This window comes from Corvus hawaiiensis, chromosome 15 (genome assembly GCF_020740725.1).
Source record: "Corvus hawaiiensis isolate bCorHaw1 chromosome 15, bCorHaw1.pri.cur, whole genome shotgun sequence".
In the NCBI taxonomy this organism is placed as follows: domain Eukaryota; kingdom Metazoa; phylum Chordata; class Aves; order Passeriformes; family Corvidae; genus Corvus; species Corvus hawaiiensis.
The window spans coordinates 9,403,857-9,474,928 of record NC_063227.1 but is presented as its reverse complement, the minus strand read 5'-3'; the positions used below and the strand labels follow the sequence as shown (position 1 = coordinate 9,474,928).

The following is a 71,072-nucleotide window of genomic DNA, read 5'->3' as shown; positions in this document are numbered from 1 at the left end:
GGGACAAGGCCCCCAACCTCTTCCCCCCCCACCTCCGCCGCCAGCCCTGGGCTGGGAGCGCCGGGCGGTGCGCGGAGGGCGCGGGGCGGTGCGCGCTAGCGGAGGGGCGCGCCCGGGCCGGCGGGCAGCCCGCGGAAGCCCCTTAGGCTGTCGGCGGGCGCGTAAGCGCAGTCCTCGGAGGTGGCGGGGCTGCTGGGGCCGGAGGCGGAGGCGCAGAGCGAAGGGGCGGACGGGGAGGCGCTGGACAACCAGGACCCCGCGTCGCTGCCGGGACTGGGGGGCGCGGCGACCCCCGCGGAAGGCGGGGGGCGGCGGGAGGCACTGCTCGGCCAGGCGGAGGGTCTCGGAGAGGGCCCAGATGTAGTTGTAGGCGAAGCGCAGGGTCTCGATCTTGGTGAGCTTGGTGTCGTCGGGGAAGGTGGGCAGGACGCTGCGGAGCTCGTCCAGGGCGGCGTTGAGGTGGTGCATGCGGTTCCGCTCCCGGTCGTTGGCCTTGACCCGCCGGCTGCGCTTCAGCGTGTGCAGCAGCGCCTCGGTCCGCGCCCGCGCACGGCCGCGCCGTCTCCGCCGCTCCCGCGGAGCGCCGGGCTCCGCGCCGTCGCCACTGCTGGGCGCCTCGGCGGGCATCCTGCGGGAGAGAAGCCGGACCCCGTCACTGCCACGCGGGGCAGGGGAGGATAGAGGGGGGAGCGAAGGGGAAGGTGCGAAGCGGCCGGGGAAGGGGTGGGGGGGGGGGGTGGGGGGGGAAGGAAAAAAATAAATATAACGAAGGGGGTGGCGGTGCGGGTGCTTGGCAGGTGCCGGCGCTCCCGTACTCACATGGAGAGGCACTCCCGGGGATGCGGTTAAGCAATAACGGTATGAAAATACAGAGAGGAAAAAGCCGAGCCGGCCGCTATAGGGGAAGGCAGGGGACTCAGCGCCGAAAAAAAAAAAAAAAAGCGAAAAAAAAAAGCCAAAGCCCGGAGAAAGGCGGGGCGGGGGGGACACGCGACCGCGCGTGGCTTTGAAGTGCTGCGGGCTGCGATCCGCTCGTGTGAGCGGCGGCTTTGGCACACGACGGCGCGGCCGCCCGTTCTTATAGCGGCGGGCGGACAATGGCCCCGTGGCCGCCCCGCGGGGCCGCGCCGAGGCGGCAGGTCGGCCCCGTGCGCCGCGCCCTCCGGAGCGTGCCCGCAATTACCGCGGGCGGCCGCGCATCTGCCGCGCCCCCGGGGGACGGGGGAGAGAGGGGGGGTCCCCCCGCTTTGTCCCCCCTGTGTGCGGGGAGGGAGGTGGCAGGACAAAGCGGGGCAGGGGGGGTCGCGGCTCAGCGCGGGGGTGGAGGGGTCACCGTCCCGCTCCGGCCGGAGGGGCTCCAGTGTGAGTTTAAACCGCTGCGAGCAGGGGGTTTGGGGAAAGAAAAAGGTTAATCTGGACTTCCAGGGGATGAGCCGTGGGTTATTCCCCAGCCAGATGCGGATGGAAGATTTCGTCAGGTTTTCGTTGCACCTTGCGGTTTTTCTACATCCACCCGTCAAAGTGAAAATACTCTAGAATGGTAAAACTCAAAGCAGGTATTTCCCTCCTGCGTTTCTGAGGTGAATATCAACATGCACTTCGGCTTTCACGTGCTTCGCTTTGAAAAGGGTTTTGCAGGTGTTCAGAAAGTTAAAAGTTCCAAAGGACATTTATTTTATAAACTTCGGTGGTTGTAATCACAATATATATACACTGTATATAGATATACACACACTGCATATACAATGTACAGGTACAATTCTTCTCTGTCTGGATAAAAACAAAGAATTGTGCTCTTTTGATCGTAAAGTTTTTGCTGCCTCTGCTAATCCCCATTCAGTGCCAGGGTATCACTATCTAACATTTTGGGAAGCCGCAGTTTTGTAACTGGCTAAAAAGTTCCTCATTCTAACATCTGGCTCTTTGCATCCTGCTCTCCCTGCTTCGAAGAAGCCCCATTGTCAGCACTCAGGTACTTGTGTCCCTGGAAGGTTTTCAGTTTCACGGCCCATCAATAGCCATTTTCAGGTGCCTATGCCTAAACTCACATGTATTTACCTGTTTTCCCCTTATGCAAAATGTAGATTGATTCCCCCTCCTTTGATTTTCTCCTATGCCTTTGATCTTCGGTAAACAGGGAATATTGACAGGCTAAATTATTGTCTATCTCTGCGTTTTAAATTCACAGCAACCATTCTTTACTTGAACCTGAGCGAGGAGTTTGCTATCAGTTATTTCTGCTTTGCACCCTCCTCGCTTTGCGATGACCCACTACACCAGCAAACTGCCACAAACAACCTTCTTTGTGCCAAGAAGATCACGCACAGAAGTGAGCAATCCAAAAAGCCCTGGGTGATGAATATTAACGAGTCTCAAACTAGAAGTAGTTTGGCAGCGGCCGAGCTTGCAGGATCAGCTCTCTTTCTGCTTTTTTACATCTTTATACGCTTGCAGACCAGGGGTGTGCAATATACCCACGTACGGCAGGCGACGGGGGCCTGGCTGTTCCCGGGAGGGACTGGGCTCTCTCAATCACCGACCTGCAATCACGCTGATGTTTTTAGGGCTTCTGCATACATAAGTGACTTTCTGCACTAAGCAGTTCCACTTCACTGAGTTACTCATGTCCTTAAGTGACGGCACAATTAGAGGCCTCTGTCAGCAGGCAGAGACCGACAGTGGAGTTGCTAGCACTAAGCAGAAAGCCAGAAGGGACCAAAATTTAAAGGTTATGGAAGCATATGGCAAAAAGTGTTCAACTTTTGTTACTGTGCATTTTATATATAGTGATATAAACTCTAGTGTTGTCTGCAACACTTTTATTGTCTTTTGTTTAGGTGTCTTTGGGCAGTCAATAGTTTATTCATTAAAATGTTTATGATTCCCTAGAGTTTCACAGACTTTGGCACAACCGATCACTTGTCTGAAAGTTTGCAGTGAAAGCGCATTATTCATTAGTCCTTATCCATCATTTGCAGTTTGTCATTTGTTATTCTCTTGTTTTAAGAGTTTGTTCTCCAATCAAGGAGGGGAGAGAGCACCATGTGTCTCTGTGATCAGTCACAGCCATGAATAGCCAGGGCTGAAGTGAATGTTTCACAAACAACCCATAGGCTGAAATTTGTTTGCATAATCTATTCACTGTGTACTTATGAATAACGAATGCATTCACAGAACCAGAATTGTTTCAGGAAGCCTTCGCAAACAGAAAGAAGTGCTAAATATCTTGGATAATTTATTCCCGATGAATAATTCAACCAGTTCTATCACAGGCAGTCTACTAATTTTGCAGATAAATTATTCAGCCAACACAGATAATAGCTCTTACACCTTATGGGCCTGCTCCTATGGAAGTCGGCTGCTGAAGTTTTGTGAAGTTTTCTGGGATTGGAAAAAAAAATTCCAAAAGGAAAGAGGGCCATTGATTTCAAGAAACACGCAGCATGTTGCTAGCATCTCACTGATGGCCTTATCCTGAGTTTTAGCCTTTGATTCTAATTTTTCCACCTTAATGTAAGTGCAGCTGGGCTCAGCTGGACTCATGGATACTATTAATTTCATATTTTGAACTCTAAGGGAGCTTTCAGGAATACTTCATAATTTGCTTTGAGAGACAGCACTTAAAAATAGTGAAAGGGAAAAAGATTCAAGTGGCATTTTTTACTATGAGAAAGCACAGCTGGATCGGCCCATCCTTCCTTACAAGTGATGGCAAACTGCTCACCCAAAATCTGCATTGTTGTGGGTGCATTTCCATGCAGCACATTTATCACTTGTAAGGCCTCGAGCACGAAGCTCATTCCTCTGCCCTCATGTTGAGACATCGTGCGTGGGGTCTCACTCATGGCTGGACTCCAGAAAAAGTAGGAATTGATGAATAAAGGTGGAGGAAGGGTTTTTGGAGAAAATGTGCCACAAGGCTCCCTGCAGCTCTCTAGATGCACTGTTTCCTCCAAGGAAAAAGCCAGTCAATTAGAAGATGCCATTCTCTGGTAAGTATTTGTTGTACCTTAAAAAGGTAAATAAAACTCCATGTCAGAAATCGACCTCACATTTCAAACCCAACCAGAATTATGATCATTAGAGCAATGTTAGCATCACTCTTCAAGCATGGAAATGAGCAGTTCACAGTAAAACTGCTCCTACAGTTGGAGTGCTTCGGAGAAGTCGGAGGTAACAATTTTTTTCAGGTCTTAAGATGATATGTCATTACAGTAACTCAGCAAACTCTGTCTTTTGCTACATTATTACAAGAGGGCTTGAACTAATGATGAGTTCTTGGGATGAGTGTCAAAATAACAAATCAACCAGGAGAATACTGCTTTTTTGCTCTCTCATTGTTTGAAAGCATGGCCAGAAAGAGAAGGCAGAGCTGCCTGTGGAGAATGCTTGAACTAAATTCGGAGAGGTGACATGGCTGATGGCAAGGCCATCACCCAGAGCAGAAAGCTAGACCCAGTGCCTTGCAGGAGTAAAGGAAGGATCTTGCTCCCTCACCCCTGGAGATGCCTGGGTGGATGCAGCAGGAATTTTAAAATCAGGTAGAAACCAGGAGATGGTTCAGTGGGGCAGCTTGTCTCCTTGTGCTTGTCTGGACATGGTGCAGAGCACAGTGGCTTCTGTCCAGCCTGGTCCGGGGACAGATGTGCTGTGAGGGCTGCAAGGGTAGGGGTGGACATACAGGGCTGTGCCCCTGGGACCCTTCACCCTCCACCCGGCTGGAGTCACCTTACAGCCCCCGGCCCGAGGCTTACAGGGGTTCAGGGATTGGTGCTGTGGCTGCTGGCTAATGGACAGCCCTGGAAGCCCAGTATTTGAAAGGGATCTCAGCCTGCAGGGAGGTAGCATTAACCCCTCTTGGAGCAGGAGCCAGTTCACCTGCCAGGGAAACACCTTGGGAGCAGCTCAAGGGCTTTGTCTTTAAAGGATTTGGCCTCATCTCCTACCTGCCTGTGGCCAGTGTGAGGCCTCGCGCCATGTGCCAGGGGCTTCCTGGGGTGGGGGGCATCACAAGGAGTGTCCCCATGCAGCAGTGGGTCCTGGCCCAGAGAGCCAAATCCGCTCTGAAATCCTGCACAAGTGCCTGGACTTGCAGTCAGGGCTCAACCCCTCCTGGGGATCTGCAGAAATAGTGGGAATGTTTTATTTTCAGGTTTTAAACATGTGATGTAACATTTTGCTTCTCTTTAGAAGGGGGGGGTGGGGGGGTAGAGTAGGTAAACGATTGTTCCCTGCAAGCACAAATGTATTTTGTTTGTGGTAATTAAAATGTTTTAATGAGACAACCATAAAATCAACCATTAATTATTTTTTTTCAAACACTTCTGCTTCCTTTTGAGCTAGGTCTATTTAGAAATAGTTTAGAGAGTAGCCTGCAGTTTTATTCTTTCTGTGGTATTATACACAGGAGTGGAGAAGTCATTTATAAATAATTACACAATGTTTTGGGTCTTTGGGTTTGTATAATATATCAAAGCGATTAGTACACGCATTGTTCCATTGTAAATGGTTTTTTTCCCTTCCTTTCAGTTTCACTTGCCTTGTCTTCTATCTAAACCTTTTTCGTGAAATCCTTTGTCTTCCTCATTCTTTTAGCTTGTTACAGTGCAGGGACATTCTTCTTATTCAAACACTCACAGCATGAGCAAAGAGAGCTACTTCTGTCGCATCTTAAGTTTTACCATAACTTTCTGGCATTTTCTTTTCTTCCAATTTTCCCAGACTACTGATAGGGTAATGAAGAATTATAACATACATCAATTATTGGTGCTCACAGTGTATTATGCTTCTGAATTCAAGGGGAGATAAAGAGAAAAAAAAAAAAAGCGCCACTTTCTGTGGTTTTGAGACACATGAGAGAGGACTTGGCACAGATTATTTATAACATCTTTCTTAGCATCAATTATGTTTGACTCCTACAACCACTTCCTTGTCCCACTGGTTTTATGGCCAGAAGGAGTCATTTTTGTGTGTGGTAGCTGCGGCATTTCACTTGTTTCTTTTATGAGGAGCCCAAACAATGCATCTTCAGGCCAAACAATCTATCTCCTCGAATAATAGCCCAAATGTCACTCAAGTGCTCAGGCTGGGAAATGTGTGATCATGGTGAAGGGCCACGGGAAGAAAGCGTGGAGATGGAGGGGCCTGTGGGGTCTCTGTGGGGCTCCCCAGCATGGGCACCCCCAGGGAGATGGGCTGGAGCCAGTGTGCAGTGCAGGTGCCTGGGGGTGCGGCTGGCTGCCCAAGGTTTCTACAACCCTAATCTGAGTTGTCCAAGGAAAAGGGCCAAACTCTCCTGGTGTGGTCATGTTGCTGGGCCACGCTCCCTGCCTGGAGCTTCCCCAGCCTCCTGGCTACCACATTAACTGGGAAAAATGAGATTAGGATGTCACGTTCGAGAAATGAGCTCTTTCCCCCCACACCTTTTTTGTGCGAGAGCTTTTTCTTCTCTTCTTTTTCCCCCTCCGCCTTTTCCCTCCCACAATTCTCCCTCTTTTGTTGATTTGTATTTTTCTATTTGAAGCTAGAGTACACATCCTAAAAGAAAGGGACCAAATTCACTGGCTGCCCTGTAGGAGGGGCAAAGATAACCTGAAAGAATTAAGCACTACAATGAGGGGGTGAAAGTGAGCCTGAACTCTTGGAGGGGGGTTGGGGGTGCCCCCCAGCTCTGGAGATCCCCTTTGGCTCTGAGGATGGAGCCTTGCAGCTGGGGGAGGATGCTCCAGGATCACCGTCAGCCTGCGCGTCCCCACTGGCCCGCTGCGGGGGCCCGGGGGATTTGCTGCCATTTGCATAGCAGGTGTTGGGTCCCGGGCCATTCTTCCTTAAGGGAGTTTTAATACGGGATAAATTACTGGGAATTAGGAGGAGGCAGGCGACAAGAAAAGCACTCATGGAGTCTTCTCCCAACCATGGCAGGGGGATTGGAGAGGATGGCTAAAAAAAGGGGAGAAAACCCAAATGCAGAGGTTCTGCCCTATCCCAGGGAGTTTGGGGTGTGCAGGCATTGGGGGTGACCTCTCCTCAGCTTCTCCTGAAACTGAGGTTTGGACTCAGGAATGCAGTAATCCCAGGACAGAAGTACGATTACTGGCCTGAGGATCTTTGATTGAGTAGGTCTGGAAGGGGAGTTTAAAATGTTAATCCCTGGTATAATCCCTTCTCTGGCATTGTAGGGACAAGGGTTGCACCCGAAGGGAATTGCCTGTTTCCTTCCCCAGGATTCGGGGCGGGAGGGCAAGGCTGGGGAGCAACCCCCCATGGATGTGCCACACAGACACGTGTCCCACATATGCACCCAGCCATGGACCCACATCTCCCGCACACTCCGATGTGTGCAGAGACAGGCAGTCACACACATGTGCATGCACAACTCCTGTGGTGATACCGCCTTTCACATCTATAAGTATCTGTACTTCTGCACACAGAATAGGAGAGGAAGGCTGGGTCACTCGCATTCCCAGGGAGCCTTGATCAAAATTCCCTGTCACACCTCTGTTGCTGCTCTGCCCTGGCACAGAGCATATGTACATAAAAGAAAATTGAGATGCTTCATGTATTTTTAAGTGGGGAGCCATTTTGGGGTTCATTCACTTCCAGGCTGTTGGGGCAGGTAGGAAATGTTTTTCTCTAAAGGGACATCAGTATGAAACCATCCAGATGCCTTTCACATCAAAGGAAACTGGATGTATTATATACATAAATAGAGGCAACCTATAGTAAAAGACTGTATCAGTGAGGAAGATGCTGACAATTTCTCAATTAAAAAAAGCCAAAACCCAGGTGAATTCACCCCTAAAGAGATGTGAGGGCTGGGCAGGAACCTAACAGTGCTTGCAGGAGCCCCAGAGCCTGGGCAAAGTGGGGCGGGTGGGAAAGGAGAGGATACAGCTCCAGCCAACAGTCCTGGGATCAGGGTCCTGCACCCTGACCCCAGGGAGGACCCTTTGGGGTGCAGGTCCTGCCACCCTGACCATGAGAGGGACGAGGGTGACACCCCAAGGCTCAGTGCTGCAAAGTCGGCCATACAAGGACAAGGGTTTGCATCTCAGCATATGATACATAATGTGTAGATTTGCTCTGCTTTCTGGAATTTAAAGGAACTCTTTGCACTGACTTAAATGGCCTCTGGTTATCCATTTAACTTACCATTTACCTTAGTATTATATGTGCAATATATCCTTTACAGTTCCCATTTTTCAGGGACAAACCCACAGGTATGAACACCTTAAATTCTAGCCTGAATTCAACCCCTTGTTGGTGAAAGCAGCTGTGAAGGTGACAGAGTCCATCTCGCTCTCCATCATGCTCACAGCCAGGTACCATCTCTCTCAGTAGCTCTTTAGGATAATGCCTCCAGGTATAAAGAGAAGAATAAAAGTACAGTGTTAAACTACAGGTACAACAGCCCTTGAAAACTCTCAGGCAGCATATGGGTCCAAACTGCTGGGTTTGCTGGCACCAGTACAAAATGGTGCAGCTGAAGTGGGCAGAGAGTTAGAAGGAAAAACTCTCCAGGAGGACACTTCAGGTGCTGTGCTTTGTGCCTGGAGCGGGACTGTGGAGAATCAGGGGATGCAGCTAAGTCTGACCCACAGTTAAGTGGCAAGAATAGTTTTCGAGATATATATAAGCCCTTATAATCCCTGAACACTTTTTTGCAAGTGTAGCTCTAAGTTGTAGGCCTGCTAATACATATTTTGGAATGGCTTGAAGGGGTAAAATGCTAAGTAAATACAAAGTATTAGTTGTAGTATTCAGGAATTCACTATTCAGGAAATTAGACAATGGAGCAGCATGATTAAGGGAAAGTAAATGTCCTAGGTGAGTTTTTTGTTCCCTTGGGGCTGGATGCACTTCCAATAAGAAGCTCCTCTGAAACAAGTATTTGGCTAATGAGGGGAGACAAGTTTGGCTGACATGTTTCTGCTGGGCTTCTGGTGAGGGGATGCCGCTTTCTCTTCCAATTTAAGCATGTAGCAAATTGCAGTAAAATAGCTAATTATAAATGAAGACGTGAATGCACTTCTTCAGACTACAAACATCTCTTGTTTTTCATCTTCTTAAAACCAAGGCATAAAACCCAAGGCATCTTTTCCTTCACTTCAGGTTTAATGCATGGCAGGTCTTGAGCCCGTTTCCGTTTACTCCAGTGGGAATTAGAGATAATTCCTCTGGAGCTGATGTAGCTTCGCTCCTCCAAAGCAGCTGTTGGAGTCAGTCAGGGGTCTGCACCTCTTACCCCACTGTGCAAACAGAAGGATATCCAATGAGACCGAGAAATTGCTGAGAAATATCTTTTGCTAGACCACTTTTTATTACTTGTCTTGTGGGCCTTGTGTATATACAGCTGGTGCTATCCCAAGGAATCCTTTTTCCTTTTCTTTATTTTTTTCCCCAGAAATAAATAGGATGTGACTTGGATTTCTTTTTATATCGTTTTCAGTGTTTGGTGTTATTTATCCTCATTAAACTGTTAATGAACCCAGACCTCTACCCCACAGATGACGTGCCAGGTGCCGGGAATTTAGCTCTTCGGCTATGAACTCCACCCACCGTCTTCGCCAGAAAAAAAAAAAAAGAAAAAAGGAAAAACCCAGCCTTCCTGACTTGTAAGTGATGGGAATTGCCGCAAGGTGTCAACCTCCACCAAGCTGCAGCTCGGAGCCGGTTCTGCTCTCCCGGCAGTGGCCAGGATGGATAACCCTGTGCAGAGGCTCTGCTGGAAAACCCGGGCACCTGCTTCAAGTAAGTGGGGAAATATCTCCTATAACACGGCAAAATGATTGTTTTCCTTCCATTCTTTGCTTTAGGGCCATTTTTTTTAAAAATAATTTTCCGCAACAAGCTTTAGCCAAATTCAGTGTTTCCCTTCATCCTTTTCTCCTGACCCTAAAGAAACATTTCCTAAACATCATGACAAACCCAAGAAGTCTTTTCTTTTTCCTTTAAAGCTGGTATTTTCCCTTTGTAGAGCAGCATTTCAAGGCATCATTATCTAGTGCAGTTGAATTGTTGGGATTTTACCTTCTGTTCAACCCAAACCTCTGTTTCCTCACAAGACCACTCACTTCAGTGTTGGACTCGATGATTCTTGTGGGTCCCTTCCAACTCAGACTATTCTCTGTTTCTGTGTTCCCTTTGGGGATGCAGTGTGTGCTGGTCCTGTTCTCAGCATGGGAGTTCCACACTTCTCAAGTGCCACTACTTTCTGCAAAAGCCCTGTCACAAGCGCCTTCAGACTGAAAGCAATCCCAAGGATTTCTTGCCGTTTTTATTCCTTAACTTCCTGCAGCCTTGGCTGAGCATAATGTAACTCGTGGGCTGGTGGCACTGCTCAGAGCCAGACGTGATGATTTGACACTGGTTGCTACAATGAGGAGGAACTGGATTTTCTTGGCAGAACTGTTTTAGCTGTTGCACAGAAATGGAGAGGGAACACCCTGCCTGTCACTTACACTTTGAATTGGAGAGGTAGCACTTGGCAAACTGGTTCTTGCTGGGGAGAAGTGGTGCTTGACTGGGAACTGCTGGCCCAGGGAAGGTGCTGAGGAGCTCTGGGCTGGTTTGATTTTCCTGATGTGGTTGCAGAAGTGATAAGTCTGGAGAGATAAAAAAGGAAGTTGAAGCAAACCACAAGGAAAAATATAAATGGTGGAATTATGAAGGTAATAGAAATGGAGAAATGTTTTTATGCAACAAAATTGAACGGGCAATAATGAGGTGAAAATGCTGAGGGGTAAAGACAAAAGACATTTCTTCCGGGATTAGAAGTGAGCTCGAAATTGCCAAGGTCTACTGGAAGTGGGGGGTGGTGGTGGAAAGAAGCCTGTTGTAGCATTTCTTTTCCTTTAATAAGCTTCTTTTTCTGGGTGTCCTGAGTGTTCAGATGTAGCACACTTAGTGCCTAGTAACCCAACAAAGCTTTGATTGGTGCTCTGCAGAAAGATTTTCTTTTCCTTGCAGGTTTCTAACCATGAAAAAAATCCTGAGATCAGTTGCTTCAGAATCCTTAATTAAACACAACAAAGAAGGGCAATTAGAGCTGTGCTTTCCTTTTGTCATCCAGCAAATCTTGCAAACCTCAAAACCCTTTTCTTCCTCCAAGATTTATGACAGGAATAAATCATAATTATTCCTGTAATTATCAGTCTTAAGTGAACATGAACAGGATTCTTTTTTTTTCCTTGGAGGAGGTTCTGAAACCCATTCAAGAAGAATTCACTAACCTCTTTTATTGTGCAGGAGGAAAACCAAAAACACAGGCATGGTGATTTTCCAGGCCTTGGCTGCCTGCCTCCTTTCCTGTCACTTCATGTCATGTCATTCCTCCCTCCCAGGTCCCGCGTGCCCGCTCGCAGGGAGTGCTCCTGTTGGGCTGGATGCCCTCCATGTGTGTCGTCAGAGCAGTCACTACCCAAAGAGCTGATAACACAAACAGGCAACAGATGAGAGAAAATCAAAGGGGATTTGAGGACTTCAATGGTTGGCAAGAGGACCAGAAATGCAACCTGTCACTGGGTGTTCAGAGAATACACTCTCATGTGTGTTATATCCCTACAGGCATTTCTTCAAGGGGTCTTGGCTTTGTTTTGGTGGTTGGATGTAGCTGTGCTGGTACCCAGGAAAAGGGAGGAGTTCTCCACTTCAGGCACTGGAGGTGATACTCTGTGTGTGTGGGTTTTGCTGCTGGGAGGTCAAAGGGACCTAGCTGAGGACAGGACCCCAGTGCAACACCAGAGAAATGGCAAGCACACGGGGTCCTGGGCTTGCTGGAGAGCAGGTGGCAGGAGGGAGAACCTCTGGGCAAGAAAACCATATTGATCAGAAACGCTTGATGTTTTTAAAGGATTTGGGACAGGTGTTTTGGGAATGAGTCTGCGCTGAGTTGTGCTGCAATCCAGTTCCCCATGCTGGTGTGACGGATATGTCTCCTGTAAACACAGAAAGGCCAGGTGTTCTCTTTTCCCTTAGTGTACATGTTCCAAATTGACAGGATAATACGACTGTGTGCATCTCTAAACAGGCTTCCCCATACACAGCTGCTTTGCTATTTTTTTATTATTTTTTGGGTTGTTTTCTTTTAAAAAATATTTTCTTTGGAGATGTTTCCTAAACCAGATGCAACAGTTGAAGCTTTTCTTGCAGAGCTGCGGAAGAGCATTCCCAGCAACAGAAGCACAATGAGCAGGCTCCAAACTGATTTATAATGCAGACAGCTGTGAGGCGTCCCCCGGCTGACTGAGAAGGTTTTTGGTCGCCACTAGATGTCCTTTCAGCCCTGCTTTCCCCACTGCTCCTTCAGAAGTGATCTGGGCTGCGATCGGATGGCCATGGCCAAGCAGCTGCTGGACACCAAAGTGCTGGTGAGAGAAAGGAAGGGACCTGAATCCCAGGCTGCTGGGGTCTCCCAACCATCCTTTTGATCTCACAAGGCTTCATCTCAAGTAGTGCTGGCTCATAGAAACGCTCAAAACCCAACTTCTGGATCTGGACTGGATATTAAATACTTTAATACCTCTAGCATGACTCAGAGACTGTTACTGTAGTTCTGGTGGTCAGCAGAGGTGATGGCCAAGGAAGGTAAAAAGGATGGTGACCCCATTTTATGCAGGTGTTCAGCTTTCTCTCTATGAAATGGTAGCTCAAATACCTTTGTGGGTATATTCCACAGAGATGCAGGTATGTGTTGTCAGAAAGCACAGCCAACAGTTTGTGACATTTTCCAAGTTGCCTGGATGCCCAGGATTTTGCAAACAATTAATATTTCTGTAAGGTGCATATTGATATCTATGAGCACTGGTGGTCACTCTGAGCACCTGGAGCTGCTTGCAAATGCAGCTGCATCCACCGTCTCTCTCAGGCAATGGCAATGCCTGTTGCCATTCTGGGTAAAGGAATTAGAGGAAATCTTTGCCAGAAAATACGCGCTGTTTACAAGGATATCTGGAGGCTCAAGGGGTGCAGCATTTCTAGGCAAACCAAAGAACTTCCAGGAAACACTTGGCTCTTTGTGGTTTAGGATCAGAGGGAAATCAATGACTAACGGACACAGAGTTTCTGATAGAGCAAACACAGAGTTAGTGAGTGCTGCAAACAGCAGTCCTCAAAAATACCTATATTTCCAGTTGTGGCCATGCACACCCCAACCCACTGAAGGGAACAAACTGAACAACAAATCCCAGCACGAGTGCCAGGCATGGAAGATCTACAGACTGCCCTGGCATGAACTTGGTGCAGACAGGGCTTTCAAGATGGGCTGTCCATCTTCCTGGATCTCAAGCCCAAACTCAGCCCAAACCATCTTATCTTTTCCCAAAGGTGCTGCACAACCAGGAGTGAGGTCTCCAGATGCTGGGCACATCTGGATTTCAGTCCTTCAATCTTGAAAACTAGCTTTGGAGGAAAAATACCCCAAATGTGACTAGAGCTTCATTTGACTTAAGGGGAAGTGTGTTTTGGAGAGTGCAAGCTCTGTCTGGGCTTATATAAAACCTGTTAAATAATGTCAGGTTGCACAGAGGCCCTTTACCCTTGAACAGGCACAACTCCCTGGCTCTGGATCCCAGTGGGATGGTGAATCCTGCGGATGGTGGCTTTTTTATTCACATTTGTTCCTATTCTCTACAAATATGGGCCCAGAAGGGATCCAACTTTGCTGTTTAATTAGCTCGGAGAGCATTTGTGTTGCTGTAACTCTGCCTTCGACTTCCCACTCAGGTCTCAGGGGTGGCCAGTGCAAACCCCCAGCCCCAACAATGACTTTACCATCAATCCCCATGTTTGCTCCCACAGCCCTGCTAAAACTTTGTTGGTGTGGAACCAGCACTTCCACCACATGGACATGGTCAGGAAAGGTCCCCATGTGTGTAACAATCTGGTGTGGCCTTGTGCCTTGATTTAGGGAGCCTGGGGGAGCTGGGGCACAGCAGGACCTGCTGAGAGCCATCTCACACAGACCACCAAGCAACCATTGTTTCTTAATAAACTTTTTTGGCCATTGCTGACCTAGACCATATATGAGCAAGTGAAAAGCAAGTGGTGAAAGGCTCTGTGTAACATTACTAATCCCACATAGTGCTCTCGCTGAAAAGGCCAGGCAGGTCTCCCTGCTATTGTGTCCTCTCACTGCAGCTGCTTGGGTGACCCCTGCGCCTTCATTAAAATAAAATCTAATAGCACTGTTTTGGAATGGGTGCAGCCTGCGTGTACCCAATGCCCAGGGGAAGGATGGGGTGTGTGGGCAGGTCTCCTGCGCAGGGCTTGGTGTTCCTGCAGAGTGCCAGGGAGCAGATTTGCAGGCTGGATGGGGAAAGCAGTTGCCTCCTGCCCTTCTTGGAGGCTCTGGGATGGGTTCACACACTTGTGGTGCAGCACTGGTGCTCAGGTAAAGGAACTGTGGGGTCTGCATGTCCTGGTCCTGTACCCCAGGATGAAGTGAGGCTCCTGCTTACCCTGCAACTGTTCAGGCTCTTGGGAAGGTAAATTGGTAACTGAGGAGCAGTCAGGGCCGGCTGGTGTGTGCTCAGACCATACTTCAGCAGCTTCATTTTTGATCTCAGAGCACAAGTGTATGGTCTGCATATGAGGGAGGCTGGACTGAAGGGTCTCCTGTGGCTTCACAACCTGAAATCTGCTGGGGAAAACAAAACCAAACCTTAAGATTGCTGCCAAATCTTGGTGGAGGAGGTACCTACATATACATATGTATATTATATTTATTTAAATGTTTTAGCAGACATGTTTTGGTCTGAAAGAAAGTGGCTGATGCTTTGTGTGTGGCTGTTACCTTCTGATGCAGTATTTCCCTTTACAACTACATATCAGGGACAGCAAGGGATTCTTCTCTTGTTCCTGGAAAATTAACAACCCTGCCTGGAGATCCAGGCTTACAGACTTGGGAAAACCAGCTCAGAGTCTGTTTTTTCTCTTTAGGTTTTCAATTCTTGTTTCTGAGAGTTGTTTTATTCAAAGGATTTTAGGTTAAAGGAAATACAAGTATTGAACCAAGCAATTTTCGGTTGGTTTTGTTTGTTTGTTTTTAAATTGGTTTGTGATTTTTGTTGTTTTGGGTGGTATTTTTTTTGCCTCCCATTCCGGTAAGTGGAAAAAAATTGCAATTTGTTTCCTCTGTGCTTAGTTAGTTTTTGTTGGTGCTGGTGGTTTTGATCTGGCAGATGAACCCAGAGCTAAGACATTTGTACATGCTCTGCCCTGTGAGGTATGAGTCAGTGAGTCCTGTGCTTGGGCAGTCAGAGCTGTGCACACCATTCCTCTTATGCAATCCTATCAATATTTCCCAGGAAATACATTGCCCAGTAGTCACTAAATAAGCTGAAACCTTCTTTGAAGTCTGCTGCCCTGTTGAAATCAAATCTTCTCAAGGAAAAACTACTGGTTTTGTTAAAATGTGACTCAAGGAAGGATAGGGGCAGCTTGGCTCTATCGCAGGTCTGGGTTTGCCCAGAGGTTGGGTTCAGATGGTCAGCCAGAAACAGGCCCTTTTGTTGATATCCCCAGAGAATTAATTTCTTAAATACCCTGGGATATTTATCAAGATTTTTACTCATAGGTATCTGAAGCTTGAGCTTTGCCCTTGTGCAGAATAGGAAACTTATTTTACATCCTCTTTCTCCTCCAGCTCTGCCAGGTGGTTATCCCAGTAATTGAGGCTATATATATATACACATAATGTTTATATTTTCTTTTCCTATTTTGTCTGTCTGAACGAAAGGAAACCCTTGAGCTGAGGCCAGGTATTGCTCTGGTTCTGAAGGATAAGATTGTTGTCACTGAGCTGGTGCCAATGCCGGGAGCAGCCCCATGTGCAGCTGCCCTTGCACAGCTGAGAGCAGGCAGGAAGGCCAGCGGTGCTGTTCAGGGAACACCAGGAGCTTTTAATGCCTTTAAACTCTTGCTGGCCTTACTGTTCCAAGCTGTTGCTTTCCTTTTATCTGGGGAGTGATGTAGGAGCCTTGCTGGGTGCAAAGTCTCTCCCTGTGGGCGAGGGCAGAAACTGGGCAGGAAGAGGAGGTGGTAGCTCACAGGTTTTTGTTGCCTGACTTTTGTTGTACAACTGTCCCTAATCTAACCCAGATCTTGTCCAAACTGCTTTTTATGTGGTTTTATATGAATTGAAGTTGTTGATTTACGTTTACTTAACGCAACACTAGACCAGTGGTTACAGGTGAATGGATCACCCTTCTTTATGTCACAGCATTCCTCAGTGTTTGGCTAAAGTCCAAATCCTAAAATGAGAAAGGAAGGTAAATTGTACTGGAATAATGTTTTCTAATTCCAGTATCATCAAGATGTCCTATTTCTAATCAGCTTCTCTGACCTACTGTTTTCCTCCCCAAACCAATTCAGCTACCAAGTGATTGAAAGTGGCAGGAGTTCTCTGATGGCTTAAGGAAATTTACAAGCAATTGTCAAATTTTTTAAATATTTTTTTTAATTATTTTTTTTCATTTGTCTTAGAAAGAAATATGAAATCTGCATGCAACCTTCTAAATATTTCAAACATTTAAATAGCATATGATAATTTAGCAGTACAGTACATTATACAACGAGATAATATAGGGAGACTTCCTATAGTATATTTACAAATGAAAAGGTAGTTTTGTTATATTAAAAAGAGGAATGCACTGCTTAACATTGAAGTATTACATTCAAAATAATGAATATGTTGTATTGTGACTAAAACATACATAGGTATTTATATGTTTGCCCTATCGTATTTTTCATAAAAAGGTACCTTTTAAAGGCTTTTTGTTCTTGTTGCTACAAATCTAGGAAAACATACACAATAGTCTTGAAGCTTAAGATGTCTCAGTACTGAAGCCACATACTTTCTGTAAATGCTTCAGGTGGAAAAAAAATAAACATTTTCTTAGTAATAAAAATGACCTAGGAATGCCTTCTAATGCATGAGAGGTTAAATGGGAGATACAGGACGCTTTGCCTTGCAGCAAGACCTCAAGTCCATTAAAGAAGAGGTACACAAGTGATGCTCACGCTCATTTGACGAGCTGCTGAGGGACCTCACTTCTGCAGGTACAGCCACGATATTTTAGTGGCATCTTCCCCAGCAAACTCGTCTTTGGTCCCTGCTCTGCCTGACTGAGGTGGAGGCTGCAAACAAGAGCAGCAACCCCAGCCCCGAAGCATTCCCACTGCCAGAGGTGAGGGCCATGGCTGTGCGACACCGTCACAAACAGTTCTCTTTGCTAGTGAGCTTATAAAGCTCGATTGCAATCATAGTGAAGTATGAATGAATAATAATTAAAACAAAAAAAAAAATCCCAAAAGAACTTCTTTAAAACGAAAAGCATGTGTTTTCCTAATTTCAGTACAGAGCAGACGGGTATGAAATGAGAAGTGCAACAGATGCTTGAGAAATCTGGAAGCCTTTTGCACACGGCTATAAAATGTAAAAACTGACCCTTGGTAAAAAGTGCTTTATAATAATATAGAATTTGTGTCTTATGTCTGCGAGAGAGAAATAATCTTCTGTTGAGCCCAGTCCTATGCCAACCAAGGGAGTCCACTCCATTCCATGTACCACTTTCTCTTATTCTTCATAAACCCTAAACAAAAGAAGAGCCAAGAGCAGGGTGTTTAAACTAGGAATTAAAAAACTCAATTTCAAATAACAATAATAATAATAATAATAAAAATACATAATAAACAACCCAAAAATAATAAAACCCCAAGAATCAGATTTTTAGCCTGTGCCTAAGTAATTTGGAAAGTAAGTTATTGACTTCAGCAGTCACCAGACTGCTCCCTCTATCCATAAAGCATCTGGGAGGAGTGTTGGACTTCAACACTATCACATCTTGGAGGCATGTTGGAAGTAACACACTCTGCCACAATTATCTGGATAAATAACATGAAGAAATCCACATCTGCTATTTAGCTTTAAATGCTGGAAAATCCCTATCTCATATACAAACGTTGAAGCTTATAATGAGCTGTATATAGACAATAAGTTCACAATATCTGTTGTTTGCAATAATGACTCTATTTCATTTTTCTATATTATTTCCTGACAGCACAACTTGATGGGCTTGTCTGTCTGTGTGTTTCATGAGGGCACAAGCCTGGGGCTGAGCAACCTTTGTCATCTTAATGATGGCCTTATGTTAAAAAAAAAACCCAAAAAACCAGGGGAAGAGTGAAAATATGTGGTTATGCAATAGCCAGGGCTTCCCCACGTGCTCTGTTTGTGAAGCAGATGCGGCGAGCTGGCAGGAATTCGGGGAGATGGCCAGGGGCTTGCTGTGCCCTGGCATTGCCTGAGGCACCACCAAGACTCTGCTGGGGATCACTGGCACCCTTGGGCCTGCAGAGAGAGGAGCCTGCTGCTCCCTAGCCTTACTTGAGCTCACTTTTGGGAACCAAATTCCCCACCGGATGAGGAGGATGAGGGTTTGATGAACCTGTACTGTGTGTGGAGGCTCTTTCTTGGCCATGGCTGGAGATATGGCAGGAACTGGGCAGCTCCCCTTAATTACAGATGGGGACATCACCACTGGACATTAGGAATTCACATCTCACTCTCTGTCTTCTGTCTATGACTTAGAAAAAAACCCAACCCTTTTTACAAGGGAGAAGCTGTCAGAGATTTTTTTCAGAAAACTACAATTTTTCTGGGAATGATACACTAGTTAAAATTGGCAAATATCTGCATCATCAAGTATTGATGATGTTGAGGTGGTGTGATTGAAGTGTGGGACATCCCATCTCTCCTGACTGCTTTTCTTGTGACTGTGTGAAAGTAGTTTAGCTTTTCATCTTGTATTTTTACCCGTAGAAGGGAGGTGAGTGTATGTAAATAACTGAGAATGTCAGCTGATGAATATTTTTACCAAAAATAATTACTATTTATAGTCAGAACAGCCTAATGCCAAAATAGAAGCGAGAATTGCATGTGGCAGGAAAGAATTAATATCAAGAACATCCATTTAAAATCGTAATGCTGGTGATGAAATACATCCTCTGTGCTGGATGGAGCATTTGCTAGCGTGTGCATTTTCCTGCCTTTTCTATGTCTGAATGCTGCTGGTTGCCTGACTGCCTCCAAGATCCTTCACTCGTTCAGCAAACTGGCCCTTACCTGCCTTTCTCCTTCCATACTCGGTACCACTTGAGCAGCCTCACGGTGTTCTGGCGCTTGGGGTTGAGGCAGTGCTGCTGCTCCCCCCTCACCCGTGTCCACAGCGTCACACTGCAAGGCAAGGGGACAGGTCATGGAGGCACAGGAATACCCCCCTGTTCCCACTCCAGTCCATGCCAGAGTGGGCCAGGGGCTCTCACCCAGTGGAGCAGGGTAAGGGTTTTCCAGCTCTGTTCTTTATGGCAGATGTGTTGAGTTTACTGGGATAAGGTCAGATCAGCTGTTCTCCCTCAGTGCAGGGCATCGAGGCTGTAGCAGATGAAGATGTACCCACTGGTTTTAATCAGTGGGTTTGCTCTGCCTATCTGTTAGATATCATCTTTGGAGCCTAATATGTAATTTAATTAGGACTCATTCAGGCAACCACAAGGACTTTGCATGAAGAGATAGTTCTGATACACTCAACAATACTTCATCCAAGAGAAATTATCAGTACTGTTTCATTGATTTTTTTTTTTTCTTAATTCTGTAATATTTTAAATACTTGCACGTGGCAGAGTGCTTGTGTGCTCAACAAGCACTCTGCAATCAGTGAGCCTCAGCATCAGCCCTGGGGGCTTCAGCCTCCTCTGATCCCCACTTGATCCTGCTCTCCTTGCTGCTTTGGTGTCCCCTTATTGTCAGGACCAAGCGTGCAGGGAGCCAAAACATGGCAAAAGTCTTTTCATCATTTGAGGTTACCTCCTGGAGGGCTCAGTGAGGCTGCCTCCGTTGGTCACCTCAGCTGAGGTGACATGAGGGATCTGGGTCCCAACAGGATGGCTTTCCAGAAACATCAAGACTGCCCCACTTTTGTGGGCTCAAAATTGAACAGTTTTCTGGTTTTCTTATTAATTTTGTGATTTAAAAAACCCCAGACAACATCCAGAAACCAACCCACAATGAAAATTTGTATTAGAATTATTAATTTTCTGGAAATACCATCCACAACAGGGATGGTTTAACATAACAGTCGTTGCTTTAACTAAAACCCTATAATGGAATTCATTAAATGTTGCTAGAGACATGAGTATAATGATGGCAGAAACCCAGAAATACCTGTGTATACTGAAGGTCTTCTTTTATGTTTTGGTTCAGAAAGCAAGACAAAATGCCTTGCAGACTTTCCCAGCTCACCCTCCTGGTGCCTCACAAATTCAAACATGCTGCCTTCATGAACTGAACTAAGGGTCTCAGCATGATTCCAATTTCCAGGTTTTACAAGGTGGTCAAATAGGTCTTTCTGTTCAATTAACCTTCCTCCCCACTCCCCTTTTCTGCTCCATCTCCATCTCCAGTCACAAAATTTGCGGTGTAATTTCCAGGTTGTTTTCTGGCAGGATGTGGCCTTTTCCCCAATGCATGGGAAAGCAGTGAAAGCCTCAAAGAGCCTTGAATGGCTGCAGGCATCAGAAAGGGAAGGATCAGTGCTAAAAACTATGGACTACCTCTGTTCTAAGGGTGTTCTCAGCCAACTCCTCTGAGAGCAGTATGGGCTTGAGAAGGGGAGTTTTCCTGTAGCTTTGAATGGGGGTGATACGAGTTTTAAGGGATTCGAGAGAGTAGCAAGGTTTCCCCATGCACCTCCCCAGCTGTGCCATCTGCACTGGCTGACCCAGATCTTGGCTTGGGTTTCTCTTCTGACAGACCATAGAGGATATTTCCAGAAAGTGATGGACAAGCTGAGTTGCGGGAGGAGAGGAGCAGGAACACCTCTGAAAAGCAGCAAGCCCTACATTTGCACCAGAAGCAGTGAAGTCTGGATTTACCAGAGCCTGCAGTCTGAGCAGGAAGCGATCCATGATTTGCCTCTCAGGTGAACTGGCTCTGTCCTCAGGCTGAGATGCATTGCTTTGACATCACATATAAGTTTTCTGCTTTGGTTCTGGAGAATGGACAGGAGAAATGTTCCCAAGGCAGCCCCATGGTCTTCTGCAGTTCTCACACAGTCCCTGATGGGTGCAGGGTTGGGTGGCAGTGTGTTTGGGCACCCTGAGATGACCTGGACCTGCTTTTGAGGATGCTGGTCTGACATGTAATGGAATGTGCCTAAGAGGTGCTGTGGGAGCTTCTACCTGAGTGAGGAGTTGCCTGGATGGGCTGCAAGAAGAGGTTGAGAGAGATGGAGAAGGGATGAAGCACCAGAATTTACACCCCCAGTAAGATTTCCCCAGTGGGATTTGTCCCTTAGCTGCCCAGGGCTTGGTGGCTGGAGCCCTCACCCTGGTGTCTGAGTGTCCCTGTGCCAAAATTCTCCCCTGTATGTCCATGCCTCTGGGGCTGTGATGAGCACCCCAAGTCAGTCTGTGACCCCAGCACCCTGTGCCCCCACACATCTCATCTGCAGGGATGGAGGGGCTGCACCTCTGCCTACAAATACCCTGTCTCCATGACCACAAGGATCCTGGCTCTGGTCCTTTCATCCCAGGCTGGTGTGGGAACTGCCATCAGTTTACAGCCCCTTGAGAAAGGCACTGCTGTGAGCCTATTTCCCATCAGCTCTTCTCACTCTGATCTATCCCTACCCTCTGGGATGGGGCAAAGCATGGGTGGGGGTGTTTCAGAACATTTCAGGTAGAAAGAGTTAAACTTCCCTCCTATTTTCTTCTGCTTTCTCTCATTCCAGAATACAGACAGATACACTCACAATTACTGGTAGTTGTACCATGAATCTTGATAGATTTTGACTAGACTGAGGACTCAGTTTAACTGTCTCTTACCCTGTAGCACAGCTCTGCTGGGGGGTTATGGCCAAAACCTCCCTTAACTGCACCCTCCATACCTACTGCTTCTCTGTCCAACATAATTTATATCACGTTTCTGCTGTATGAGAGCTTTTAAGGAGGGAAGAGGGGACACAGCTTCGACAACTCATTTTAGATGATCACTGCAGCAACAAAAACGCAGTTGCAGGAATTTAGCTCCTCTGTGCTTTGTCCAGAGACCCCTGGATCAATTGCTTCCCAGAATATTAATTTCAATGCTTTCAGTGCTGAGTTCAGGCTGCATTAGGGTAGCTGGAAAGGCAGTGATGGCAGCGGGTTTGCCCTGCTGGCCCCACAGACACCCTCAGCAATGAGACAGCGATGGGACAGTTCTGTCCCAGGAGCTGCTGCAAACCCTGGACAACCCTCAGCCTTGAATAGTATTGCTCAACATCTGCCCTAGCAGGCTGGCAAAGCAACTGCTCATACACAGCATTTCAGCTTTCCCAGATTTCTGATTGGAAGTAAAACATTGCATTAATGAGATTTATTTCATACCCCCTGGTCACCATCTGCTTTTGGGCAAATAACTGGAGTGGGATGCGAAGAGTTAATGTTTTTCTATGACATCATTTTACTACTGAAGGGTCAAAGCAAACAGTAAAGCTGTGAGGAGCTGATTCAGGCAGGGTTGTTCTGCAAGAATTTTTCTGTTCAGGTCACCATCAACTTGTTTGGGCTCCAAAGAAGTGGGTCTGATTGTTCACAGTGGTGCTGCTCTAGCTCTGGAGGAAGCCTAAGGAAGCGTGATTCTCCATTCCTCCTCCACAAGCCCTCCACTGAGCCTGGCGGCCAGTTCCATGTGGGAAGTCTGTGGTATCTCCTTGTTTGCGCCAGGTGGATGGGCAAGATTCGGCCCCGTGGGCATTGCAAGGTGCTGGAGGTGGTGTGCAGCCTGCACAGATCCTGCTGTTAAGCAACTGGCAGATGTTCCATGGGGGAGCGCAATGCTGGATCAAGTCAGTCCTTGGTGTCCTGGGGCTGTGGCTGATCCTGGGACCCTTTTTCCCCCTCTTAGGTGGCAGGGGGGCTTGGTGCAGTCTTTTTGGATAATCTGCCCTTCTGGTTCTTATCCAGCTGCACATACTGTTTGGATGGTGCTTTGTTGGGGGAATCTTAAGATATCCAAACAGGACAGGAAAAAAGCCAAACCCACCCATGTTTAAAATCTAAAAAATCCTCCTTTTTTTAGCCAGTCACGTCAAAAATCCCTGTACCTGCCTCAGCTTGGTTAACCACTACATCAGTTTGAGATTTCACAGCAGCATTGGTCCCGACTTGCAGGGAGACTGGGAGGAAAGCATTCTCTTACATGCTGACTAATCCCATCAGGTGAAGGGGATTGCTCTGCTACAATGCAGGTTGGGGTAACTCTTCCCTGCAGAAACCACCACAGATCAAACTCTGTTCATGTTTACTCTGCATGCTCAGAATAATTTGAGTAAATTGTTCTGAGTTTTATATCAGGCAGCTTGGAGTAGAATTTGTCCCTATTTTCACTTGAACTAATGATAATCTTTCTACTGCTACCTGTTCTGGAAATACTTATTTGATTAAAAAAAAGCATTGTGTCAAAAAATGATGCCTGGGGTTTTGGTCAGAATTGTACAGGTTTTTTTCCTCTGATGCAGCAAATGACTGTTCCTAGGAATTAGCATGCCAGGGCATGAGGAAAACAAAGAACAAAGAAGGAACTTGCAGATAAGGTGAAGCAGTTCAGCTGACAGGGAAACAGAAAGCAATAAATGAAGGAAAACTTACATAATCATCTCTTCCACGCAAAATGGGTACCTCGGTTTTATTTCCAGCTTCCGTACATTAGAGAATCTTATTTTAGGACCTTTTCTTGAACATTTGCACTTCACGCCTACAAGAGAAAGCATTTTCTCATGCGCCTGCAAAGCCTCCTGCATACCAAGCATCCCTTCCCCTCCAGCCTGTGTGCATCCAGGAAAACTTCAGTTTGCTCTTTCAAGCCTTGGTGGGAAAAGATGAATTTTGTAATGCTGTTGAGCTTAAAAAGAGGGTTTTTTTTTCTCCTTTGGTATATCCCAGAAAAAGGTAGTGACTGTCTGGGAAATATGTTTTAGAGCATTACATATGTTCTGGGACTTTGTAAAGAGCAGATTTCTTTAAGAGCACCTGCTGTGATTAAGTATAATTGTATTTAACAAAAGGAAATGAAAGAGTCGGAACTTGCTTTAAACTGAGCAAGCAAGTGCCTGTCTGGGCTACTTTCTCATTCACTCGTGTCTCACTTGGACTTTGTAGGACTTTGAGTCATTCCTCCTTTCACGGATGCTGTGGTGCAGTCGTAGCCAGACAAAAGCTGAGCATTTTTAACCATCATTTTTGTGCACAGCAGAAAACGCAGACTGTGCCACCACCTTGCATCCAGCTCTGCTCTATTTTCCCTGAAAACCACCCTCAGTTTCAAAGGAGATGTTTGAGCTCTATTCCTGAATAACGAAGAACATGGCGTGACCTGCCCCACTGCGAGCTCCTTGCCTTGCAGTGAAGACCCAAACGAAGACACAACTTTATCCCGTGTATTTTACCCCTACTTCACCTTTGAACAACTTGCAGCTCCCTTACTCACAGATTCCATATATCACACCTTTCCACCGTGCAGGGGATAGCTCAGCCCAAGGCAGGGCTATCAAGACAGAAGCACAAATTACAAAAGAGATTTAAGTGGGAATAAGCAGAATAAACCACTTTACCTTCCGCGCTGGCTAAGCACATCGCGATGAAGAACAGAAGCAGAGCTGCTGTCAGGAGCTTCATTGTGAGATAGCAGGTACCCAAGGAGACGCCGGGGGGTTGATGTGTTTGTTCGCTTGGGGTTCGTCCCCCCGATCCCGCTGTCCCGGGGCTGGGTCACCAGGGAGGGGACAGCGGAGCGGCTCCCGGCGGAGCGGCTGCCCGGCGCTGCCTGCGCTCTGCCGCTGCCTTCCCTTCTCCTCCTTTAAAGCGGCTCCCGCTGCCCTCGCTCCCCGCTCATTAATATGCAGAGCAACTCCACTGCTCCCTCCGCTTCCTCAGCCCCGGCGGGGGGGGACGACCGGCACCCCGGGTGGGAGCATCCCCCATCCCCGCCCCGAACATCCCGGAGGGAGCGCAGGCGATGGGGCAGCTGCTTCTGCCCCTGCCCAGCTGGGACGGTCCCCGTCAGAGGAGGTTTGCTGGGGAGGGCGATGTGTGTGTTTGTGTGAATGAGGCTGTTAGCTGGAAAACCATCCGCTTGTGAGCGTTCCAGGGATGCCCGCGCTCCGCGGAAATTCCCATGCACCTTGGAAATAAGATTTGGAGAAGTCTCACCTGGGAAGGGGTGTCACCTTTTGTCACAGACTGCCTTAAATACTATTTTTTCTAGCTTGAGTGGGCTTCTAAATCCAAAGGAAAGTTTAGTGAATGGGAGAAGATATTCCTAAAAGCATTGTTAGGTGGGTTTAGCATGTGGAATGCTTCAGGAAATAAGATCGGTTTAGCGTTGCTTTAATGAACACTCGAACAATATTCTGCTCCACGAAGCAGGGTAGCAACACGCAGGACTTCATGGATGCAAATACATGTTTCCCCTCCCTTGCAGAGTCTGTTTCTGATTTCTGAAACAGCTAAAAGAGCATCTTTAAATCCAGATTCCAGATTTTTGTCTAAATGAAACCGATGGAGATCAGAGTGGGGTCTAATCGCCTTCACAGCAGTGTATACCAAGCACGCCGCAGCCAAACGCCTCTGCGGGTCCCTGGTTCATCCCAGCCCCTCTCCCAGCGCACGCTGCCCGCGCTCCCCGCTCTCACACCCATCCCCGTTACTGGAACCGACCGAAACCAGCCACCCGCCAGCTCAGGCAGCGCTTGGGAAGGACTCGCCACGCACTCTCAGCTCCACTTGCATTTTAAGTTTCCCACATGGCTTCGTTCCTGCCGGCTCCCATTGGCAGCGGCCATCCCGCTGCGTTCCCGGCCCGGGTGTTGGCAGGCTGCGAGTACAGCCCTACCACACACAGGCTGCACGTTGCGCGCAGGCAGCTGCCGTGTTCCTGGCCGCGGCTCCCATGCGGGACGTGCCGACACGTCGGGAACAGCCTGCCTGCGCTGCCCTGCCTCGCTGCCCTGCCTGCATTGCCCTGCCTGCATTGCCCTGCCTTGCCTGCCCTGCCTCGCTGCCCTGCCTGCATTGCTCTGCCTGCGCTGCCCTGCCTCGCTGCCCTGCCTGCGCTGCCCTGCCTGCATTGCCCTGCCTTGCCTGCCCTGCCTCGCTGCCCTGCCTGCATTGCTCTGCCTGCGCTGCCCTGCCTGCGCTGCCCTGCCTGCGCTGCCCTGCCTCGCTGCCCTGCCTGCGCTGCCCTGCCTGCATTGCTCTGCCTGCGCTGCCCTGCCTCGCTGCCCTGCCTGCGCTGCCCTGCCTGCGCTGCCCTGCCTGCATTGCCCTGCCTTGCCTGCCCTGCCTCGCTGCCCTGCCTGCATTGCCCTGCCTGCATTGCCCTGCCTTGCCTGCCCTGCCTCGCTGCCCTGCCTGCATTGCTCTGCCTGCGCTGCCCTGCCTGCGCTGCCCTGCCTGCATTGCCCTGCCTTGCCTGCCCTGCCTGCGCTGCCCTGCCTGCATTGCTCTGCCTGCGCTGCCCTGCCTGCGCTGCCCTGCCTGCATTGCCCTGCCTGCGCTGCCCTGCCTCGCTGCCCTGCCTGCGCTGCCCTGCCTGCGCTGCCCTGCCTGCATTGCCCTGCCTGCATTGCCCTGCCTTGCCTGCCCTGCCTCGCTGCCCTGCCTGCATTGCTCTGCCTGCGCTGCCCTGCCTGCGCTGCCCTGCCTGCATTGCCCTGCCTGCGCTGCCCTGCCTCGCTGCCCTGCCTGCGCTGCCCTGCCTGCGCTGCCCTGCCTGCATTGCCCTGCCTGCGCTGCCCTGCCTCGCTGCCCTGCCTGCGCTGCCCTGCCTGCGCTGCCCTGCCTGCATTGCCCTGCCTGCATTGCCCTGCCTGCGCTGCCCTGCCTGCGCTGCCCTGCCTGCATTGCCCTGCCTGCATTGCCCTGCCTGCGCTGCCCTGCCTGCATTGCCCTGCCTGCATTGCTCTGCCTGCGCTGCCCTGCCTCGCTGCCCTGCCTGCATTGCCCTGCCCTGCCTCGCTGCCCTGCCTGACATCGGGGAGCGCTGGGGGGGCTGCGCATCGGGAACAAAGCTGTGGGCACTGGCTGATGTGGCACAGAGCTTTTGGGGCAAAAGACCTATTTTGCTGCTGATGCAATGGGGCAGAGGGGGAAGGTATGATATAGTTTCTGCTGTGCTTTGGGTATTTTTGCTGCACAGCTCTAAACCAGCTCCAGTGGCTCTCATTGCACCCTGCTAGGAATGGTTTGTGGGCTGTTATTAAATGCCAACAGGACTCAAGAGAGAGGTTTGCTCCAGAACCTGGGATAAAAACAGGCAGCTGAGGTATGGCAGGTCTCCGTTCAAACCTTTCAAATAAATTCCCAATTTCTTACACAAAAAAGGAAAAAAAAAAAACCCAAGGAGAGTACAAAAGGCTTTTTTCAGAATTACTGTCAGCTGGTGGTGAAAATGCTCATTGGGCACAGGAGAGAATTGGCTGAAAACCATCCATGTCCCGAGCTGTAATCCTTCCCTGCTGCATCTTAGGGTAATTCCCTCCCTGCAGCTTTCTCTGCACTGTGTGCAGGAACAGCCTCAGGGAGAGTTGTGGTAAGGAAGAATCTTTTTCCCTCCCCCTCTGCTAATAAGAATTTGGGTGCAGCTTTAGCTGACGGCAATTTGAACTTTCCCCAAACCAGGGAACTCATGTACAAAAATGAAAGGAAATTCTCGTGCTTTCCAAAAGTGAATCCCATCTTCTTGCATGATCCTTCTTGTGTTGAAAGAGCCAAGTTTATTAAGTATGGAGTAAGCAAACTGCTGCTTTATTTCCAATTTTCATGCAGAAATGAATGTATTTGACGTGTGTGTACATATATGGTGACTCTCACTGTGTGCCTGAGCAGTTCAGTGTCTTTATGCCAGGCACTGTCTTTGACAGTAATTATTTCTGAGAGCTCAAAGGTGCCTCTTCCCTGGTGTGACAGATTTTGGTGGCCATGTACAGCTGTCTCTGACACCTGCTCTGTCTTCAAATGACAATCACAGAAGAAGTTTTAGCAAATGATTTGAGGAAAAAGAAACTTACACGGAATTCCATGTTCTGCCCCAAAAGAAACCCTGATAATCCAGATATATTTTCTTTGTGCAATCATATGCTGAGTTGCTCAGCATACACTGGTGTGCCTGAGGTATCTCCAGCAGATCTGCTAAGCCCCACATATGTGTTCTGGTGAGCACCTGGTGCTCCACAGGCTGTGGAGGGCTGGCCAGGTGAGCACAGGGCAAGCGGTTGAAGCATCCCTTTCAGCCCTCATAAAGCCACCCAGCTGCAGAGTAATTGATCAGGGCTTGGGTTTTGCCCCACACAAAAGGAGTGTTTCAGAGCAGGCACAGTCACCAGGGCCCTGCTGTTGTCCTCGGCTCTGCAGATTGGACATGCTCAGAGAGCCGTGTGTCCCCAGGGGAGCATCACTGTACCTGTGCACAGAGCCTGTCACCTGCTCTGTCTGGCTAATTAGAGGGGCATTGTTGCTGCTGAAGGGGATCTCATTTCATCTCATCCTCTGATCTTTTCAGGCCTCTGCCCTAGCATAAGGCTCTCTAGAAAACCAAGGCTGAAGCCTGGCTTCGCCTCTGAGGGTGAGACCCAGTAGGACCAGAGGTGATTTGCCACCCTGGGAGGCTGCTTTGCAATATGGAGAGCATGGATGAGTGGTTGTGTCCTCCTAAATAAGCAAGAAAGAAGAGTTTTAGCAAAGGGACTACCATTTGAAGTGAAATCCTCACCATTTTTGGCCACCTGGAAGCTGAAATCATACATTGATGAGCACAACACGTAGCTGAGCTGGAGCAAAATATTTGAGCTTGTAGATATGGGGACAACCTCCAAATGCATGTTGCCCTTTGAAGGGAGAGCTACTGGAATGGGGCAGTACACCCCCAAAATATATAGTCGTGGTGGGAAAATGGGAGGGCTCCAGAAGAGCTGCTGAATCTGCCAGGGCAAGGACATTTGTGTCTTTGTGCTCAAACAAGATTGGGTGGGGTCCATGCCCTGACCTCGCCTCAGGCAAGGCTTTTCCTCCTGCTGTGAATATACACAACTTCCTAAGCCAGCATACAGCGTCCCTCAGGTGTTCATCTGCATCCCAGGGACCAGGATATACACTATTACAGCCATCCCCATTATTAGAAAGATTTCAGTATTCAGCAGACTTTGGATATGCTGGTTATTTCAAGCATAGGGCAATCTATGATTTGGATTAACTGTCCTTCCAAATATCACAGTGTTTCACAAAGGGAAGATGAAGATGCTCATTATGGTGAGAAATCTTTGCAAAATGGCCATGAAACTGAAGCTACTTATTGCCGTTGAGGCAAACTGTGAATGGCTCATCTGAGTTTCATGTCTAAGAATATCCCTATCAGCCCGTCAAGGAGAAGATTAAACATTTGAAGTGACGTGACAAAATCCCTTCGTATCATGTCAGGAATTTGGGGGAGGAATTAGACTTAAATGCTCACTAGAAATTTCAGCATTAAGGTGGAGGTGCACAGATGTGATGCATGTTGTATGCGTTTTTTTTTTTCTGGGTGCTTCACTTCCTTTTTTATGCCTTTATGGTGTTGTAACCATCCTGTATGGGCCCTCAGCCCTTGCAACAGGGGAAATATAAAACTTGATTCCAAGCTTGAAGTCAGGGGTGAATTGCCTCAGATTTTGGGAGGCTGTCGCAAGCCTGCTCCCACCCTGCTGAACTTAGTGGAGGATGTGTTGCAGCCTGTGGTCAAGCCTGTGTTTTCAGCTCTAGCTCTAAATGACCTTTTTCTTTCCTCAATAGCTCTGAACAGTAGCTGTGTCATCCTTGCATGTATTCGTCTATCGTAAGTTGAAAGGCAAAGCATTGGATTTCATCTTTGGTCTCTGGAAACATGAAACATATTTCAGTGAAAACAGCTGTGTTCCCTTCTGTGGAGTTTCACAACGGATGAATTCTGCAAAATAAGGCTTGTATTGTTGTTGCAGTCACTGTGTTCTTTTGATATTTTCTTTTTATTTTTATTTCCATAATGAGATTAAATTCTAGACACTGCTTCTTCCCTTGGGAGTAGTTTTAAGGCAGCTCTCTTCCTAAACCTGAATTATTCACTGAGGAGGATTTTTTGCTGAGATGAGAACGAAGAGGTCGGATCTGGGACTGTTGTCATGGCTTGGAGCTCTTTGAAGCGCTTCGTCATGAATCATTAAAAAGGCCTGCAATAAGATGGCAAAAGGGAGAACTGGCTCTTTGTGTAAGTGATTTGAGAGTCACCTCTAGATATGCACAAAAGGATTAATCCCAATTGTGACTTTATACATTGAGAAAATAATAAGTTGTGTTTAATTTCCTACTGACTCATTTCCTTGCGTGTTACAACTTACTGTTGGTTTTTATGTGCAAGCACAGTTTGCACTTTATACAGTTTTGTTAATAGACATTTCAACTGTGAATGGCTGTGGGTATTTATTTTGTGCTTAATCACACAACGAGTTGAGTGGCTTACTTTACTATCCACCCCAATGCTTGCTATAGTGTAGAGGTAATAATGTGAAGGTAAGAAAGGCAATTTGTGTGATCTGATTCACATTCCTGATGGTGCTGGCCAAAGCCTGGGGAAGTCTCCATGGTGTTGTATGGGATGACAGATGGTTGGGACAAGGAAGGGGACGGCATGAGTCCCATCCTTGTTTGTGTGTTCTCCCTTTCCCAATTGTTTTTTAATTCTTGATGTCAGACTGAGAGAACTGGGGTGCAGATATGGTGTTAGTGCCCCTGTGTGCAGTTAGAACATCACAGCACTGGACAACACAACAGCCATTGGATGGAAACCCCTCCTTTTTGCCCCAGGATTGGAAACACATTGTGCCATCCTGATTTGCTGATCACATCGCTGTTTGTGTGGGGGTAGTTTGGGGTGATCTGTGGGTGCCAGCTTTTCCAGTGAAAGGCTTTAGGAGTAGAATAGGGTGTTACTGTATGTAATGAATTACAGGCAGCCTCTCTCTGTGCTATTAATGCCACTGCTCTCCAAAGGAGTGGCTCTGCTGCCAAGCCATCCATATTCAAAAGCATAGGGAATGTGGAAAACTGAACCGCAAGGTGTTGTACTTTTGCAAGACAATAGGACCAAAGGAGATCAGCACCTGAAAAGTTTCTAATCCAGTCCCAGGTGAGCGCTTGCTGAGGTGGAGAGCTGTGACAGCAAGATCCACAAATGTTCAGGCATGAGAAAACCCATTCCCGACACTTCTCCTTTCTGCAGCTTGTTAGAACTGGGCATAATTTCAAACATTTCCAGGAATGGCAGGAATGTGCTTCAGCACATCTGCTTCCAGCAGTGGTTCCATGGGATGAGAGTCACTTAGGAGAGCTGGTAAGCAGGAACCTGCTGAAATGTCCACATTGCAATGGTTTTACGGGCCTTAATACAAGGAAACTGAGACTGTGGGGGAGAGGGCAGCGATGTTTGGTGTGTATGGGGCTATTTACCATGAGTTGCAGTAACAGGAGCAGAGCCCATGTGCCCTGCTGGCACTCTGGGTGGGAGCTGTAGTGCCTGGAGGCTGATGGCCACTGCAGCAGTGACAGCAGATGTGGTGGCAGGGACGTATTTGCAGCTCTTCAAGGCCTTTTGCAAAGCCCTGGAGTGAGGGTCTTTTCTGTTGTCTTTTAGGAGAGCTTTTGAAGCAAAAAGATGAAAACATAAAATGATGGATACATACAAAATTGCAGAGGCAGAGCCGTGCAGGGTGTTGGATCCACCTTTCTGCTGCACCTCATGTCCTGCTCCATGACCCAGGAGGTGGCATCCAGGCATGGAGCTGCCCTGGGGATCCTACACAAAAGGAAATGACTGGGAAGGGGTGGCTGCCCCCTGGAAGACACCATGATTACCTTGATGTATGCTATGGTTATTCTCTCTGGTGTCTCCTGGCATCTTTTTTTTGGACTTGTGGCTTCATGTTTCCAAAAAACCCAACACCCAAAAGTCTGTGGGTGTGTGGATACAGCACTCGACAGAAGATCTTCTCGACAGCCTTTGGGAGGTTTGTTTTTGTGTTTGTTCCCAGCGACTGGGAGCTGTTTACATTTGTCCACAGAGTAACCACAGCAACAAAACTGCCCAGCACCAAGAGGTAAAGCCATTAGATAAAAATGGTCATCATACAGTGATTAGGTATGAAGGGAAATCATCTCACAGCATCTCCCTTGGTGATGTGCAAGAGTGCCTGGGGTGCCATCGGAGGTGGGTGCCTGCAAGGATGGGAGTGCCAAGACCAAGCACTGCAACACACTGTGCCTGGCTTGGGCACGAAGCCACAGCATCTGTAGGTGCCCATGAGGCTCTGCAGGGCTTCTCCCACCCCCTCAGTGCTTTCTGTAATGTGCAAAAATCCCTTGCAAGCTTAATGAAGCCCACTCTCCTGCAGACAGGAAGGGTGCTCCCTATCTCTGTTCATTTTCTGCTGAGCTGTGTGTTAGTAATGATGGGAATTTTTCGTACACTGATTTTTTTCCTCCCCTTGGGATAGAAAACATATGTAGTGTCTTTAAAAATAAATAAAATGAATGGCTTAACAATGCAGACTTTGAATATTTGATGGAACATTAGTAGGCTGCAATCAATCAAAAAAAGATCTTTTTCTTCTGAGTAATAAATATGTTAATTATTTTATCTACTCAGATAAAAGCTTAATTACCATAGCACTTGGGGAGTGAGAAGAGGGAGGTAGTTGTTATGCATAGTGTTCCTAAGAAAATCAGTTCATTCTGCAAATAAACCAGCCAGCATTTCCGCAAGCAAACCAACAGACATCCTACTGCTACAGCCAAGCTGTGCACTTCTCCTGGCAATGGTATAACCAGTAAGGACTTGGTGGGGCGCCTCATTGCTCTGAACCCCCCTCAGGCTGCATTTGCCCACTTTTCTCAAGTTTTCCACCTGGTTACATGCTCAAGCGTGACACTTGCTTGCCACACATCTCTTCTTCATGTGTGGTCTGGGTGGGCTGCAAAAGAGCTGGGCCAAGCACAGCCCACTTTGCCAGCAAATATTCTGGAGTTCATCACTCCCTAGGAGCAGGGTGGTTTGGCCAGACTTGCAGATAATCACAGGGAGAGACCAGCAAGGGAACAGCAGGGACCACTGTGCAGCATCCCCCTCCTCATTACATGCTGGTAACCCCTCCCCGCTTGGCCATGCTGACGGTGCCTGCATCAAGAATAGCTAAAGCACAGAAAATTCATGCTGTGCTTTGCTGCAATGTCATACCCCTCAGTAGGTAGAAGTGAACTTTTTGGTTTTTTTGTTAACAATCCAAAAAGAATCACACGAAGATGGCACATTGCAGAATTGATGTGTTGAAGAAGCAACCAGCTAGAGAGCAAGACAGGGCTGATAAAGTCTATAAATGCCAAGGACAGTGATGGCATGGGGCTGGGACAGGGGTTGCCAAACTGGTGGTGCAGTCCCTGCTCTTTGCAGGCTGCCTTAGGTGTCTTCCCCAAATCCAGGGCTTTGCCGCTTTCACTCTTGAGGACAAAAATATGTCCGGCTTGTGATTCCTTCCAAAGGCCTTTGGCAGCCTCTCCTGGCAGTTGGCTGTTTCTGAAAAGGCAGGCAGTTGTTGCTAAAGTGATTTGGAGGCAGAAGTGGTGCTCTGGGGCCCCAGTGCTGTAGGAGAGGATCAGCACCCAAGGTTGTTTCCATTGTGGATAGGGCTGGCTTTGTGCTAGCGGCTCATCTTTGGAAGGAGAAGATGGGTGTGAAGTCCCCCTCTGTCCTTCTTCATCCCAATGCTCTGTACCCGGGAATATTTTGGAGAAACTCAGCAGCCAGCATTTCTTTTGATGCTTGCTAAAGATTATGCAAGTATCTGTCCCGTTCCTGAGAGCTCCCCAGAGCTCAGTAGCTTGAAAGAGAAGTCTCAGAGCAGCAGAATTTTCTAGAAGTGGATGTAGCTTTATGGATACTCTCAGAGATAGGGGTGCCTAAGAGTTAACGTGAATTTCAATCAAGAAGACATTAAGAAGAGCAGAGGGAAAACAGATTAGCTGTCCTCTTGCCTTGCTCTATAAGATGAGACAATGAGAGAATGTGATGAGATCAATGGAAAAAATAAAAGGAAATGAGAAATCAAAGGAATTGCTGCTTTACAGTTTATTTCATATGATGAATTGGGAAAATTTGCCCTTCAGGGGATCAAATATTCTCTTATTTTTTTAACAGATTTGGATAACTCATGACTGCAGAGATGAAACCCGTGATAGAGGCTGGCCCCCTGCAGGGATTCAAAAGTAAACAATCAATTTCAGGTACAAGTGGTGGCACACTGCGGATGTGCCTTCCCCTGGTGCTCTCAGAAACCACACAGAGCTGTGGCATCTGCCAGAACGTGGCTTCCCGCAGGGCTTGAGGGCTGGGTTATTGGAGCTGTAAGTCCTGGGACATCGGAGCAGCTACACCAGAGGGTTGCTCTCAGCATCTCGGGGAGCCTGAGCTGCACACACCTCCCTCTCCAGGCTGTTCATGCAGCAGTGTGGCAGATGCTCAGAACCAGGACAGAGAAAAGGATCTCTGTCCTTCCTTTCCAGCATTTCAGTGGTGCTTCACGAGTCACAGGCCTCATGCCTTAAAGCAGATCCTTTCTGGGACTTCAGGTTAGCTGTGGGCTTTGGCACTTTGTGTCCCAAGTGACTTGCCCTCAGAGAAAGAAGTACTTTCTATGAGTTGTCATCCCAGCAGTAACTCTGATCCCTGCATTTCCCTAGAGCTGTGATTTTGTTTCTTCTTCTTTTAAAGAATTTTGCTGTGCCCACTCCACAGCTCCAGGTCATTGCTGAGCTGTGTATGGGTCATACGCTCTCTGTGTTCTGCAACCACCAAGCCTCTGCCCAGCTGGAAATCAATGGGAAAACTCTTGCACTGGGAGCTGAAAAGGTGCTTTCTGTGTTCTTGGGTAAACGGGTCTTCTGGGCACCAGCAGTCAGTGGTTGGTGATCAGCTCCAACCAGCACTGGCCTTTGATGAGCCAAGATTCAAGGTTTTTGCAGCCACACACTGCTGACAAAGCCACCTTCTCTTTGGGAGTACACAAACACTCCAGTTTTGCTCCCTCCCTGATGTACAAGCCCTTGGTCTGATGTTCCAACCAGCTGGCTGGTAGCAGGCAAGTGCTGCCAGAGGCCAAGATGAATGATTTGTCCTTGTGCTACTCTGGGAGTTTCTTGAAACTGATGTCTCTCTAATTAACATCTTTACCTTTATAAATTCTTCATTAGCATTTTTATCTCTGGTACTTTGCAGATGTTTGTTGGTGATATCAGCTAGATTAGGCATGGTTTCCCTTCCAGGTGTCTGAATGGGTTTTTCTTTCCCCCAGCAATGACTTTGGCTCTGCCAGGCAGTGTCTCTTCCCCTTGGCATAGTAAACTCCCCATAGATAGGGCACTTTGATGACAAAGGAGCCCCATTTTAGCAGTAAGAATACCTTGGCTTTAACAACGGGCAGTTAAAATCCAAAACTGAAACTCCCCACAGATACAGAGAACAAAACAAAAAAAGCTTTTAAACTGCACTGCTCTCTGTGCAGTGGGTGCCAGCAGAAAGGAGGCCAGCTCCAAACAATCCCAGCCTTGCCCCACGCTCGGCTTCCAGACTTTGAACGTGTTTTGTTTTGATATCATATCCTTGAGATTTTCTGTTCTCTCTAATTGCATTTAGTGCCTGGCTTGGGAAAGGCTGTTCTGCTGCGAATGCAGCTGTGCCCCTGCTCCCTGCACAGCCCACCCCTCTGCTCCAGAGCTGTCAGGTGGGACGGCTGCCTTGCAGGGTCTGTTTTTGCCAAGGAGATGTTGAAATTATTGGCCAGTTCTTCAAAGGTCTGCAGTGGTTCTTGATGTTCCTCACCGGAGCGGGGCAGCGGAAGAAAGTCGCCTGGGAAATGCTGTCCGGAAGTGAAAATTGAATTCTTTAATGCTCTTGAAGAGCAAATAAAGTTTCTAAGTATGAGAAGCAGCCCACGCAGCCTTTAGATGTGTTTGTACCCAAACAAACCCACGTTGTACCCAATGTATTAATTTCTTTAGCACGTAAATTGCTCCAAATAAGCTATTGGGTAAGGCTGGATGCAGGAAGGAAAAATCCAGGACAGATTTGCCTTTCCCACAATCCTGGCCTGATCTTGTGTCCATGATTGTGCTAGTTGGTCAGGAGGGTTATATCAGATAAGAACGTTATTGTTAATTTGACTTGTATGTGTAGGACAGGGTGGTCTTGTTTTTCTTTAAAAAAGCTCTTAAAATGGTCCAGTTCAAGCTAAAGGACCATCTCCTTCCCCTTCCGTTCAAGCCCATCATTTTGTCCAAAGGGTCAAGGGTGTTTGAAGTTTCAGGGTGCTTCTCGGAATTTTTTCTTTTGTTTCTTTTGTAAACTCTGGATGCAGAAGCACCAGCCATTCACAGATGTAGCACACCCATGTCACTTTTAAAGCCTGTTGTATTAGCTTTCATCCCCTCTGGGCTGACCTCTGTCCACTGAATATAACACACACCAGGGATTTCCATTACAGCCCTGTACTTCATTCCTGGCCTCACGTGTAATTTGGTTGGATGTAACACTTGGAGTTGCAGAGAATCTGGCTGATGAGAACAGATGGGGAAAAAGGTGCAGTAATTTCTTTGTCGATGCCAACCACCACTGTTTTAAGGTGTAATTTGTGCTTCTGTCTGCACAAATCCATCTAGAGCTAAAGCATGATTAAACAAGTTGCCTTTTAACATTCTTTAGCTTCTGTTCTTTGCTGCTAGGAGACAACTTCCAGGGTGAGGCAGCTGGATTTACAATTATGGAGAAAAGTTGGAGTGGAAAGAGAAGCAAAATGACAACTGTGGTGCAAATTATAATAATCCTAATGACTGAGGCAGCAGCTGGGTCTGCTCCTGCATGCCCAGACCACAGTGGGGAGATCCTACCCCTGCACCAGCCCAGGGAGCCCAACCCCTCAAGTCCACACAGGGCAGGACAGGGCAGACACATGTTTTAGTGTGTTTGTTCTTCAAAAGGATCCTCAGGTGCTCTCCTGGCCACCTGACAGGCCTAGCTCTTGCTTTGAGTTGTTAGAATCATGGAACCATAAAATCATTTCTGTTGGAAAAGCCCTCTAAGATCGTTGACTCCTACCATTCCCCCAGAACTGCCAAAGCCACTACTAAACCATGTCCCCAAGTGATGAATCTACACAGCCTTTAAATCCCTTCAGGGATGGTCACTCCACCATTTCCTTGGGCACCCTGTGCCAGGGCTTAATAACCATTTTGGTGAAGAAATTTTTCCTAGCATCCAACCTAGAACTTGTGGCTCTTTCCTCTTGTTCTGTCACTTGTTACCTGGGAGAAGAGACTGATCCCCTGCTGGCTACAACCTCCTTTCAGGGAGTCGTAGAGAGTGAGAAGGTCCTTCCTGAGTCTCCTTTTTCTCCAGGCTGAGACACCCCAGCTCCCTCAGCTGCTCCTCATCAGAGTTGTGCTCCAGACCCTGCTCCAGCTCCGTTGCTCTTCTCTGGACATGCAAAGATCACTTGCTACTGCTCCTTACCAGGACTAAAAAAAAGGCATGCAGTAAAACCAATTTCTTGTTTACATATCAATATGCACCTCTCTCATGTCACCATGATTCATCCAGCTTGCTTGAAAGCTGACAGAAGCCAACTAAGCAAAAAAAAAAAAAGGAGAAGTAGAAATAGCAATTTCCCCTCCCTGATTTTCCTGGTGGAATTTGCTGGACATGGGGTTGACGGGATTGACAGGGTACTGCACGTTGTTTGGGGAATGTCTTGAACAGTATAAACCACGTATCAGATCTTCAGGACATATAAGTCAGTGTAACTCCAGCTGAAACTCTGCTATAGAATATTCTGCATCTTTACAGTGCATACTTATAACAAACTCACTGGCCAAATCTTGTGTCTTTCTCTAATTCATTCAAGATGCACACTATAAATCACCCTTGGCTTTGACCCATGAAGGAAAACTAATTTGACAAATCCCTTTCTGTATTCATTTTTGTCAAAACATTGTTTATGACGATGGGTAGGTTGCTGATAGCTCTGGCTATTGTTGCCCAGGTCCCTGTGGGCTTGATAAATGCTCAGCTGGAGTCCATGTGGATGTCTTACCTCAGCCATGAAGACTTTTTGCCTTTTCTTTTATATCCCGGTTATACCTTTTTTACAGCTTCTGTATTCTTAGTGCTTTTTGCCTGCATTCTTGGACTTGTTTGTCAAGCTGAGAGACTCAACATCTTAGAAGCTTTGTAGCCAGGGATCAGTGTGCTCCAGACCCCAAAGTCTTCTCCAGAACACATTCTGTAAACCAAGATAGAACCATCCAGGAGAAGGCTCCTTGGGGAGGGGGGCTCACTTGAGCCTCTCATTGGGGAATTTTTGATAGATCTGCTAATTATTAAAACCTATGATGTTATACCAGATCTTTTGGGGTGTGCATTGCGGTGCACTTGACCTGGACGTGTGCACCTAAGGATCCTTAAAATAAATACCAAGGTAAAATCCCTTCTCCCCTTCTAACCGTGTTTGACTTGATTTTAAGACCAGGAAAAGGCATCAGTTTCTCATGTTAAGACTTGTGTCTTAGAGTGAAGAGCCTGATTTATTAAAAACCATCAGATAATATAGTAAGACACATGTCAGCAATGTTAAATACCTCCATAAATTTTGCCTCTCTGGAGCAGATCAAATGTGCAATTATTTGAGGCATGATGAAGGCATCCTGCATTGAGGCAACGTTTTAGTAACCCGATAACGCGAGCAGTTCTTACCATGTGCTTACAGAAATGAGGTTATGGGATTGCACTTTCTCTCTCTTTTTCCACAATAAATATTTCAACTTTATAGATATCTCCAGCTTAACTTAACAGAGGGCTTATACCTGATGGGTTGCAGGTGACAGCACTAGGCATCTGTATCTGACTGATTTCTTCTGTGACATGTTGGAGATGTGAAGGTCTGATATTGGCTGTGTTGTGCACATGGCTATTCACCTCCACAGGTGTTTGAAGTAGAGCCTGTGGCCCTGCCTGGAGCTTTCCTTTAGAGAGATGTGGGATGCAGGCACTAGGAACAGCCCTAAGGGGTTTTTCTGCATATATTTGTGCTTTCCTGCCCCTTTGGAAGAATTTTCTTCTTCTATTCCCAGGGTGTTGTCCACCCTATCTCTCTTTGCTTGTCTCCACCATGTCACTGCCAGGTTCTTGAAGCTCCTGGGGCTGTTTCCAGCCCACACAATTGCTGGGCTGGCAGCACAGAGCCTGGGGAAACACCCAGCCTGGAGCACAGCCTGGGGCTGCAGCTTTCCATTCCCAGGTTGTGGCTCAATGTGAAAAATGTGTGCTGCTCACTTGTCTTTCTCTCTCTGCCTGCAAATTAGTAGTGCCAATTAACTTCCAAAAATAGGTGGAGTGTTAAGGACTTCAAAGGTTGTAACCTATTATATATAAATATTCAATATAATTCAATCAGAATTAACATGAACCTTCCTTGTAAAAGTAAGCATTTGCTTTCCAAGACATAGGCTCACAATATTCTAATATTAATATTATTAGATTATTTGAATTATAGTAAGAACATTTAGATTGACTATTAGGAAAAATTTCTTCACCAAAAGGGTTGGAACAGGATGCCCAGGTCAGTGGTGGAGTCACCAATCCCTTTAGGGATTTTGGAGACATGTGGATGTAGCACTTGGGCACATGGCTTAATGGGGGTTGGCAGTGCTGGGTTAAGGGTTGGACTCAGTAGTCTTAGAGGGCTTTTCTAATCTACATGATTCAATGAATGTATGATTAAACCTACATACATACATACATACATACATATATATATATATATATAGGTATTGCAGTTCCATTCCAAAGCTCATGTCTGGATTTCTTTCCCAGTGAAAAACAAGGTATGTGGGGACAAGGAAGCAAAGGTGAAATGTTTATATCAGGGCTGGGAAGTGCTCCTGAATCCTGTACTATGAGTTTGTGGGGACAAAAGTCACACAATTGATTCCTTAAAAAAAAATCCCATTGTGGATTTTTAAGGTTTTGAAATTGTTTATACAGGGTGAAATTTGTGTAATCAGTGTAATAGGCTCAGTAAACCTTTTGATCCTTTGGCATGCAAGAGTTACACACACTGTGGGTTTGTCCCCATGAAATGCAGTAGCTGCAGCTCCTCTGTGCAGGTCTGTGAGGAGGCACCAGCCAAGGAAAAGCCGATGGAGGGTCAGCAGAGAGATGAGAGCCCCAGGGCTCAGTGGGTGCTGACATCCATGATTTATCTCACTCTACTGTAGGGTGAGTGAAACTGGCCCCACACCTCTGTTTTCCTGTCTCTAACACAACCTCATCCAGCTTTTGCATTTTGTCCCACTGCCAAGTGCTGTGCAAGTCCCTGCTGTGCCTCCCTGCCATTAATCACCAGAGCCCTTCCCTGGGCTGCCCTGTGCTTCCTTAGAGACTGAACCCTCCTTATCATTCACGTATAATCTCGTTACAGCTTTATACCCACTTGCATGATCCACTTATCAGCCCATAAATCTGAGCAAGACCAAACAGTGGATAACGGTGGATTTGCTGGTTCCTGGTATTGATTTTCTGCGCTTGGGCTGTGGCACTCAGGAAGTTTCTAAACAATCTATTTTTGCAGTGGTGCTTGAAGAAAACACACCTTGCCCCAGTTCTCCCTGCCATGAACCTGGGTAAGGTTCATTCTCCCAGCCAGTACCACTTGCTGTTCTCACCTTGAGATGTTTCCTGTGCAACCACCCTCATTCACATCCTGTCCTGTTGGTAACAAACCGCTGTGCCCTCTCCCTGAGCCTGGGCATGGGCAGAGCAGTCAGAGCGACCTGAATTACAGATCTGCACTTCTGAGCCTTCTCACTTTCCTTTGGCTTGATTTACTTTTGCTGGATTTCAGGAAAAAAATAGGATTTTATGAGAAAGTTGGGGTTTTTTTATGGTTAAAAAAATCCAGGTTAGGGGGGAGTTTCTGTGACCTGGGTCAACATGCTCGTGCTGAGGCATCAAAAAAACCCCTCTGAAACAATCAAAGCAGGAAAATTCAAGTCTGACAATTTTCTATGAGTTGTAGGTAAGCCGGGAGCTAAGATTTAAGTGGCAGATGAAGAAGTTCATTGCAGTAGTTTTGAAATATGGACCTATAAATCTCCAATTTTCTACATGCACGGCCAAGCGTGTTCCTGTATATTTATTCTGTTGAATGTTAAGTGGTTCAGTTTTACTGTGGTTGCCTTGATTTTTTTTTTCTCAGTGGTGTTTAATTCAACATAAGCCCTACTACTTAGTCATTTTGTTCATATTTCTTCATTTAGATGCTTGTGCAAGGAAAGGTTAGGAGCAATCAGAAAATACTGGAAGCAAAATAAATGTTCTCTAATCTCTCTTCAAGCCCAGACTGAAATGTTATTAGTACTTCTGGGCTTGTCTGGATTAGTTTCTTAAGAAGCTGAAGCTGAACAGATCTAACTAGATTATTAATTTAGTAAAACACAGCCTCTCTGGGGACTGAGCCAAACGAGTATCATGTTGCTTTGTTTCTCTCCGTGTACTCATGGCTTCTGTGGGGGATTTATCCTTCCTTAAAACAGGGAATGATGTGAGCAAAGGACTGTGAACACCCATCTTGTGGGCACCACATGGCAGAAGAGGGTGAAGGGCATCGTCAGCCTCTCCCCCTCCTCCTCACCATGCTCCTTGCTGTGTGTTTGCATTAAGAAATGTGGGCTGGAAACAGCTCATGTCTTATTGCCTTTGCAACAATGTCAGCTTGAATCTTAGCTTATGGTGATGGATATTATTACCCTTTTCAACCAGAGTAATTCCTTCATTCCTGTGAAATCTGCTGTCTTATTCTTTATCCAGTGAGGAGATACCGATACGGAAAAACAAGATGTCTTTCTGGAGTGTTTGAACATCACACACAGGGTTGCTCCTCTGGACATCTGTGAGCAGGTCCAAAGGTGTCATGGTTGGGCTCCTGGGCCTGAGAGGCTGCACCCTTCCCAAATCACCTGGGAGGAAGAGGGCTGAGCCAGGAGCAGTGCAGGAGGAGTACTGAATCGCCTTTTTGTAATACAAAGGCACAGGGCACACAATATCAATCTTGCTTTAAATGAAAAGATTTGTTTCAGCTTTGTACCTGGTGCATACATAACTGAGAGAAGTCATGGGCACAGGGGTATAAATGGGCTGGAAATGGAGGTGTACTGACCTGTGAAAATGGGGTTATTGGTTATCAGTGATGTTAGTGATGCCTTTTCCTGGTCTTAAAATCAAGAATCAAGCATGCTTAGAAGGGAAAAAGGGATTTTACCTTGGTATTTATTTTAAGGATCCTTAGGTGCACCATGTCCAGGTGGAATGCGCCTCAATGCACACAATGCCCACACACGATAGATCAGGCATAACATTATAGGTCTTACTAATTAGCACATCTATGAAAGATTCCCCAATGAGAGGCTCAAGCGAGCCCCCCTCCCCAGGGAACCGTCCCCTGGATGGTTCTATCTTAGTTTGCAGAATGTGTTCTGGAGAGGACCTTGGGGTTTGGGGCACACTGATCCCTAGCTACAAAGCTTCTAAGATGTTTAGTCTCCTAGCTTGACAAGTAAGTCTAAGAATGTAGGCTAAAAAACACTAGGAATACAAAAGCTATAAAAAGGTGTATAAAAGGGGTATAAAAGAAAAGGCAAGAAATCATCATGGCATCATTTGTCCCGATTAAATATCCAGAAAGTGCCCAGTGAGGGATGTCTAGATGCTGGGACACTGTTGAACTGTGTTCTACCTGCCACTCCTCTCCCTTCCCACGTCAGCACCATGCCCTTCTGTGCCTGATGCCCAGGGAGGGGGCAAAAGGATGGATTGCTCAGTGGGGTCATATGCAGTGATACAGCCCCTGAGCAGTACTTAAACCCCTGCGGTTTAAATACATGCTGTAGCCTCACCCACGGCTGGAAGGAGGGCAGAGGAGACAGGGCATCACCCAGAGAAAGCAGGTGATGAGTAATGTCCCATGCTGTCAGAGTTTCTTGAAATTCTTTCAGCAGTTTCAGAACTTGAGCTATGTTTAAATTTAAAAAAAAGTCTTATAGTCGAGGCATTGAGAGTTAATAGTCAAATATTTAATAAGCAAGGAAGGGATAGGACTAAATGGGTTTGGCTGCTGGTGGAGTCCCTAAGTAAGAGCAAACTGGCTCAGTGAGCTCCCTCTTTCTGTAGGAGACAGGTGGGCAGCTCCTTCTTTGGCATCCTTGGTGCTGCTCCAGCATGGCCAGTGTCACCCAGAGTGTGAAGTGGCTCCAGTGTCCTTGGCCTGAGGAAAGCCAAACTGAGAGATGAGTTGGATCCTTCCCCCTATTCTCTGAGTGCGGTTGATTGCAGCATCTGGTTGTAAGTGTGAGAATAATTCCTTGTGGGCTTTAGTACTGGTAGGAAAAAGATTGTGTTTTGTGAGGTTTCCATACGTGACACCTGCACTTCAACTGCTGAAGTGCCCTGAGGCAGCTCGTGTCTCATTACTTGAGGGCTTTTTTTAACCCTTTCCACAAGGATGGCTCCTGTGGCTGATGCATGATGGCAATGTTTGGAACTTAGGGCTGTCTTCAGGTGGGAATGAACAAGATAAGACTGAACTTATGTCCTGCTACCCTCCTTCCCTCCCAAATACCTCATTCAGGATGGATCAGTTTTTGGAGGTATTCCCCCTCATTTCCTGTTGAAGGACTGTGCAGAGATAGCTCAACTACCACCATGCTCTTGTGTGAAAAGTGTTATCTTAGGTTCCTCAAGGAGCCAAAGTTCCCACTGAGCAACTATTCAGTATGTATAAACAGGTCAAAATCTCAGGGGTTTGGGCCACTTCGGGGAAAAGAAAACCTGCTCACATTTAGGGACAAAATACTTTAACAATTGCAATGGATCTGCCAAAGAAAATACATTCAAGCTACTAAGGAAGAAATCAGAAACTTTCTTGCTGAGATCAGAGCAGCAAAGCCTGGAAACATGAAGCAATTTGTCTCTTGTACGAGCCATATCCAGAATCAGCAGCAATAAGACTAAGTTTAAGCAAACAGCGACTTTTTCTCAGTTTTTTTTTCTGTTTTCATAATTTTTGATAGGAAAATGGATTTTACACATAATCCTGATGCTGTTAGTTTTCTTCCAGCTGCTTCCTATTTGTGAAAGCGTGTGTGTCATATTTATCTTGTACTCTTTAAATAACCACAATTTTATTAGTAACTCCTTATAACCTCTCTAAACATAGCACTATTTTGGGAGGAACATGACAATTTTGCATAAGAAAACATGAAGTGTTATATAAAATGTGAAAGGAAGGGAAGGCAATGATGATAAGTGGAGCTGAGCAGAATGTTTCTGGATAGTTTTGTGAAGGAGAATGTCCCTTTGCAAAATCAATATTTGCAATGGGCAAATTTCAGTGCTGAGAAGTATTTTTAATTTCCTTTTGGAAAAATTAAATTGATTTCCTAGCCTTACCGGAAAGGCACTTCTCAATTCTCTTTCTGGCAGGAAGCAATGTGGATAAAAGTCTTCTAAGCAAGCATGTAAAAATACTAAAACACCCTCACCCTAAGTGCTCCTAAAATTGAATTGGATTATTACAGATTTTTTATTTGTGTTTTACTCCATGTCCTAGCGCGGAATGAATATTTTTAAAACATTACACATTTTTGTGGGAAAGGACTTCCATGTTCTTGTGCTAAAATAAACAAATAAAGATGCACACTAATTTCCTACTTTCTATAATACTATCTCTGTGTGGTAACAGGGTTGGATTACACACTGGTCTGTCTAAGCATTTAATCATCTGTACAACTTTCAATATACAAATGAACTCGAAAATCTTTCTGTGCTTAGAGCATCACAAAATCATGGCTAATTTTGGCCCCCGTCAAATGCTTTTCTGGTTCAGGCAAAAATAACCAACTTCACGTGTGGAAACAGTGGTTTGATTTTTGCCTCCCCCTAATATTTCTAGGCATGGTAATGGGGACACTGATACTATTTATGCAACAGAAGTATTATTGTCTAATTTGAGACTTCTCAGATTTGTTTTTTCCTTTGATTTCTGAACAGACTTCCAGAAAAATACATTGACAATGCTGAAGGTATTGCTGTGATTCATGACTTCTTCATTTTTTTAAGTAAAAAAGTGCTTAATTCACTTAAGCCCCTTCAAAATTAATTGGCACATTTAGCAGTTTCCAGTAATAAATATTATTCCATCTGTTCCATTGTTTCCTGCTGAAAAGTTGTTTTGATTTTAATTTGTTTCTGATGGTTTCCCCCAGCCTCTGTTTGGGGAAATCATTCCCTTTTAATTCATTTTGCTCAGAGACCAAGTGCGCTGGCAGCGTTTCCCTGCCCTGGGGCTGCAGCTGCCGGTGCCGCACCCGCAGGGCTGGCGGGAAGTGCTTCCGCAGAAAAATGGGCCTTGGTGCGGTAAGGTGATGGGATCTGATCAAGTGGTGAAGGGTCTGGGGCACAAGCCCTGCAGGAAGTGGCTGAGGGAGATGGGGTTGTTTAATCTTGAGTAAAGGAAGGCTCATGGGAGACCCGACTGCACTCCAGAACTGCCGGAAAGGAGGTCGTGGCCAGGCGGGAACTGGTCTCTTCTCCCAGGCAACCAGCGACAGGACAAGGGAAAATGGCCTCAAGTTGCACCAGGGGAGGTTCAGGTTGGATATCAGCAAAATTTTTTCACTGAAAGAGTGTTTAAACACTGGAAGAGGCTGCCCAGGGAAGTGGTGAAATCAAAATCCCTGAAAATGCTAGAAAAATGAGTAAATGTGGCACTTTGCAGTATGGTTTAGTGGGCATGGGGGTATTCAGTCAAAGGTTGGATTTAATGACCTTGGAGGTCTTTTTCAACCTTAATGATTCTATGATTCTTTGAGTTTCTGTAGGCAACAGCAGAGCTGAGGGTTGTCATCAAAAACTGGTGATTTTGGAGCAGAACAGTTACATTTGCACATGGTAATTTTCTGAACTTGTATGTGGCTCTTCTCACCCTCCATGCATTCCTACTCCTCCTGGGTTGGAGTATGGCCAACATCTACTACCCTGCTTGTGAAATATTCGCAACTTTTCTTTAAATGACAGCCACAAGGTATTGCTGAGTGTTTTCGTTGTTAAAATATGGCACAGGTGAAAGCGGGATGTGCTGTCCCTCACTGGTAGCTTGCAGGGTTTCTGATGGCGTGGAGGCTTGCTCATAAATCCAGTAATTGGTGGGCACATTTCTTGTGTTGAGGATCACCACAGATCTCTTCCCAGAGAAAAACAAATCACTGGTTGGACACAGCTTTTAGTTCTAACAGCTGGGGTTTGATTACCTGAAGCTATTCTTGAGCTGTATTTTTCTCATTCATACGAGAGTGTAGCAATAACAAAGTGACTTTGTAAGCATCTTCCTCCATGTGAAAGTTCTGCTGCAAATTTGAGTTACATATTGATTAACTGTGGTTCTGTTTGATTTTATTTTACTACTTTGGATCCCAGGGCTTTTCTCAGTTTGCCTCTGGAGAACTTAGAGCTGAAGTAAAACACGTACTTTGTATGGATGGTTTCCTCCTTCCGTGTTACATTTAATTGTATTTCCCATGCACACACCATGCTGTGGAGTTTATTTTCATCTCAAGACTTCTTGTGAAATTATGGATTGCTGAGAATGTGCTTGGGATGCTGCAGGCCAGGAAAGTCCCCTCCCTTTGCTGATGAGGAGCATGGGGGGTCCAAGTACCAAGGCAGGCAAACATTTGCTCCCTGAACCAAGAGGAATCAGATCTTCTTCCACCCACCCTGAGCTCCCAGTCTGAGCAGATCTCATTGATGATTTATTTTAAGTCAGTTCCTGCTGGTGGTGACAGGTGACTTTGGGTGATCTGTGTGCTTAATATAACAAGCAGAATCCATAGAGAATGTTATTTTTCATGAGTTATAGATTGGTTAGTGACTCCTATGTCGTGTGGTGCAAAACTGGTATATAGATTTGAGCTAAACCACACACAAATGTATTGTCAGCAAACCATTTCTAAGAATTTGCTCATATTAACTTTTCCCTTTACAAAGTGCCATACAGCTTAAGGTATCAACATAGCAAAAAATTTGAAGCATCTATTGAGGCTTTTTTTTTTTTTTTTTTTTTTTTTTTTTTTTTTTTTCCCCCCTGGGATCCTTAGAAGAAATTAAAAGATAGTTTATGGGAAAGTGAATTGTGAATTACAGACTCCTACTCACCTGGATGACTGTTCAGGCAAAGCTGCGTGGCTGTCAGGGCTGTGCAGATGATGCCCTTGTGCATCTCCATTGCAGGACCAGCTGCACTGTCCCTGCTGGCTGCTCTTCATCCTCCTGTGGTCCAGGGGTGAGCCTTGGACACTGTGTTACAGAGATGCAGTGTTAGTCTTTCCCAGTGAACATCTGGTCCCACTTGCTATTCCTATCCTCCATCCAAATTTTGCAAATGTCCTTAAGTATGTTGGAGAGCTCGTGGCTGTGCAGGAGGACAAGCACCTTGATGAATAACACCATGCGCAGTGGAGCAGCGGAAATGGCCAGTGGATGAGGCGAGGTTCAGCAGGGAAGACAGAAGCAATCCGGATGAGAACTCGGAGGAGTTGGATGCCTGCAGATGGGCCGGCCCGATGGGCCGGCCCCTGCTGAACACCAGGATAGCCCACTGCCCATGGACGAGCCGGGAAAGGTTTCTAGGACAACTGATGGGCTTTGGGAACAGGGAAAGAATGGAGCCAAATCTTAAAGTCAGATGAGGAGAAAATGAGTAACATCTGCTGAGACGTGTGAAAGAGCCGTTTGTGCTCATTGCAACCCGAAGCCTTTCTCCAGCAGCCACAGCGGCATGGGCCAGCTCGCTGTCCCCCACACAGGCTGGCTGGCTCAGGGGTCGTTAGGGATGATTTATGTGCTCATTACAGCCACAGCTCTGGACACTGCCCTGTGCCTCACTGGTGTGTCCCCCAAAGCCTCAACACCCGCACGGGGGCATCAATTCACCCCTGTGTATTCATAGAGAAAAGCCTCTGTCCTGTCCCAAGGCTGCAGAGGGGTGAGGTCCTGGGGATGCTGCTGCTGTACAATTATTAGTTATAGTAATGGCTCATAAATAACAGATTACTGCCAATCTTTCACTCCTGACACCGTGGGTCCACAGAGCTGCACGTCCTCTGCATCTCCCTGCTCCCTCTCCCTGCTGATGTAAGGGTAAATTTCCCCTTGACTCTGATGGGGCAAATAACTCCCTGCTTCTCTAGCTGGTCCCTCTGCTATTTTAACAGATCAGCTTTTTGCCTCTAATTAGGCTATTTTCTGCAATGCAGAATGTGGTTGGAAATGCTCGAGCTGGAGGTAGCGAACAGTCCAGAAGGATTGCACCTGTGGTTGCTAATCAGCGGCCGCTTCAGCAAGCTGAAATTAGGAAAGCACACAAAAGAGCGAGCAATTTTGAAAATGAGGATGAGCATCCCGAAATTTTTAAGAACAATTATGTTTTCACAGCTGTGCTGGTTGCCCCAAATGCATAGAAATCAAGTCAAAAACCGAACTCCTTTAACTCAAAGAAAATTAACCTTCATAGTTAAACTCAATGAGAAGTAAACTTACTTTCCCTTCAAATGAATACTATAGCCTTGAAAAAACCTAGCAGCAAGTTATGCTGTAATTATGTTCTTTGAATTAAAGTTTGTCAGTCCAAGCAAAATAAATAGAAACACAGGCAGGGCAATAGATATATTGGAGTAAAATTTGGCCTTGGTATGTTGTTTTCATGCTGAAGCTATGCCAAAGTTAATCTACTGTAATTGTGTCTATTACCAGATTCTACTATAAATAAAGGAGACAACCTGAGAGCTGTTGATATAATTCTTTCATTAACATATTGTTACCACCATGGAAGGTCTTGGCCAGATCACATTTGTCAGGAATCAGGCCAAGAGTTACTGAATTACCCAGCAACTGTACACTTCACTTTGAAGGCACACACTGAATGTTTCCCTGTGGCTCCCACTCTGCCACTGCCACTAAAGATCTGTGGGGAGGGGAACGCAAGAGCCTTCCCCTTTTTGTCTGTGAGAAGCATTTGGGGCCGTCAGTGGGTGCTGGTGGGCCACAGCCATGTGGGACAGGGATAAAGCTTTGAGTTTGCTCTGAGGAGATTACAGGGGGTGGTCCCCAGGAGTTAGGCTGAGCAGTGGCATCCAGTGGATGCAGTCCCTCTGCACCAAGGTTTGGCTTAGGCTGGGAGCCGAGTTTAATTTGAGCTCTTTCCTTACTCTAAGACCATCCTTTGACTAGCAATATTGAGGATTAGTATGTATTTCTGATAGAAAAACTCCCTACAGTTATGCAAGGAGAGAGAGGGAGCTGGTTCTTACATGGGTGGGAATTAATCCTATGGGTTTAACTTCCAAGCATGCTATGAGGGGCTCCCTTTCCTTCCAGGCCCTGCTGCCTCTGACAGAAAGGAGGCAGTCTGTGGCTTGCTCCTATCCTGCCCAGTGCCTCCTTGGGTGCCTTTCTCTTGGATACCCTCTGAAGAAAGGTTTTTTGGTTGTCTTTAAGAAATATCAGCTTCTTTTTCTCTTTTCTACCTTTGTATGGGTTCCTGCTCTTCCTTTCCTTCCTACATGCTGCTTTTGGATGCTCAAAGGTTTTTTCTGCGCAAGTCTTCCAAATCCCACACTCACAGCAGGATTAGGAAGGGTAACTGACTGGTGATGCTTCAGATTTGTGGTATTACTCTGGCTTGAGGGTCTCAAGAGCTGTTCAAAGCATGACCTAATCCCATGCCAGTCAGTATACAACACTGTTTTGGGGGTGTCTCAAAATAAAGCTTGCCTTAAGTTCATGCAGTTTAAAAAGATGCTGGGGAACAGGGCGAATGGAGCTCTGCAATCTACATGTGTCAAAATGCAACAGAAGTAGAGAAAGAAATAGTTTTACCCACATTCCTAAAGTTATTAAGCAGCAGAAGTGAAAAAAATCCTCTCCCATGTTTGATACAGTTTTCCCTAAGTGACTATTATTTCTTTCTTTGCATCCAAAATAGGAAATTATCAAGATTATGAAATCCGAAGGAAATAGAGAAAGTAAGTAGGTAGGACAGGATACTAAGGAAAGGTTAAATCCTTTAGCAAACCTTTTCTCCTACATATAATGTGAAATATTCCAGATTTGATCATCTGCAGCTTATTTTATGTTCTTTACAGTTCATTGTTTTCTCCATTGGAAAAAAGTTTTAGCCAGTCCCTATGTGAGATCAGATGTTCATCAGTGTTCTCCCCTCTCTTTCCAAGCACTGAGTTCATTTGGCTGTTTCCTGGGAACTGTGTTCAGGGGGAGACCCATCCATTAAAAAGCACTGTGTTGTCATGAATGAACGGTTAAAAAATATTCCCTTCTCCATTAATTTTGTCGGTATTGAAGTCTAATTTCTTGATTCACCTCATTCTCCAGGGCATTGTCCAGGTCACCCTGGCTGTGACTGTAAGCACATCCCTGTCCCCACAGGACAGGCTGCTTCAACCCCTTGCTTTAGCATGCACCCACGTCCTTTGCTTGGGGAGGTAAAACTGGGATCTGCCAAAGCATCTTGCTGCACAAAAGATGAAAAATGTTGATGGTTCAAGGAACAACTGTCCATCTGTGGGTTGATCACTAATCCTTAGTCTCCCTCAGTTGGTTGATGGATGGCAGGCTGATCATATCTGCTGCCCAATCTCTTCTCCTTGAGGATCCTGGAAAAAAATCCCAACACAAATTTATCTCACCAACAGACTGAGAAAAAGGGAGAGAAACCAACAAAGCCCACAGACATGAGGAATAATTTATTCTTGACTCTGTGTCATTGGGGTGGTGCCCATTTCCTGCCATCCCACTGACTGATCTCCAGCTCCATTACAAATCTGGAATCAGAAGCTGGGTCCTCAGGCTTTTTCCTCCTGCCCTGCAGCAAAGGAAGGGAGGCAGCTACACCCAAAATGCCCTGGCCTGAGGGAAAACTTGTGGCACAAACCAGAAGCAACAGGATCCCGAGGAGCTGTGTTTGCCCCAGAAGTTGGCTCCAGCAGCCAGGCTGTGCAATGCACATGGAAAATATGCAAGCTGGGAAGTGTCTGCTGGCTCTGGCTCCTTTTCTGTTCTGGACCATTATTTTCTGCACCAGCACCTCATGAAAATATCAGAAAGAGTATGGTCCAGCCAATGAAGATCTTTTGGTCTGCTCTGAAGAACTGTGATGTGAATGTAGTGTAAACCAAAGAATGAGACTGGGTGAAGCTGGAGCTGTGCAGTCAGATTTTGACTTAATAGATGTGCTGGGAGCCTTTAGTGCATTTACTTGGCCACTGCTGGGAGTGGACCATGAGAGCTTGTTTTTGCTGCTAGCAAAGATGTGGAGTCCTTGAGTTCACTTCAGGAGAATCAAACTGTCTGACTGGAACTAAACCCAGGATTTGTCACTTCGAGAACAGATTTTCAGCTAACAAATGCTATATATGCACTTAAAAAAAAACCTCTTAATTTTGAGTGCTTTGCTGTGCAGTAAACAATGTTTTTGTGCCTGTTTTCCTATATAAATATTTATAACAAAGTTGGTGGCTACTGGTTGAATGTGAATGTTTGCTGTTCCCATGTCCATTTTTGGACATGATCTACATGTGGTTCCAATACACAGTAACTTTCTACTGCTGGAAGGCTTTGGATTAAGATCAGCTCCAGGAATTGCTTCTAGAAGAGAGTTGGACAGACTTTTATGTGCAGAAGGTTGTTAATTAGAGGCTGTTTTGATAAAGATGCTTGTGAATAGGATCATAGAATGGCTTGGGTTGGAAAGGACCTAAAAGATCACCTAGTTCCAACCCCCTGACAGGTTGCACATGGGGACATGACTGTAATGATTTCAGATGGACTTGTGACTGTTGCCTTAGTGGGTGTAGCAGGGATAGATATGAATACACCAAATTTTCTGTAGATTTTGAAAAGGTTTGTGTCTTTTTGTGTTTGGTCTCCCAGTCTCTCTCCCTGCCCTGCCCGCCAAAGCTTTGTGCATCAGTGTTTTTCCTTTATGCAAACTGGATGAGCAGAAGTTATATTTGAAATGAATCAGTAGTAGCCAGCAATGTGTGTGGGCTACGTGGCAAAATGCTGGATGCCAGATGAGGTGACATAGACTCCCCACTCTCCTCAAGCAACAAGGAGACGGGAAGACGCCATCATCCTTCAGGAATATGAGCAAACTCTCTCCATAAAAACAGTTTACTTGAAATGCAAACAATTATAATTTGACAAACCATGTTCTGCCAGGAAATGAAACAAAGAATTTTCCTGGATTTGCTAATGAGAAAATGAGTAGAATTTATTTTAATGTCTACCAGATTTCCAAAATTCTGGAAGAAGAGTGGAGCCTGTTGTGCAGAGGTTGGTGAGGGGCTTGGGGAGATTATGGCATCTTGCTGCCCAACTGGTGACACTGTGAATAAATTTTGGTGCCACCAGTCCAGCCTGGCCCGACCCTCTGCCACTGTGTGCAGGGTAGGAGATAAAGTGGACAGCAGCTTAAGCCAGGCTCGAGTACTGGCAGCAAACACAATGTTCAACTCTTTTTTTTTCCCTTCATTTAGTGGGAAAGTTACAGTCCTGACTTTCTCACAGCATTAACCCTCCCTGGGCATTTTGCTAAGTTTGGCAATGTTGGAGAATTTGTGTTTTAAGATTGTGCAGCCTTGCTTGAGGCATTTGAAGTCCCAGGAGCCTGGCAAAGCTGTCTGGTTATGTCCTCAGCATTCAACTTCTGAGAAAGCCTGGAGAAGGGCAGAAGTCTGCAATATATGGAAGTGCAGTATTTGCATCACTATCCAAAAGAGGGTGAAAAGGGGCCACAACTCAAGGTAAAACATGGCCTTAATCTCACTGCTGTCACAGACAAAATCCCTCATTACGTTCAAAGAAAACCAATTCATCTCTAGTGCCTTTGTTCCTCCTTCCCCACACCTACGCTCAGTTGCTTTTTACAATTGCAGCTTTAGGACACTAACATGTGTGATATTCTCCTCGTGTGGCACCTCCTCAGTCCTCCTTTCAGCCTGTGACAGACATAATCCTGCCACCAGCAGATTGCAACAGGTAATAAATTACACTGTGTATAGAAGTGGTTCTTGCAGTTTCCATAACTTGTTCTGATTGTCCACAGCCTGTCCACTACACTGGCATGCACAGAAAATACCTGTTGTGTTTTAAAAGGAGTGTCTGGAGACAAGAAATGAGCAGTGTGGAGATGGGAATTAATTCATCATGTGTAAACTGGTCTTTTTTGCTTTCTTTGTTTTGCTATTTGTTAATGGACCAAAAAAGTACCCTTGACAGCAGATGGAAAATGAGTCCCAGTATTACCAGGGGCTCCAGTGAAGATCATGGCCCATTGCATAGGAAGGATGTGTTCACTTCCAGAAGATCTTACAGTCTAATTTAAGCCAGAAAACAGAAGGAAGGTAGATGAGGAGGAAGAGTGTGGGGGAAGAAGAGATAATGCCTCCAGGAAAGTCATTAAGTAACACATGCCTTCCTGACTTTATGTCTTTTAAAAGTATGTTTTCTCTCTCCTGTTGGGCTTTGAACCTTTCCAAGTTTATTTAAGCTATTGCAAACTTGCTGACTTAGGGAGCAAATAAGCCTTAGGGATCAAAGCAGCTGGTACTGTCGGAGATATTGAGGGTGAAATAACACATTAGCAGAAGCAGAGCTGAGAATAAAAAGAGAAAGAAAATCCATCTTGATTATTTTGTTCTCTTTTGCTTTTAGCATCCATCCTAGCTTGATCCTTTTCATTTGAACAGGTATTAATTTTCTTTGTGTTTATTCCAACAGTATAAATATTTAATGGTCCTAGATTACAGAGTGGAAACATGAGATTAGTTCCAACCTTAAAGATTTGTGCAGGGTCTCTTCCTCACATTTGGATGACTCCCACATTGCAGGGAGGAACATCTCCCATCTCTGCAGGAGGAGCATCTCAAGCTCTATTTTGAGTTCATTTTCTTTTTCTGGTCTTGTTTGAGGCTCAGAAGACATAAACACCTCGCCCACTCCCAGTCGTTCCGTTGCTATTTTATGGTGACATGTTGTGACAGAGCAATAGCTCTGGGCTATCAGGGGGACTGGGGCATGCAGGCTCATGAGCCTGAATGCTCTTTCCTACTATTTCCTACCTGCAGCAAGCAGGCTCTGGGCTTGGGAGCTGTGCAGAGCTTTAGGCACAGAAAAATCCATGCAAATGTGGTAAATGTGGGTTATGTATGCAATATGGAAGGATCAGTGCAGATATGGTGAAGTTACTTGCACTAGTTTTTGTTACTCAAGTAGACAGATATTTCCTTTCTCAATTGCTTTCACTCCTAAATAAGACAAGAGAACAATACAGAGTAAGGGGCCTTGGCCACTCATTTTCAGAGTGCTAAAGTGAAAAGTAATGGAGATTGCAGTACTTAGGTCTCTGAAAATCAGGCCATGCCTTTAAAAGCCCATATATCAATTTAGGTGCTTAATTTCAAGTCCACAAAGTGGGGAAAAAAATAAAAGAAGGAACTTAATGATGATGTAAAATGGCATAACAGTTGGTAAAATTAGAGATTGAAGGCAAAGCCTGTGACATATCAGATACAGTCTCTCCTTTGGGGCTAATGGAGGTTTACCAAAGCAATCAGCAACTCTGTGGGAGAGGCCAACTCCAAGATCCACTCTAGGTATATCAGTGGATCAGAGGAATAACGAAAACCAGTCAAAATTTGGACAGCCAGACAGCCTCGACCACTGCTCATGGACACAGAAGCACAACTGAGTCACATCTCACAACAACAGAGCTCCATCTGACATGAAGCTGACAGCACTTTAGTGGATTAATTAATTAAATACATCAAAATATAGAACAACAAAAAGCACTTCAGAAAAATGCAAAGCAAGAGATGATCTAAAGAAGAGACTTGCATCAACACCTAAGATCAACCCATGGAAACTGCAGGTTTTTCAGGACTTTAGAACTCATGTAATTAGATGGTTTTGCTGAGCACGACAGCTCAAGTGATGTCAGAGCCCATCAGGACCCCCAGCTTGTCTTTTAAATCCATTTCTGCCCTGGGAATGAGTGCTACAAAAGGAGCTTAAAATATTCATTACCAAAAATCATAATTCCAGCCCCAAAATGTTCATGGTGATTTTCTCTGTTGGTTTCACTGGGGTTTGAGAAGTTGCCAGCTGTATTATGTGATAAGTCACAGCCAGTCACTATTGACAGAGGAGTCACAAATGAAAGTGTAAAGGGCTGTCCATTTTCCTTATCCTTCAGCCAAAAAAAAGCTTCAAAACTTACGTGCTCTGCTCTAAAATCCTTTTAACCAAATAACATTTAAATCTGTGTCTCACAAGTGTGATTTCACAGCATTAATATGACACTGCCATTAGCATGTGGAAGTGTATGTGACATTCCGGTGCACGTATTTATAGCAAAAATGGGACAGATTCACAGCTTGTGCAAACCACCGAGTCCCTTTTTATGGGTCTCCTCTGATTTATGAAACCTGAGATGTTGAGGCAAACTCAGTAGCTTGTTCTTCAGCCACGTTTGAAAACTACGATATCAAATTACATTCTCTAGAGAGACAGAGTGAAGATATAGCAACTTTTCCTTTTAGCTGAAAGATCTAAAACATTACTGAAAAATTGTTTCCAGGCATTTCAAATGATTAGGCTTTTTTTTTTTTTTTCCCTTTGCAAAAGGAAAGAAAAAGAAATATTTATTTATTTATTTTACTTAAATCCTTGAAACTATTTCTTCTAAGAAATGCTGAAAAAAATACATAGGTGATTTTGGAAATACTCATACTTCTTTTTAGAAATACTGCCAAGTGAACATTAATATGTTACTTGAATATATTAATCTATTTTTGAGAACCATTTCAGAAAAGTCTGAGAAAAAACCTCCCCACTGCTAATGAGAAGCTATTTACTGGCTGTTTCCGATCACTTTGGGTTGAATTCTGTGTATGTTTGTTGTTTGGATTTACTCGGTGTTTTAATTAATTCATCTCACCTCAAATAGGCCTAAAGTGCAGTTTTCAGCAAAGTAATTTCATTCTGTCTCAACAGACAGGGCATTCATTACTTTTGTAATTAGAGAAAGAAGTGTGTGGGGACTAAATATGCCTTCACCTCTTTTGGATGCTTAAAAATACCTTCTTTTAAGAGGTGTTGGCAAAGCTCAGAGCTGTGAGGGATGTGACTGAGAAGGTCCCTGCATCCCTGGGATCCCAACTGTGCAGGAGCAATGCTGCTGCCCCACACGTAGCATCACCCAGGATTGCAGCCTCAGCATGTGGGAATTGCAATTGGCTTTCTAAAAATCCAGGCATTCAGGGCAGCATTAAGAAACCCTTTGAGGGCAAGATATGGATCATTTTTAGTCACATCAGTATGTTCTGCAAATATGTATTTGCCTTAGTCTATAAATAAAGGCAGTAGGAGCCAGTGATCCATGAGCTTCTCTTCTCTATTTTCCTGGTAGCAAAACAAAGCATAAATATTAGAAACTGAGGAGTCTTGCCCTAATAAAGAAGGGAGGGCTTCGGTGGATGGATGCCGCGTTTGTCCCTGCCGGGTCCCTCGTGGAGCGCTCAGGCGGCGCTCTCCTGGCACCTACGCGTGCACACAACCTCACCTGCGCAGGTGGTCACGAACAGCCGCTCACAGCCACAGGCTGGGCACGAACCGGAGACACAGAGGCGGGAGGGGCTCTCTGCATGCAATTCAAACACCCCGAAGGCAACAGAGGCAAGAAAGAGCAACAACCGACAGCCCGAGCCGCTTTTATCCCGAAAACTCCCAAAGGCGGGCAGAGCATCCAAAACCAATGGTCTGAGGGCTCGGGGGCAGAGGCGAGGTTGAATGGCATAACAGGGGCCAATGGGAAAAGGGATGGGAGGGGGAGAGGGCCAGTGACCAGCAGGATCTAGACAAAGGGAGAACCTTCTAGCACAGTGTTGTAAGGAGAGACCACTTTTAAGGCAACTTGGGGGGTGTAAAGTGGACTTAGCCACCGCAACATCCTAACTGTCATAAGATGGGTTTAATAACTGTGAAAGTAAATGAAGAAGTTGGTTGTCTTTTGATTTTGAGCCATCAGGCTAAGGAAGTCTAGATTTCCACTGTACAACCAAAGGGTTTGAGAACACAGGATCTAGTCTAATCTCATTACTCCAGATTGAGAAATTAAAACCAACTGTAACTGATTGCAATTGGACCAGGATCCAGTGAAGCAATGAAGCTTCCTACAAGTAAGGAGCTCTTCTGGAATTGCTTAAAGTGCTCATCGTTGGACTCCCTTCCATCTTGCCTACAGGGGCAGATGAGAGAAGCAAACTGATGCCAGTATTCATTTCTGTAATTTAAGATAAAAACATTACAGGCACTTGCCATGGCTTTAGTGGCAGGTCAAAACACCACGTCCCCACCAGGATGATCCATCTAGGAGGTATCAGCAGAGGGGGGATGGAACAAAGAGAGCTTGAAGCTCTGCATTTGTACTCAAAACCTTTCTAGACAGATGTGGTAGAAATTTCACTTTTAACCAATCCCAACCTGAGCCACTCTCTGTCCTGTGAGAGGAGAGGAGCCTGCCTGACTCTTGGCTTCCTTCTTCCCTGGAGCATGGCCTAGGCTTGAGTAGAGGATCTATTGGCAGTTTCTATCCTGGTCATTTACTCCTTTTTGCAGAGTCTGACTCCACAGTACAGATGCTAAGGCACAGCTGTTTACCAGGTTTTACTGGTCAGTCGTGTGAATTGTCCCCTGGTAGGTTGCCTTTTTTTTGTTTTATGTCTAATATCTTCTGGCAAAATCTGTGAAATTTTTTTTGTTTTGTTTTTTAAATTCTCATAATTAGTCACAGTGCCTGAGAAAAGACATGGAATGCTCCAGCAGAAAGATGTATGTGTCTGCTGTGGATTCCTCCCTGTCACCTTCGCAGCGAGGAGGTGTCTCGGCAGCTGTGCTACAAACATGGGCTTCTCTGCTGTGTGGTCCCACTGGTCTGTCCCACATCCCCACTTGGATCTGCCCCCAGCCTGCTTCCTCCCCTGGGAACATCCTGCTCCTGCAAAGAGGTACTGGAGCTCAGCATCCTGTGCTGCCCATGCTGAAGCCCGAGAGCACTGTCAGAACAGGAGAGGTGAGAGTGGGAGCTTCTCCAGGCTTTTGAGACCATTTGGGAATCATCATTTTCCAGGAAATATGTTTCAAATGTGGTCCTTCCGCCAATGCACCTCCTCTGACAGCCAGGCTGCCGGCTCCCTGAAGCCGTGGGGAGATCCTGGTGCCTTGTAGACGGGACAAGGAGCTGTGTTGTGGGTTATGGACTAACCCTGGTCATTTTGGAGACATCACAGTCCTGGCAGGGGTTCTTGTGTTGGTCTCCAAGTTTCATAGATCCCTTTGATATGAGCAGGCTGCAGTGCCCTCCCTTCCCTCAGCTTTCCTTGTCTACTTTTGGGATGTATCTCCTAGAAATGGAGCTGCAGGAACAGCACTGCCTTCTCCCCTGCACCCAGCACTGCAGGGACACCTTCCACTAAACCATATTGCCCCAATCCACATCCAACCTGGCCTTGGACAGTTTCAGGGATGAGGCAGCCACAGCTTCTCTGAGTAACCTGGGCCAGAGCCTCTCCACCCTCAAAGGGAAGAATTTCCTCCTAACATCTAATCTAAATCTCCCCTCTTTTAGTTTAAAACTGTTCCCCCTTGTCCTATCACTATTTGCCTGTGTAAATAAAGCTCATTCATGCAAAGAATTTTTCTTTCTCCTACAGTTTAGTTACAGAAAATCAGATTTACATCAGCTTGGCAGAGAGTAGAAATTTGGCTGCTGTTCTCCATAACATATATGCAAAATATAATATATGCCTGAGATTTCTATGTAGGCTGGTACCGTTTTATGTAAGGCTCTGACAGTAGCCACACCAAAAAAGAGAAAGGTTTTGAAAGGCTTTTTTTTGGTGTCCTCTTTTCTTGCACCCCTTAAGTGAAAATGAGCAGATAAAATCAACCAGATGATGTTTGCATAGTCTTCCTGAAGCCGGGAGTGGGTCTGGGCAGTGAAGATTATCTCCAGATCCCAAGTGCTCTAATGGCTTGCAGGGATGCTGGCCATGGAAGCTGCTTCTGTGGATGTACTCAGAGCGGCTGACTTCAAAGCAGGGCTGGGAATTGGTTCCTATTCCATAAAAATTAATTTCTCCCTCCACAGTGGGGCTCTGTGCAAGTGCAGAAGGGTTCACGACACAGTGAGGCTTCACTAAAATGGATGAAAGGAGACTATGAACAAATTTCTGGATTCTACTGGGGCATGTCTTCACAATTCCTCATTTCCTATCATTTTAACAGGTTCCCAAACATTTACTCATCTTTATAGAGTGTTAATCTCCTGTTGCCAGCTTTTCAACTGTTTGTAACTGCAATGTATTTGCAAACTGCCTCTCTTAAGCAATGACAGCCTTGAGCAAAAAGTGATTTAAAAATAATTCCTTGATTAAAAAAATGTTGTGTCAGACAGATGGTAACAGGTAGTAAGTGGAGCACTAAGTCTTTGGTAAACCAAAGTCTGATTTACCAGTAACAAATAAAATAGTTCCAGCAACCCAATGAAATCCTGTAACATTGTTGGGGTTGACCAGGGCACCAAGATAAGGGTTAAGGTATTAGACTATTTTTTAAAGAGAAAATGGGATTGTCCTTTCTGTTCCATGAGACAGGTGAGGATGGGATTTAAGAGAGTTACTTCACTTAAATGAAAGGAAACAAGAGGTCCTGGCTGTTACACCAGGCTTCCCATATCTGCCTCTGCTTCTCTTGGTTGCTTTTGCTCCCCACAGCTGTCATTTGTGAGGCTGAGGTAAATTTGAGCAGCCTTATGCTGCCTAGATATGGCACTACAGATGCACGCATTGTAGTCATAGGGGTCAAACCCATCTAGGGTTGTCCAAGACATTTATCCTACATCTTATAACTTCTCTGTAGAACAGCTGGAAGTTTCTGTCCCTGCCCAGCTCAGCATGCTTTAACCATGCTGGGTCCCCAGTGACAGCAGAGCCAGCTCCCCCTCTACAGCAGCTCCTCTGTGTGTCCTTCCTTCTGACTGAGTCGTCCTGGGTGGTGCTCGGCCCCTCTGTGTGTCCCCATGGCTACAGATGAGCCTCTTTGTTCAGTCTTGGGTAATTTTCCACTTTCCAGACCCTCCTCCATGCAATAAATTAAGTCAGTGTGGCTTCCCAGCTCAGCCCCTTGTTGGCGTAGGGACTGTGTTACTGCATCCTGCTCCCAGCCCCTACCCAGAGCTGAGCGTCTTCTCCAATGTGGGGGATCTGCATGCCCACACCAGGAACATGACACATTTCCCTCTGCTAAAAACACAACCAGAAATCATGAATTGTATGTCACCCCAGTCCACTGATTTTCACACCAGTTTGTCTTTTCTTTTTAAGAGAGGAACATCAGACATCCCAAATGTGGCACCTCCAAACTGCCAAGAAATCATAAAGTCACTCTCTGTTATGTACAGTGCCTTATAGCAAAGAAATTGCTAATAATATCAACCATTTAGCTCTTACTCCTTTGTTTGTCACTCTATTTTAGTTCTAATCTCCAGTCTAAAATCCCTGCCTACTCCAGCCTGGCTGGAAATTTCGGGAACTGCAGAAATCACCAAGTTGTTTGTCCCACTGAATACAGGGCATGTTCCTGGGAAGAGCAAAACAGGGAAACACTATGGACACACAAAGGAAGAAAAATCCTGGGAGAAATTATGTCAGTGAGTAAATCTTCTGGTATCCATTAAAAGGTAATAATTCCAACCAAAGGAAGGGGGATTTTCCCAATGTGAAATGAAATAAACATCCAGAAATGATTTGTGTGTGTGTTCAAATTTAAATTTAGAATTTTATTAAGTACATTGTTCAAAGGCCCTTTTCTTCCCAGGGTAGTTTGGCTATGATCTTCTCTTGAGAAAGAGAATCCCTGCACAGAACACAGCCACACTTTGCTCAGCCCTCACCATGCAAAAGCCACCATACTGGGATAGTAGGCAGCAGACCTTTCCCTTTTTTAATTACTGCTGTGGTCCTGGTAGATGCACAGCATCCCAGAGTTGAATTGGAGGATTTCTGTGCTAGGTTTGTGCTGAAAATAGATCTGGATAGTCATGGGACAGGTAAGAGGTGAGGGAGATCCCTGCCTGATGCCCTGCCATGGAGCTGGGGGATTTCCAGGTTGGAGAGTGCTCAGTATCCAACTTTCAGACCAGTTTTCCATTGGAAATGATCCTCCAGCTCTCCCAGCTTTGTCATTTTGAGGCTAGTTTAAGTCATCAGAATGTGTGTAAGTCCCCAAACTGCATCACACCATCACAAGCTGACACCAGCCTGACTTGACCTGGCTCTGGGGTGCTCAGGCTGTTGCTGTTCTTTGATTAGGTTTTTCCCTGACTAAACCATATTGTTGCAAATGAAGTGCCCAAGGGCTTTTCATTTAAGTTGAAATCCAAAAACTTCTGTGATCTATTCCTCTTAGAAGGCTGGATTTCAGACAAAGCTGTCTGTATGGCAGCACTTAGGTTGGATACAGGTTTTTGAAATTGCTGCAGCATTTTTTGTGCAATTACATTCAAGAAACTATTACAAAGCAGCTATTTATGAAAGACAAGCTGGCTCATGGTTGAGGCTTTTTATTTCACTCACTTCTTGACTAAAAAAGGGACTTTTGTGCATCTTCAAATACTTCCCTGAGTAGAGAGAAGCTCACACTGAAACGTGTATGCCATGCTCTGAGGTAGTAGGGCTGATTAAATAAAAAAAAAGGTATTGATTGTTAAAATGTTTGTGTTAGCTGAGCACAAGGAAGTCTCTGTGCTCTTATTAAAGTCACAAAAGTAACTATTAATTTTATCCTACCCCCGCTCCAAGAGTAAAAATCAACTCAAGTGTGTGTCATTAACTCAGTGTGGCATCTGAGTGACTGCTGGGATCTCAAGTGCTTTTTTCCTATCCTACAAGAATCTCTGAGTTTTAATATTCACATACGTTCAGCTGCCCAATTTTCCCGTCTGTGGTCCCATATTACAGTGTGCCCACTGGAGACCTCCTTCACGGAACAACACAGTATTTTAACTGTGCATGACCCTTCATCTTACCATTTATCTCCATTAATAATGCAGTTTGTTTCTTTAGTTTTTCCATTGATTTCCTGTGGTGGCCTGGAAGAGTCTAAGTTGCCTTTGCCTATAAACCCATTTGGCACATGGGCACGCATCGAGTTCACTCGTGTGGAATTCCCCTGGAAATTCCAACCGGGAGGACTGGCAGTGTAACCGTGGTCCCAGGCCTCTGCAGACAACCATCTTGTGCTGTCTGAAATGCAACATAACCTCAGAAATAAAAATTTGGCCCCAGTGATCAGGATCCAGATGGATAAATTCAAGCTGGGAGCCCAGTTTTGACCCATGTCTGATTTAAATGCAAAGTATGGTAAATCATTTTAAGCTGTTCCTGCGTGCGTTCAGGCTCACCCATGTGAGCAGTCTCATTGAAGTCAATTATGAATGATGGCATTTCTTTCTTCTTTATTCACTGCTGATTTCTGGTACAGGGTGTAAATGACTCTTTTATTGCCTTTGACACCAAAATCCCATAGCCACTACAGGGACATCACACTAATTGATAAATGCTGCTTGATTGGGGTGGCTTTTAATTTTATAATCCTGTTAAGAATGATAGATATGTCAAATATTTGTGCCTGCTGGAGAGAACATATTATTTTGCTCTAAGGTTTCCAGTTTAATTTTTTTTGAGCAATTGGGCAGAACCACTGCTGTAAGATGAACAGATGCTCTTCAGCTGTACTTTTCCATAAATGATTTGGTTCTGTGGTTTTTTTGTTCCCCTACCAGGCATATCAAGTTCAAAAGAAAATGTTGCCTCTCACTAATGAGAAGATTAATCTCATTCACATATGCAGCAGACTTTGTCAACTCTGTTGAAAGTTTGATGACCTTTAAGAGACAAAGTTTTAGTGTGCCCAAAATAAATAATTCATCTTTCACAGATTTGCCCTGTGTATCTATCTGCTTAAATCCAAAGCATGCTGATTAAAGCTTCTGAGTGCAATTATCTTCCTACTTCATTGAGATAAAAATCTCTATTTTCTTACTGCACTTCAAAGCACAATTGCTCATTTAAGGCTATCACCAATCCGATGTACATGGGGTCCATTTTTGCTCTGACTTACGCTCTCCACAGCCTTCTTCAAAATTTGACAAAAAAGCCTGAATTTCCTTTTCCAGCACTGAAAGCTGAAATGTGTAACTAATCCTTCTGTAAAATCTTTGAAATGTTGTCTTCACACACAACCAGAAAATTCATTTCTGTTCCCATGTACAGGGAGAAAAATGTCATGTAGGCAAGTGGCAAGATGTGATTTACTTTGATTACTGCAATTACTGTCACTGCTGGACTCCTTCCACCTCTGAAGGCTGAAGGCAGCAAATTGCCAAGAGAACCCATTGCCCTCGTCTCTCCCCTGTGCAATGCCCACTTGGCTGATTTCTTGCCCCACCTGTTGCCCTTTTGGCTTTCAGCTGGATTTTTGCACATCATGATGCGTGTAAATAACAGCAGCTTGGAGTGCAGCCAAAAGGGCTGCTCATGGGGACATGCTCAGGGGCAGACCACAGAATCACAGAAACATAGAATTGGGAGGGACCCACAAGGATCACTGAAGTCCAACTCCTGACCCTGCACAGGACACCCCAAGAACCCACCAGGTGTCTGGTCCCTGCCCCAAAAAACGCACAGCCACTGCGGCTTCCCTCCAGCCATGGGCGTCAGGGGGCAGGTTTGAAGCCTCCTGCAGTGCCCACATGCAGATAAATAAGCTGATTATAAAATAGCCAAGCAGATGGTCTCTTTTGTTGCTACCTGTGAGAATAAGCACAGTCCTCCTATATCCCTGGGAGGAAGGAAACAGCTCCGTGGACATCACGCAGCTCTCAGTTTATTTAGGACACTCTCTGAAAGAAATGCTGAATGAATATTGCAGCCATTTCAATGAATCCTTCCTGGCCCCACATGAAATTAGACCAAACTGGCACCATGTCACCTTGTTAATAGAGAGAACAAATATTCCCTCTGGCAAAAATCCTGCTTCAGCCTTGAAAAAATGTTGGGATTTTTTTCATGCAGGAATTGAAATTGGTCTTACATGCTCTCTGGATTGAATGCTGCTTGTCATAGATGAAACAATGAAAATGAAATGGGAAATAACAAGGGATTGCTGGGTTTTTAAAGGTGATTTACAGAAGAAAGGAAATCCTAGAGATTAGGAAATTGTTTAAATACCAGTGACAGTCAAATATGGAAACGTTCCAAAGTCAGAGATTAGGGAAAAAAAAAGGAAAATATAGGAATTGCAAAGAAAAAAGCCACAAGGAGGGGAAAGTATATTTAAAAAGAAAAGAGTATCCATGGAAAGAAAAACAAAAAGCCTCTTAAAACCAGAAACAAGGCACCTTGCTTTCTGGCAGTTACCAGCAACAAGGAAGACTCCACCTGCCAACCCAAATTTTTACATCAGTAAATCAGCACGCAGGTAAAATAACAGGATGTTGGAAATGAAACAATTGACCCTAATTAGCAGATCAGATACCACTCCCACACACTCACTGCTCGAAGCACTGAGCCAGAGCTCAGGTTTGATCCCACTCGGTGGGGATAACCCTCTTCCCATCCACATGTGCACATTTCCTTCGTCTGGAGGTTGCAAGGTGGGTTTGGCTCCGTGGTGAGGGAGGGGGACGCAGATGCCCATGAGCCAGCATGATCCTCTGGGACCCTCCACCCCAGGTGCCAGCTGAGGAACCAGTGAAACAGGGAAAGTTGGGTGAGAAAAAGGATCTTGAGATGGTGAAGCCAATCTCTTCTTGGCAATGAAAAGGAAGTTTTAAGTACTGGAGAAGGAATAATCAAATCTGTTGAAAAAAGGAAGAGCAGCTTGGTTGTATGAAGATCATCCCATTCGCATGTCACATATGCTCATACTCCAAAATACTCAACAGCTCAACCCAGAGTGTGTATGAAACAGAAAAACAACGGCACATGAATGGAATTATGGGATGGGGAATATAAATCATAAAATAAATCACCTGAATTGAAAGCTGAATTTTGAGCCTCTGGACCAACATAAGGCCTGTGATGTATGTGGAGAGTCAGTCTCATGTCTTTTGTTCAATTTAATGGGAGTGTTATAGCTGGAATCCCTCACATTGCACTGCATGTGCTACTGCCCTTGGTAGAAACTATTGATGGCCAGTGATTTTGATTTTATCTTATGCTTTTGTGACTTAATACTCTCATGAGCACTTCTGACCTGTGGTGTTTGCTTGACAAAGAGGACTGAGCTGTGGGTAATAATAACACGGAGAAACTGCCCAGAGTTATGGCCATGTTAGGATTTCAGAAGAAGGGTAGGAGACCATTTAGTTTTGCAATATTTGAGTATCTGAATTGTTTGCCAGCATTGAATTCATTTGTGAAAATCAAGAAAAGATTAAATAATTACCTAATCACAGTTACATACTAATGTTGATGCAAATTTGATGAAGGTGCCCAGTGAGAATCATAACTGAAAATCTCTGGTTAAGTTGTCCTTCAAATAAGTGTGTAAAAAATGATGTAGATCTCACAGTTGTGTTTAAGGGAATGGTATTTTTGGACATTTCCTCTGCCAGCCCATATTGGGTTGAACCTGTCAGACGGCCAAGCTTTTTTGCTTTTAGTGATCAGTACTGGTCCTGCTCCAGTGAACTCATGAACAATGAACATCAAAACTTGATGTTTTAATTGACTGGTCAGAAAGAAGCCTGGGCAAGGTATCAAGGGCCCTCCATCTCTTTGATCAGTGATCAGAATCACCTCAATGTATCTCACCCATCCATACCACCAAAGCCATGGCAGAGACCATATGAAAATTACAGCCCTGTTAATACATATTAAATAGTACTTCTTTAACAGATGGGAAACCATAAACAGTTTCCTAAGATGCATAAACAAATTAAAGAGAACTTCCAGCTTTGACATCTTAATATGCTGTGATGAGTAATTTGGCATCATGACAACATCTCTGTCAAGATAAGGAGTGTTGGGATGAAATTGCTCTTTGAAAGAGTTATTTAGTAGCTTTCCTATCTGAGCACAGATTATCTGGTTTATGGAGGACAGCAGAAGGTCTTGCTAGGGAAGTTTATCTGACTTGGCTCTCGGGGCTTTATCCTGTCACCAAGATCATTACCATGATACTTTTCATGTGAATCAGCTCTGTTCCTCTATTTTTCTTAAAAAAACAGGGTCTGACTCATATTTCACAGATGAGATTGGTACAACAGGGGAAGGGCTTAGTTGATTGTTGAAAGAAAAAACTATTAGCCTCTTTTGTTATGGCTAGGTTATTTTCTGTAATGACAATTTACCAAAGTTAATGTTACTACCTGGAAAATAAAAAAAGTTGTAGTTGCCTACTATTCACCAATAATTTATTAAAACCAGTGGCAAGAATAAATCCTTGAAAATAAGGCTTCACATATGTACATGTTTCAGTTGCAGACTGCAACTGAAATAAGCAGTGATTCATGGCAAATGAAGTTGGAATTAATTAGAGAATCCCTGGCCTGTAACAGCCACCCTGTTTTCTCTAGACATTCGATTTGGGAAGATAATGGTTATTGGCACACACAGTGGTGCAATAGACCCATAAGCAGGTTTTTCCACTTTCTCCAGAGATGAACACCGTATTGCAACAGTGCAGGGCACTGTAATATGGAGAAGCCCCAGGAACGTGGATGGGATGTTTTTCATAATGCAGTTTCCATCCTGCCCTCTCTTGGTTATTAATTGCGATTTTCAGTGCAAAGAGAGATATATCTACACCAAGGCTTGGCACAGCTTGGCTGCTCACATCTTGTATCTCAGCAAATTGAAAATGCTCCAAGGCCCAGCCAGCTCAGTGGGGCTGTAGCTGAAGGGAGTAGAAAGGGGAATCCTAACTGTATAGAAGTCCGTGTGTGGAGGTGGTGCTTGGGGACATGGGTCAGTGGTGGACTTGGCAGTGCTGGGGGGAACAGTTGGACTTGATGATCTTTGAGGCCTTTTCCAACCATAGTTAAGCACAGAAAGGTCAATGGCCTTAATCATGTGTGATCAGAGCTCAGAGCCTGCCCATACCCTGCTCCTCCAGGTAACATTAAGCAGATAAACTCCCTTCTGGGAAAGGGAAAGCAGCAAACCTGAAATAGTTGTGCAGCTCAGCTTTTAGGTGTCATTTCCCTGTGCATCCCTCATAATCCCTGAAGTTGCTGTCTTGGTAATAATCTAGCAATTAAAAGAAAATATTGGTATTTAATTACACTTGTCAATCAACCGGGAATGGGTTTTCCTTATCAAGAGGAGCTGGATTTGATTTTGCCACTTAGAAATGAATGTTAAAGACTCTTGTAGAATAAAACTTTAATTAGGAAAGGAGATTTGGATTAACATGTAAGGCAGAGAGAGAATGAAAGGTCCTCAAAAATCATCTGAGTATGATTCACAGGAAGAGATGAACCTAAATATGGGAACAGATTTTTTTTTTTAAAAGAAAAGAGCAGCTATATGGTGGTAAAGCTCTTGGGTAGAAGAGGCACAGGAGGGATTTTGATGAGGCTAGGATGTCTCTATTCATTCTACTTCCCTGCTCTTAATATTTAGTTATTTCAGATATTCAAAGTCTAGTCAGAAAGTACACACATACACTGTGGGGCATTAGAAAATCCTCAGGATTTGAATGCCTGACTCTCATAGATTTAGATATCAGAGGAGACAATGTCTCTTCTGAGAGATTTGAAAAAGGTACATTTTTTTGTCACTTTCTGGTGGTGTTGGTGACATGGGGGGTGCTGCCCACCTGCACCTCATTCCTAAGTCCACAGAGCCTTGGTCCTGCCCTGGCATATCCATACCAGGATCTGCTCCAGGTGCCAGTGACTGTACCCTGATAAATCCCAATGTGCTAAACTCAGCTCTATGTTTTTTTCAGACTCGTTCCCAAAAAATATTGAATTTCATGGCATTGACTCCTGATCCTTGGATGGCTTCTTCATCCCTTCTCAGGTGTGTCTCCAAAGGCTGATGCCTCAGGGATTCAGTAAATCACTTGCACTTTTATTTTCTTTTGGGTACTTTTATTTTATTTTGGGTTTCATGGGAAACTGGAAAAAGTTGAAAATACACTCAGAGAAATCAGAATTCATGGAGGTCTGTTCTGCTCTGCACATTGACTCAGAACAAGGCTGGATGCAGGGAGGTGTTGCCTGGAGGATAGCAGTGCTGCTTACTGTGTAGACTGGAAAACAGCTCTGCTGTCACTCCAAGATTCTTCCAACTGGGGGATGTTGAAATCCATGTTCTGAATTCTTGGGTATTACTACAATGTGCCCCAAAATAGTTTTCCATGGAACAAACTGGCAAATATCACAAGGCAAGATGAAATCTCATAAGAATGTGCTGAATGGCTAATGTCAATGGAAATGTACTTCATACATTGCCAGAGAGATTTTCAGGCAGAAACAAAAACCAACCCCAACCTCCCAAACAAATGATTTCCTGTCCACTTACAGTTCTTTAGTGCTCCCCTCTGAAAAAATTGCAGGAATCAGACCCAAAAGATATAATTAATCTCATATTAGCAATCTGGGAGGATGTTGCTGGAGCAGGGATGGGGTATGTGTTCCACTAGCACACTGACCAGTGTGAAACTGGGCTGGAAGGTTTCTGCCATGTTAAGGATTTGCTTTTAAACTTTCTTCTTGAGGTATTCTTCTGCTCAGTCATTAGTTTCTCCATTGAGTACATTACCCCCCTCAAAATCATGTTTTTTTCTAATCTGTCTGCCTGGACATGTTTCTGGATATTTGTATTCTATCACCTATTCTATTTGTATTCTATCATGATCAGTATAGAATTTGCCTGTCAAAAAACTACAGGAAATATTCAGCTTTATAGCTGAGAAAAAATGTTTGTCACTTGTGTGATCTAACCTGAAAGAAAGAATTTTTCCCTTCAGAAATTTTGCTTTAAAGTCTGTCAAAATATTTTAATGGTGTTAGTGGAGACCTTATCCCAGGGCTGCCTCAGCCTTCACAGTAGGAGAAACAGGCTGCTCCTTACATACCTCCGGACTGAGAGCTCTGGTTTGAGGAATGGAGGCTTTGGTTTCTTCTCATTTTAGTTCTGGTGCTCAGAATTCACCTCTCTGCTGGGAGCTGTTCAATGCACCAAGATGCAGGAGGGCTCTGGGTTTGGCTTTTTGAAGGTTCATGCAATTCTCTGTGGTTCATCAGCCAACAAAACGGGGATGGGAAGAAGCTCTCCCCAGCCCCAGGGAACAGCAGCTCCTCTCTGTTCTCAGCTGGAAAAGCAACACCCACCACTCCCTCCATGGCCACTTGCATGTTCAGCTTACAGAATCACAGGGTCATAAAGGTTGGAAAAGCCCTCTGAGATCATCGAGTCCAGCCATTAACCCAGCACTGCCAGGGCCACCACTAAACCATGTCCCCAAGTGTCACATTTACAAATATTTTGAACACTCCCATGGACAGTGATTCCACCACTTCCCTGATCAGCACGTTCTGATGCTTGACCACTCTTTCCACAAAGAAATTTTCCCTAATATCCAATCTAACTGTCCCCTGGTGCAATTTGAGTCCATTTTATCTTGTCCTATCTCTCATTACATGGGAGAAGAGCCCAGTTCCCACCTGGGTGCACCCTCCTATCAGGGAGTTGTGGAGAGCAGGAAGGTCCCCTTTGAGCCTCCTTTTCTCCAGGCTGAGCCCCCTCAGTTCCCTCAGCTGCTCCTCATCAGACTTGTGCTCCAGACCCTTTCCCAGCTCCATTGCCCTTCTCCGGACACACTCCCATTTCCTGTTGCTAGATGTTGCTTCTTCATATGCAAGGCTTGGAATTTAATCCCACAACCTGGACAAGACAGACATTAATCTGCAGGCACTTACAGGCTTTCCTTCTTGCCTCACTTTTTTTTTCCTTTGATGGTTGTTTTAGATGCATCTGTGTTTGCTTTAGGACTCAGACCAGAGCTATGTACTCTACAGCAGACACTGGGGCTTATCCTGAGGTCTTCCGTGTGTTGTTTTCATTAGAATCCTGGTTGCATCCTGCAGAAAAAAAATTCAGTATTGGAAATACCATTTAGCCAACAGGATCACACATTCATATTATACAACCCAACAGTGGGGTTCCCTTTTTCTGGGAATTCTTTGTTCTGGAGAAGTAGTGCCAAAGCAGTGAGATTGATTTATGTCACCAATAGAAACCAAACACGCCTCGCAACATTTCACAAACAGCAAACAGCTCCAAGGGCCTTGGTATGGAGGTGACTAATGCTGCTGTCCCTGAGCCCCACAGCTCCCTCCCTCTGCCACCAGACACAGGGAACAAAGTCTGGACATGCCGTGCTATCCTGCATGGGAGTAGGTGCCAGCTGGGCTGCTCATCCCACCTGCAAGTCTCCCCTTTGAGAGTGTTGGTGAATGAAATGACCCAAGATATTTTTAGGAAGCAGAAGAACACAACAGATTAAAGGATGTAGGGTTTTGAAATAAATCAGTTTTTAAAAACCCTTCCTATAATCTGGAAAAGTAAACTGGGGGCACACACTTGCCTTGCTCCTGCAGTCAGGTCTGTGGTCCTCAGATGTGGTGTTGGCTGCTGCTGACCACAGGCTCCCAGGGTAGTTAAAC

The 71,072-nt window shown here is 45.6% G+C and overlaps 2 protein-coding genes and 1 long non-coding RNA gene across 3 annotated transcripts; all 3 read right to left on the bottom strand.

Moving 5' to 3' along the window:
* Positions 1–95: 95 nt before the first annotated feature.
* NEUROG1 (neurogenin 1) lies at positions 96–627 on the bottom strand. Its single transcript, XM_048319421.1, is given in 2 exon segments — positions 96–293; positions 295–627. Coding segments are annotated over 2 exon segments (531 nt in total).
* A 15,806-nt stretch (positions 628–16,433) lies between these two features.
* On the bottom strand, positions 16,434–25,144 carry CXCL14 (C-X-C motif chemokine ligand 14). Its single transcript, XM_048320104.1, has 4 exons — positions 24,651–25,144; positions 23,689–23,794; positions 19,124–19,234; positions 16,434–17,591 (listed from the first exon to the last, which is right to left on the bottom strand). The coding sequence occupies exons 1-4, from the start codon at positions 24,712–24,714 to the stop codon at positions 17,576–17,578; spliced, it is 297 nt and encodes a 98-aa protein (XP_048176061.1). The 5' UTR covers positions 24,715–25,144; the 3' UTR covers positions 16,434–17,575.
* An 18,106-nt stretch (positions 25,145–43,250) lies between these two features.
* On the bottom strand, positions 43,251–70,483 carry LOC125333899. The gene is made up of 3 exons (XR_007206997.1): positions 70,326–70,483; positions 47,411–50,925; positions 43,251–43,575 (listed from the first exon to the last, which is right to left on the bottom strand). It is a non-coding gene; the product is annotated as an uncharacterized LOC125333899 (long non-coding RNA).
* Positions 70,484–71,072: the final 589 nt, after the last annotated feature.

Coding starts and splice junctions, on each gene's coding strand:
- CXCL14 (XM_048320104.1), bottom strand. CDS start 24,714: ATGAAGCTCCTGACAGCAGCTCTGCTTCTGTTCTTCATCGCGATGTGC. Junction 23,795..24,650: donor GTGCTTAGCCAGCGCGGAAG/GTAAAGTGGTTT, acceptor TTTCTCTTGTAG/GCGTGAAGTGCAAATGTTCA. Junction 19,235..23,688: donor TGCGTGGAAGAGATGATTAT/GTAAGTTTTCCT, acceptor CTTGCCTTGCAG/TGTGACGCTGTGGACACGGG.